General features: G+C 46.8%; 1 protein-coding gene across 2 annotated transcripts; it reads left to right on the top strand.

Annotated features, from left to right (window-relative positions):
- Window positions 1–5253: 5253 nt before the first annotated feature.
- On the top strand, window positions 5254–37851 carry BLK (BLK proto-oncogene, Src family tyrosine kinase). Of its 2 annotated transcripts, none has more exons than XM_083605281.1 (13): window positions 5254–5393; window positions 15954–16070; window positions 17083–17131; window positions 20032–20125; window positions 21923–22021; window positions 24105–24208; window positions 27693–27839; window positions 28857–29009; window positions 30484–30663; window positions 31757–31833; window positions 34308–34458; window positions 35679–35810; window positions 36672–37851. In XM_083605281.1, the coding sequence occupies exons 2-13, from the start codon at window positions 15960–15962 to the stop codon at window positions 36881–36883; spliced, it is 1509 nt and encodes a 502-aa protein (XP_083461407.1). In that variant the 5' UTR covers window positions 5254–5393; window positions 15954–15959; the 3' UTR covers window positions 36884–37851. The 2 variants fall into 2 exon arrangements, with proteins under 2 accessions (XP_083461407.1, XP_083461406.1); XM_083605280.1 differs by having other exon boundaries at window positions 5291–5393; window positions 15959–16070.
- Window positions 37852–62081: the final 24230 nt, after the last annotated feature.

The raw sequence follows: 62081 nt of genomic DNA, 5'->3' as shown, positions 1-62081 counted from the left end.
ATAGGCATTGGTTACGACTATCTGTCCCCGCCCAGGGACAGAGCTGATATTCGCAAGCCTGCAAAGTCAGTAAGGGAAAACATTTTATGGGGAGTAGATGGAGCTGGGTACCAGGCCCTCGCCTCTCCCCAAATGCTCCCAGGGGCTCTTGCGTGGCCCTATCCCCTTTGACAGGGGTTCGGACAAGAGCATGGTGAGCCCCTGGATTCCTTTAATGGAATAACCTTGAGAGCCAGTGTGGTGTAGTGGTTAAGAGCAGCGGACTCGTAATCTGGTGAACCGGGTTCGCTTCCCCACTCCTCCACATGCAGCTGCTGGGTGACCTTGGGCTAGTCACACCTCTATGAAGTCTCTTAGCCTCACTCACCTCAAAGTGTTTGTTGCGGGGGAGGAAGGGAAAAGGAGATTGTTAGCCGCTTTGAGACTCCTTAGGGTAGTGATAAAGTGGGATATCAAATCCAAACTCTTCTTCTTCTTCAGCAGGAACAGCATTGGAGGGGCAGGAACAGCCAATCCATACCCCTCCACCAACCAATTTTTTTCTAAAACCAATGCCTAACCGCAACCTTACAAGTTGTGATGATTTGCTATGCAGTAGGCAAAAACCAAATGGCACCAGCCAGTCAGCCAAATGGACAAAATTCCTACCAGGCCCCTGCCCCAAAAGCAGACGACCCCATGACAGGCATAGCAAGGTCAAAGGCAACAAACACCCTAAAATTAGGGAGGGTGGGCAGGTGATCCGATGCACGCAGCGAAAAGAGGAAGCTCAATGCTGCACGCTTGGAATATATTCAACCCAGACTGCCAATCAAAATTGGCAACATCACACTCTTCCCAGTAACCAGAGGGGTCCAATCACACTTTGGACCAACCCAACCAACTTGCCCAGCAAAAGGGGGTGTCTGGTTAACCCCACCGCAACCCGGGCTCTCCATGAAGGAAAACTCGCTTTGTAAAGTAATCGAAAGCTATTGGGAAATAATTTGCAATGAAATGAAAAAAAAATGTTGAAGATAACTTTTGTTAAAAGACCAGGACCTTTTTTGCTAGGCATTACAGGTCAAGACTTGCCAAAAGAGTGGAAGAAACAATTCATGTACATTACAACAGCGGCTAGGATATTGTTGTTGTTGTTTAGTCGTTTAGTCGCGTCCGACTCTTCGTGACCCCATGGACGAGAGCATGCCAGGCACTCCTGTTTCCCACAGTTTGGTCAAACTCATGTTAGTAGCTTCGGGAACACTGTCCCACCATCTCGTCCTCTGTCGTCCCCTTCTCCTTGTGCCCTCCATCTTTCCCAACATCAGGGTTTTTTCCAGGGAGTCTTCTCTTCTCATGAGGTGGCCAAAGTATTGGAGCCTCAGCTTCACAATCTGTCCTTCCAGTGAGCACTCAGGGCTGACTTCCTTAAGAATGGATTTTAATTTTATCTGTCTTCTGATCCCTTTATTGTCCACTGTGTGTGTATCATTATTGTAAATGAACGTTTTCCACAATTTGATGCTCACCTCTCTCTTTTTTAACATTATGGAGTGTAAAACAGAGACTTGATTTTGCGTTTTGAGTGTGTGAGAACGCAGATCTCTAAAAATGCCCTTCTGCAGCATCCCTAAGCCCAGGCTGTCCCTGTGCAAGAGGATGATTGTCCGTAAATTGGACATCATTTAAAATGAAAACACAGTTTGGGGTGGGAATCAGCATTTCAACTGACCAGGATGTTCCATCTCCTTGACCTTCGGGTCACTGTAGCTAAATAGACAAAGTTTAGAGGCCAGTTAGAGCAGAAGGCTTTGGGGTTGGAATGTATCAAGAAATCCGACAGTGATTCTCATGCTCTGAAATGTAGGGTAGCTTCTCCCTGGAAATATCTCCCATGTGAATATTCATTTTGTTGATGTTTGCTGCTCCATCAAGGGCTTCTGGTCCAGTGTTCGAGTCTGGCTAAACATCCGGCTGAAAACATCTCTACTCTTTCCACACACAGTCCTCGTAAGGAGAGTGTCAAGCATTTTTTAACCCCCCCGCAAAAAAAAAATCTCACACGCTTCCTTTTTTTAAAAAATAATTCTCTATTGGTTTAAAGTACGGGCATACAAGCATACACTGAAGGTAAGAATAGCAAAGTTAAATACAAAAAGAAACCCTCTTCACAACATAATAGCAGGAAAGGATTTGAAAAAAGAAAAAGAAAAAGAAAGGGGGGGGGAGGGAAAAAAGCCAAAATTTTGTACAACATTATGTCCGTCAAATAAAATTTTCTGCACAAAACATCCAGTCGTTCTCATTATACTTTTTGTATTGTCATGATTTTATCGCACAGTTTTATTTTATATCCTTGCCCATACTTTCTACTAAGATATTTCTTTCATTTATTTATTGTAGTCACACATACTTCCATGTCCTGCACACATTTTACATTTCAGGCTCTCCAAGCGTCCTTATTTTCCAGGGACAGACGCGGATTTACAGAAGCCGTCCCTCTTTTCCTTAGGGTATCTCTCTTTTCATTGGAGAAATGTTGGAGGGTATGGTAAAGGTACCTCTGACCATTAGGTCCAGTCATGACCGACTCTGGGGATGCGTGCTCATCTGACTCTATAAGTCAAGGGAGCCGGCCTTTGTCCGCAGACAGCTTCTGGGTCATGTGGCCAGCATGACTAAGCCACTTCTGGCGAACCAGAGCAGCACACGGAAACGCCGTTTACCTTCCCGCCAGAGTGGTACCTATTTATCTACTTGCACTTTGAGGTGCTTTCGAACTGCTAGGTTGGCAGGAGCAGGGACCGAGCAATGGGAGCTCGCCCCGTCGCAGGGATTCGAACCGCCAACCTTCTGATCAGCAAGCCCTAGGCTCTGTGGTTTAGACCACAGCGCCACCCATGTCCCACAGTGGGTGTGGTAAGGTAAAGGTAAAGGGACCCCTGACCATTAGGTCCAGTCATGACTGACTCTGGAGTTGCGGCTTTCATCTCGCTTTATTGGCCGAGGGAGCCGGTGTACAGCTTTCGGGTCATGTGGCCAGCATGACTAAGTCGCTTCTGGCAAACCAGAGCAGCACACAGAAACGCTGTTTACCTTCCCACCAGAGCGGTACCTATTTATCTACTTGCACTTTGATGTGCTTTCCAACTGCTAGGTTGGCAGGAGCAGGGACTGAGCAACGGGAGCTCACCCCGTCGCGGAGATTCAAACCACCAACCTTCTGATCGGCAAGTCAGTGGTTTAGACCACAGTGCCACCCACATCCCACGTAGGGTATGGTAGGCCATCCCTAGTCTCGTGAGATAAATGTTGGAGGGTATGGAGTTATCCGACCCCCCACCCCAGCTGTCTGAAGGCAGCCCTGCATAGGGAAGGTTTTTTTTTAATGTTTAGTGTTTTATTGTGTTTTATATCTGTTGGAAGCAGCCCAGAGTGGCTGGGGCAACCCAGTCAGATGGGCAGGGCATAAATAGAATCATCATCATCATAATTCAGCTGTGTCATGGATTTGGGGTGGATTTAGTTCCTTTGGGGATGGGACAGACTTGAACAGGAACTCTCTCTTTTTTAAACGAACTTTCTAACCACTGGGAGACAGGGACAGACAATGGCGTCAGCAACACATCCTCAAAACTGCTTAATCAGGAAAGCCTGTCACATGACTTTAAAAAAATTTATTAATGGCTGAATGAACTGGCCTACAAAATGGAGGATGACAGAACTGTCGGAAGATGGAGGAGCAGTCACGTTTTGCAGAGGGTTTGGCTTCTGTTCTGTTCGGTGTGTCAAAATAGTTCATAAAACATGACACAAAAGGTTTCTTTGCTGACCTCTGGTGCGTATGCACATCATAGCGGGATTTCGGTTATTACAAGGAAGGTCCCCTTTTCAGAAATCTGAAGGCACGATTTTAAAAAATCTATTTTCTCTTCCTATAATGAACACTTTGACTCTGAGGTGATAAGTTCTGAATGGGAATGTGTGCAATTTTCAAGCGTGGGTGCTTTCTTTTTTTATATAAATAATAATAATCTCTGCCTTATGGCTGAAGCTGTGGACAAAATGATGTGGGCTGATTTGGGCAGAGAGGGGGTCTGGGCTTTGGCCGAGCTGGACAGAGACAGCCGCAGATCACTGTGGGTCGATTCAGGCCTTGCAGACTGATCCAGGGCTGTCGAGAGCTAGAAAGAAGAAGCTTTGCCTACATGTGGCTGTTCCCAGCAAGGAAACATGTATGCGCAGTCAAACTGAAGAGGATTGAATCCACTGGTGAGCAGACCATTCGATCCTGAAGACTGTGGGGACCGGGGGGTCTGTTTCGCCAGCATGATCTCGCATTGGAGAAGTCGATTCGAGCAAGATTATTTCCTCCGCTGTAACCCCTTCTCACCCCACAGCCGTATGTGTAAACAGGGTTTTGAAGACCCTAAACATACATTGTTTTTGAAGACCCTAAACATACATTAGGGACCCGGGTGGCGCTGTGGGTTAAACCACAGGGCCTAGGACTTGCTGATCCGAAGGTTGGCAGTTTGAATCCCCACGGCGGGGTGAGCTCCCATTGCTCAGTCCCTGCTCCTGCCAACCTAGCAGTTCGAAAGCACGCCAGTGCAAGTAGATAAATAGGTATTGCTCCAGCGGTAAGGTAAACAGCGTTTCCGTGCGCTGCTCTGGTTCGCCAGAAGCGGCTTAGTCATGCTGGCCACATGACCCGGAAGCTGTACGCCGGCTCCCTCGGCCAATAAAGCGAGATGAGCGCCGCAACCCCAGAGTCGGCCACGACTGGACCTAATGGCCAGGGGTCCCTTTACCTTTTTAAACATACATTGGACCTACCCCCAAATTGAATCAGTGCCAGATCCGGTCAGGTGTTCAACCCAGGTTGTGTGGTGGGGGCAATTCAGGGCCCAGGATGGCGTCAACGGCTGGTTCAAGCAAGTGAACCTGACCTCAGGACCAGATCCGGCCATCTATGAATGAAGATGTGGCCACGTCCGGGAGGGAAGTAGCAGGTCGAAAATAGAATTTGGACCGTAAACCTGAAAGTAGTATGTCATAGCCCACTGAGGCTTCATGGGGAAGCTTCGTTTTTCCACCGAAGTGGCCACAAGTCTAACATTAGCTCAGAGCAAACAGCGTGGCTGAGTTATTGGCCCCAGGACTCTAGAGAGCAGCAGCCCCTCTTGAGCGCTTTGTTCTGATGTTGTCGGCAGGAAACCACTAACAGAAGTCAACTGACAAAGCCGAGATGCCTTATTAGAGTGTTTCTGTACATGTGCGAGTTTAGAACATTAACCCTTCTCATCTAGAAGAGCCTAGCAGGGAGCACACCTTTTTTTTCTGGTAGCTCTGGAAGGGTTCTGAAATTTCATGGGATATGCTCTGAGACCGTCGCGAGGAAGACCAAGGTGAGCGACTAAACAATACAGAGTCAATAGCATTGTCTTTTCATAAAAGCCCTGTTGGAGACAAGTCAGCTCCAGTTTCAGATGCAATGAGAAGCCCCCGTTGTCAGTCTTTGCCTCAGTTTGCCATCTTTAGAATGGGAATAATTGCGACAGCCAACACAGGCACAAGACGTCTGGGGGGAAATAGCTTCCTAGAACCCAGTCTTCCTGTTCCTCAATATGGTTTGTGATTTTCATCACAGGGTGATGCTTTTCATTCTCTCTGTGTGCCTCATTTTCTCTTGTTCATACTTAGTTCTTTGTTCCTACTTTTATTCGGACTTTGAGTATATTATCGTAATATTCAAGTGGAATATTTTCCCCACTGCTTGCAGAATGCTCCCGGCATGAAGAGATTCAGGAATCATTTGTTGTCAATATTGTGCAATGCCTTGCCTACAGGGGCAACTTCTCTCATTCATAGATAACATTAATATGCAATAGTAAGCAAAGTGAATGCTGAGTTTGAATGAAAATTATATACAGAAAAGGTGATAAAGTAAAGAGGGGAGAGAGCAGATCAGGAAAACGTGTATTGGTAGAGAAATGAATTAAAAGGAGACACCTCATCTGCTAATTTATCAACACTGGATGATGATGATGATGATGATGATGATGAGAAGAAGAAGAAGAAGAAGAAGAAGAAGAAGAAGAAGAAGAAGAAGAAGAAGAAGAAGAAGAAGCAGCAGCAGCCACCTATCTGGGTTGCCACAGCCATTTCTTTTGATAATTATTATATATAGCTTTCCTGCTGGTGTGTTTTATCTGCACATTGGTTTTCGAAGGTTTTTACCCCAGTCTGTCTGTTACTGCTGGGGCTATTTTGCTTTGCTTAAAACAACATAGCATGATTTACAACTAGTGTTTTGAAAATAATAGGTTTACTACTACTACTACTACTACTACTCCTAAAAATGGTGGGTAGCTATGATGACCTTGACTTGTGTATCTGAGAAAGATTGAATTTTAAAAAATACATTTCTATTTGGTAGTATACTAATTGTGGATTTTGTTTCTGGGCTGGGTCTCTTTTAGCCAGAGGCCACAAGACAAGACACATAAAATCACATTGCCTGTGTGATGTGTAGTTTACTTGGCGTGAGAATAAAAGCGAGACTGGCTTTCAGCAGGCAGCTTCCTCTTAAACTGACGTTGATGAATTAACTTGTCTATCAAATTTGTCTTGGCATATCCATGTTGAAGTTTCGTGATATATTTTAGCACCGTATCCACAAGAGGTTGATTTGCTGTTGTTTTTTTTAGCAGGGAGATGACTTAATAATCCAATGTCTAGATTATTTCTCCGTTTATCCAGTGCTACTTTCATCCATTATGAGATCAGAAGACAATTCACACATTCATCTGTGCAGGATTAATGGAAGGGAGAGTAGAATTGCCCCGTGTGACTCCATCAACAACCTTCACATGTCCCCACACTCATCAGTTTAAGAGCAATATTTCCCACACATGTTCCACACATGTTCCTTCTATGTTGTTGAGCATAGTGGACAGAGCCATCGATATCTGCCCAGGTTGGTTGCTCTGTCCCCAAACGGAATCGTTTGGAGCGATTAAAACCTTCGATTCCTTCAAGTCGCTAGTCCCCAGGGTTTTCTGATCTGAATCTAACCTATCACAGAGGGCCTACAGAGGAGCCTCTCTGCCTCCATTGTTCCACCTGGACACTGAGGTCCAGTGCTGAGGGCCTTCTGGTGCTTCCCTCACTGCAAGAAGCCAAGTTACAGGGAACCAGGCAGAGGGCCTTCTCGGTAGTGGCGCCCGCCCTGTGGAACGCCCTCCCACCAGATGTCAAAGAGAAAAACAACTACCAAACTTTTAGAAGACATCTGAAAGCAGCCCTGTTTAGGGAAGCTTTTAATGTTTGATAGGTTATTGTATTTTAGTGTTTTGTTGGAAGCCGCCCAGAGTGGCTGGGGAAACCCAGCCAGATGAGTGGGGTATAAGTAATAAATTATTATTATTATTATTATTACTACAGTTCTATGATCCTCTTGGAAAGCTGGTTTCCTGCAAAATCTGCCACAGGGTGCATGCATGGGATTCTCCACGACTTCCCCTTCCCCCTTTGCTGTTTCCTCACTTGCCTAAGGCTTAACATTGAAATAAGGAATGCATGCTGGGGCGCTAAACCACTTCAAACATCGGGTACAAGAGATGCTCACACGACTGGCAGGCATAGGAAAACTCAGCCCTCGAGATGTTTTGGGACTACAACTCCCATCATCCCTAGCTAACAGGACCAGTGGTTGGGGATGATGGGAATTGTAGTCTCAAAACATCTGGAGGGCCGAATTTGCCTATGCCTGACTGAACGCATCGCATGTCGTTTACACACTAGGATGAAATGTAAAACCTGTTACTCAAGCCGGCCGTTCATATCGAGTTCTGCTCCTTTTCATTCTCTTTTCGCTGTTGGTTTATAATCCTGTGCTCTTAAGTATACTCTCAATTCATTCTTTGATGCAGCACTTTTTTTCCTAAAAAAATGTTTAGAGGTACTCTCATTTTGACTAAAGAAAATCACCGTTTTGTAGTTCAAATCGGGAAAATTAAATACAGTAAATGGACAAAAGTACAAAGATTCACAAAACGTCCCCCCAGAAAAAAGCACTGCTTTGATAGATCACTCTTTGGGGGTTTTTTACTAATAGAAGAGCATAAAAATAGCAACAGTTTTATGATTTTTTCATGAAAGAAAACAACAAGCACTCGCCCGCGCCATTATTATTTTTAATACCTATTCACTGATTACTACATAAAATGTCCCAAAGCAAATTAGAGTGGTAAACACCCACAATTACAAAAGTCTAAAATAGTATCAAAAGCCCAATACAACATTGCTTTTAAGAACTCTGGAACTTCAGAACTCCCTGCCTATTGATATAAAGCAGGCGCCTTCATTGTATTCTTTTCGGCACCTGCCAGAAACGTCTTCCCAGTAACTGGAAATTCAAGCCAGTTACCTGCCACCTGGAGGGGACAGGTAAACCGGGAGTCTTTAAGTCAGAACCTGGTGGTCTGGCAACTCTGACTCCAAGGTGGTACCTGAGATCATGGCAAGAAGGTTGTTTCCCATGGTCCTTCGCTTTAGTCAAACTCATCTTTGCTTCACTCCTGAAAACAAAATGGAGGCTAACAGCAAAAGCCTTATAATTTTATCTTTCTATCTGTTGCATACCCTCCAACATTTCTCTGGTGAAAATAGGAATGTCGTATTCCATCGTCATCATAATTTTATTATTTGTACCCTTCCCAGACACTCTGGGTGGCTTCCAACATGTATAAAAACATATATGCTTTTCAGATTGATAGATTTCACTAGTTTTACTATCATTTTAACATTTCAAAACTTGACTTCCTTCCCCCTCTTTCTGCGGTTCCTTAAATTTATTTATTTATTTATTTTAATTTTTATTGGAAATTTTATTTAGAACATAACATAAACCCCCCACCCCCCAATACAGAAATACAATAAGCATAACATAAATTTATTTTTAATACCTTCTGCATATCCACATTAACTTAATTTGCTCATTTATTCATCTACTTTAAATATATGCTCTTATAAAGATGCAGGTTATTACAATAATCCTGCCAATGTTCTTCTCTGTTTACAATTTATCTGTAAACATTCAATAAACCATTTCTATTGTTTTATAAAAAGTTTCTTATACTTTCGGTAAGTTTCAACATTTCTGCATATTCGATATATAAAAACATAGTAAAACATTAAATGTTAAAAACCTTCCCTACACAGGGCTGCCTTCAGATGTCTTCTAAAGGTTATATAGTGACTTATTTCCTTGGCTCGGGGGTCACATAACTCCATACCTTCCAACATTTCTCAACTAGGGCCAGGGCCTTTTCAGCACTGGCCCCGACTTGGTGGAACGCTCTGTCACAAGAGACCAGGGCCCTGCGGGACTTGACATCTTTCTGCAGGGCCTGCAAGACAGAGCTGTTCCGCCTGGCCTTTGCTTTGGACTCAGTCTGACCCTTATGTTTCCCTCCCCTTACGGTCTTGATCTATGGGCTACTTTTAAAATGAGGCTGCATTTTAAATTGCATTTTAACCTGTATTTTAAATTGGTTTTCCCCCCTATTATGTTTTTACTGTAATTTTACTGGTGTTAGCCACCATGAGCCCGGCTCTGGCCGGGGAGGGCGGGGTATAAATAATGTTTGTTTGTTTGTTTGTTTATTTATTTATTTATTTATTTATGGAAATAGGGACGTTCTAAGGAAAAACGGGGCATTCTGGGATCAAATCAGAAACCAGGATGGATTCTTTAAATCCAGGACTGTCCCTGGAAAATAGGGACACTTGAAGGCTCTGCTATCTATCTATCTATCTATCTATCTATCTATCTATCTATCATCTATCATCTATCTATCATCCATCCATCCATCTATCTATCTAACTATCTAACTAACTATCTATCTAATTCGTTCTGGAGGTCCGTTCTTAATCTGAAACTGTTCTTAACCTGAAGCACCACTTTAGCTAATGGGGTCTCCCGCTGCCGCCGGCGATTTCTGTTCTCATCCTGAAGCAATGTTCTTAACCCAAGGTACTATTTCTGGGTTAGCAGAGTCTGTAACCTGAAGCGTCTGTAACCTGAGGTACCACTGTATGGCTGATTCACCGAAGCACTGAACAGGCACACTCTACAGTTCTTAAAACACTAAATCTGTTAGGGCCTCTCCCGATTCTTACTCCTAAGAGTCCCCAACCTACTACACTGCTGATCACCTATCTTATGACAACTGTGAAAGTTTTATTTTTTAAGTTTGTGCCGGCATAAAAGTTTCAGCAGAACATTGTCTATGCTAAAATGGCAGCATTCTGCCCCAGACTTTTGCAGTTTGGCAAAAGGCCGCTTTGGAAGGAAGGTCAGCCTTTGAGAAGAGTGTTGCAAACAGGTAGTCTGGTGAAAACCACATGTATTCTGCACAGCATTTGCTGCTGCTGTTGTTGTTTACTGCCGATAGCTGCAAAGCCACAGACATCTTCCGTGGGTGTCAGCGGAAGCAAACTGCAGCCCAAAGAGAACTAATGTCCATTTGGCCAGTGACAGGCGTGATGTGGGGCTTCGGATTAAAAACCCCCAGAGATTATTCAAGTTCTTTTCTTTCATTGTGGATTGTTGTTAGGAGATGCCTGTTCCGCCCCCAGAGCTACAATTCCCAGAGTGCTTTAGTGCCAGTACCTCTTCCCAAGCAACTCTGGGAAACGTAGTTGCTGTGAGGGGAATGTAGGGATCTCCTAACTGCTCCCAGCACCCGTAACAAACTCCAGCTCCCAGAATTCTTTGGGGGAAGCCATGGGTGTTTAAAGTGGTAACATGGTGCTTTACGTATACAGCATACCCTCCAACATTCCTCCAATGAATATGGAGACGTCCTGTTATTGCTGTTATTATTTTATGTATACCCTAGCCACCTGAATGGGTAGCCCCACCCATCTGGGTGGCTTGCAACATATATAAAAACACAATAAGACATTTGTAAACTTCCCTATACAGGGCTGCCTTCAGATGTCTTCTAAAGGTTGTATAGTTGCTTATCTCCTTGGCTCAGGGGGGTCGCATAACTCCATACCCTCCAACATTTCTCTAATGAAAATAGGGACGTCCTAAGGAAAAGGGACATGGGTGGCGCTGTGGGTTAAACCACAGAGCCTAGGACTTGCTGATCAGAAGGTCAGAGGTTTGAATCCCTGCCACAGGGTGAGCTTCCGTTGCTTGGTCACTGCTCCTGCCGCTCTAAACCACTACACCACACTGGCTCCCAGTGTTGAACCCTTTCCCCCTGCACCATGAACATCTCTCCCTTCCCAAGCTTCCAGCCAGGATGGAGAGGGTTTGCAGATCCAACAGCAGATGTCCCTTGCGACCCTGAAGCCTGGAGACTGCTAAATGCAGTCAGGCGTTTTTATAACTTCTCTAGCTTGCCATGAAATCTCATGACCGTTGTATGTTCAGCTAAATAATTTTTTTTTTTAATTCCTTCCAGTAGCACCTTAGAGACCAACTAAGTTTGTTATTGGTACGAGCTTTTGTGTGCATGCACACTTCTTCAGATACAGAATCAGCTATGTTGTGCTGCTGATTGATCTGAAGCTCTTACTTTGCAATCTTCCTCAGGAAAGAGTGACGGCCACCCATTTCTCTGAAAAGAGGCCTGATAAGGGGCTTCTTATCACACAGGGTGTTTAATTCTCTATTTTTAATCTCCTATAATATCATCCTTGCATGAGCTTCCCACAAATGAACATGCAAGGGGGCACATTTCTAAATGAACCGCAGGGTCAAAAAATAAAAAAGGAAGACATGCACATTTGAACAATAACAATTAATAGAAGTGCATGTTATCTGTGTGCATGGGTTAAAAGGCAACTGTGTGGTACTTGTTGCACTTGTTCTTTTTTTAGGAACCACCACTATCCAGAGAATATTTATACCAAAGGATGCCATGCAAATAAATAATACTGAAGACAATGATATTAAATGACAACATGGTGCTGTGGGTTAAACCCACCATCAGAAGGTCGGCAGTTCGAATCCCCGTGACGGGGTGAGCTCCCGTTGCTCGGTCCCCGCTCCTGCCCACCTAGCAGTTCGAAAGCATGTCAAAGTGCAAGTAGTTAAATAGTTACCGCTCCGGCGGGAAGGTAAACGGCATTTCCGTGTGCTGCTCTGGTTCACCAGAAGAGGCTTAGTCATGCTGGCCACATGACCCGGAAGCTGTACACCAGCTCCCTCGGCCAATAAAGCGAGATGAGTGCCGCAACCCCAGAGTCGTCCGCGACTGGACCTAATGGTCAGGGGTCCCTTTACCTTTACCTATCATCACATACTTTCTTCTTTGGCGATCGCTTGTAGCCAAGTAAGATTCCATGAACATGGTCTTAACAGTGAGTCCGTTAGTGACTGTGGAGGCCAATTCTGGATCCACCCGTCCTTCCACAGTGGGGACATAGGATTCCAGGTGGGAGTTGATCACGGTGAAGGTTAGCCAAATGTACACATTTCTCCCTTTCGTCCTGAGTTTGAGTGTCTTCAAAGCCCGTGACACCTTTGGTGAAGGCTGTTCTCCCACTGGAGCTCTCGCAGGCCGGTGTATTCCAGTTGTCGCTGTTGATACTACATTTTTTTAGATTTGCCTTGAGACAGTCTTTAAACCTCTTTTGTTGACCACCAGCATTACGCTTTCCATTTTTAAGTTCAGAATAGAGTAGTTGCTCTGGAAGATGATCCACACAACATGACCAGTCCAACAAAGTTGATGTTGAAGAATCATTGCTTCAATACTGGTGATCTTTGCTTCTTCTAGTACACTGGCATTAGTTCACCTGTCTTCCCAAGTAATATGTATTTTTTTTGGGGAGACACCATTGATGGAATCTTTCGAGGAGCTGGAGATGGCGTTCATAAGTGGCTCATGTTTCACAAGCGTACAGCAAAGTTGGTAGTACAATAGCTTTGTAAACAAGCATTTTGGTTTCCCAGACATCCACTGACTTACAATTCATGTAGCTCCTCATAGCCTTTAACCAGACGAGGCAAATGATGGCTGGAATAGTAACACATTGCAAGTCTTCCTCTTAGCTATAGACAGGGAATGACGTTCACATTATTTTCTGGTCGACCTTCCTAGGGCCACATGCCAATGGGAGGCAAAGAGAGATGGGAAAAATTGGGTGGGGCAACAGAGGTAAATTTGCCATTTTGTACAGGAGGCTTGTTTCTTCTACGCACAACCATCTCGATTCTCCACCCAGGCAAGCAAGGACACATTCCAGCCAGGCAAAAACATTCCAGGGTGGTGCAAAGCAGGAACAGCGAGGGGCGTGGCCTGGTGAGAAGTGGGAGTGCCTGGGAAGGAGGCATGGCCTGTGGGGAGGAGACGTGGGCAGAGCACCAGATAGGGATCTCAGGGTCCACATTTGGTTCCTGAGTCTAAGGTTCCCCAAAGACCTGCAGTTTTTGGAGAAGGATCGTCTCACAGTCTCAAGCCTACCACAGGAGAAGCCCCACGTCCATGGTATTTCTGTCTCCTTCTCAACAAAGAGTTGGTGGCATAGTGGTTAGTGTCGGACATGGACCTGGGAGACACCAGGGTTACAGTCCCTGCTCGGCCATAAAGCTTGTGGGCCAGTCACTGCCTCTCCACCTAACCTACCTCACTGGGTTGTTGTAGGGATCGAATGAGGAGACATGGACCATGTACACCACCTTGGAGAAATAGGTAGAATAGATATGCAATAAATGAATAATAAATGAATGATTACAGTTGCAGGAGCATTTGATTGTCCTGCTTCTCATCTGGTCACCCCATAGCCCTAAAATTAATTAATTAATTAATTGCTGCATCTATCTATCTATCATCTATCTATCTATCTATCTATCAATATTATTTGGTTTTGCTTCTGGCGGTTCCCTCACTGCGAGAAGCAAAGCTACAGGGAACCAGGCAGAGGGCCTTCTCGGTAGTGGCGCCCGCCCTGTGGAACGCCCTCCCATCAGATGTCAAGGAAATAAACAACTATCTGACTTTTAGAAGACATCTGAAGGCAGCCCTGTTTAGGGAAGTTTTTAATGTGTGACATTTTAATGTATTTTTAATCTTTGTTGGAAGCCGCCCAGAGTGGCTGGGGAAACCCAGCCAGATGGGCGTAAATTATTATTATTATTATAATAATTATATATTTTAAACATTAGAACTGCATCTTCTTCCGTAATCTAATTAGTACATCAACCCATATTTTCCGTAGAAATTGTTACACTACAAGTGAAATCAAAATCCTGCCATTGTTTCCATCTGCTTACAGTGGTCTTTTAAGTAACATAAATTTCCCCCCATTCTTTTGTAAAGTTTTTGTCCTTTTGATTCCTGCCCTTCCCAGTCAGCTTTGCCATTTTGGCATAGTCTATCAGCTTGGTTTGCCATTCTTCTCTGGTAGGGACTTTGCCTTCTTTCCATCTCTAGGCTACTAGCATCTGAGTGGCTGTTAAGGCAATAATAACAGTATGTCATGTGACTGGGGAAGTGGGGCAGTATTCCAGGTGGGACAGAATGTAGAAACACGAGTGGTAGAGTTGGAAGATAGCCCAAAGGGTCATCGAAGTCACACCCGCTGCAAACCCTACAGGACTGCCTCTCCTGGTATGTCCTGTTATATACTGAAGTTCTCACCCTGGGCCAGCAGGGGGATACTGTAGATACTCACTCAGGTCCACATATGCAAATAAGGGATTGAAAGTGACATTCAGTGATTGGATAGTTACAGAAAATGGTTACTGTTGTGTTGTAGTGGAGCTCTATATAAGCAGGCTGGCTGAACCCTTCAGTTCAGCTCTGTTCTGGTCTGTGAATAAACAAGAGCTGTTTGAAGAATCACTGTGTCGTCTGATATGTTCACCCACAACTTAACATGTCCCACGGAGGACCTTACGGTCTTCAAACAAAAACATCTTGGAGGTCCCGGGCCACAGGGAGGTTAGGCTGGCCTCAACCAGAGCCAGGGCTTTTTCAGTACTGGCCCCAATCTGGTGGAAAGCTCTGCCACAAGAGACTAGGGCCCTGCGGGACTTTACATCTTTCCGCAGGGCCTGCAAGATGGAGCTGTTCCACCAGGCCTTTGGCCAAGGCACAGTCTGACCCCCTCTCTCCTTATGTAATCCTCATAGCACTCTAACCCTGGTTGCCATTAATTTGACTCTGAATTGATTTTAGAATGAATTGATTTTAGAATGTATTTCAATTAATTTTTCTTTTCTTTTTTCTTTTTTCTTTTTTCTTTTTTCTTTTTTCTTTTTTCTTTTTTCTTTTTTTCTTTTTTTCTTTTTTTCTTTTTTCTTTTTTCCTTTTTTCCTTTTTTCTTTTTTTCTTTTTTCCCCTCTCCACCTTCCTTTGCCATCTGTTTTAGTTTGTTATAGTCCATTGTTTCATGATTATATTTGAGTTTTGCTTGTTTACTGTTAGATGCTGGATTGTTGTTCTCCTGCTATTTAGGTGGTTTTTCTTCCCTAAATGTATGTTATATGGTAGTTCTGTTTAGCTGTGGAATGTTTTGTGGTTTATTCTCTAATTTAATTAATTGGTTAGTCTAATATTATAATAGTAGGTAGACAAATACTATAATAGTTTCGCATTATTTGTATTTGTATTCATATTATTATATTATATTATTCTGTGGTAATCCTCACAGAACTCTAGCCCAATGGTTGCCATTAATTTGGTTTGAACTGATTTTATAATGAATTGATTTTATAATGCTGGGTTACTTTTATTGTTGTTAGCCGCTCTGAGCCCGGCTTTGGCTGGGGAGGGCGGGATAGAAATAAATTATTATTATTATTATTATTATTATTATTATTATTATTATTATTATTATTGCAGGACTAATTCTGGCATTGAGCATAAAGAGCAGCCCTCCATGGAGTTGTCCTTTTCCAGCTGATCACCCAGAAGCAACCTTGTTTGTGTTCCCTCCAGTGCAGGATGGGAGCATGTGGTAGCAAGAATGCCGGCCGGAAGGAGAGGCGCAATTCCATATACAAGCAGAAGCCTCTGCAATCTCCGAGAAAGAAAAACCCTCCACCGCCACCGCCGGTAAGAATTCGAATCCAAGACTGGGCCGTGCCCCAAAGGACTGGAATTCTGCCTCAAGAAGAAGAAGAAGAAGGCCCTGCCCATTTGACTGGGTTGCCCCAGCTACTCTGGGCAGCTTCCAACATACATAAAGAGATAATAAAACATTAAACATTAAAAAGAAAACTTCCCTGTACAGGGCTGTCTTCAGATGTCTTTCTAAAGGTTGCATAGTTACCTATTTCCTTGGCTTCAGGAGTCACATAACTCCATACCCGCCAACTTTTCCCCGAGGAAATAGAAATGTCCTAAGGACAATTGTGACATTCTCAGATCAAATCAGAAACCGGGACAGCTTCTGTAAATCCCAGTATACCTGAAGGAGCGTCTCCATCCCCAGCGTCCAGCCCGGACACTGAGGACCAGCTCTGAGGGCCTTCTGGTGGTTCCCTCACGGCGAGAAGTGAGGTTACAGGGAACCAGGCAGAGGGCCTTCTCGGTGGTGGCACCCGCCCTGTGGAATGCCCTCCCATCAGATGTCAAGGAAATAAATAACTATTTGACTTTTAGAAGACATCTGAAGGCAGCCCTGTTTAGGGAAGTTTTTAATGTTTGATGTTTTATTGTATTTTTAATATTCCATTGGAGCTATCCATAGTGGCTGGGGAAACCCAGCCAGATGGGCGGGGTATAAATAAATAAATTATTATTATTATTATTATTATTATTATTATTATTATTATTAGACTCTCCCTTGGAAAATAGGGACACGGAGGGTCTGTAGATGATGCTGACCAGTGGGTTGCAGTCCAGGCAAACTATTTTTATCTTCTGGTTCCCAATGCATATTAATGATTTCTTTCCACTAGCTGGCTACACTTACTTTGCACTTTATAAAGTTGTGGGTTTTTTTTTGAAATGTCGTAAGCTGACTTGAATCCCAACTTGGGGGAGAGAAAGGAGGGGGCGGGGGGGCAAGGGGAGGGGGGGCTATTGCAGTGAAGTAATGTTTGGTTTCTGTAACTTTCCGAAGGTCAAAGCAAAGAACTTCACCATTCCTGCCAACCAGTCTTCTGACAGTGGTAAGATGAACCTTGGTTTTTCCTTGACGTTTTGCAATGCTTTTTCCTGCTGTTTTCTCAATACCAGGGAGCTATTTCCTGGACAGGCAGAGTCCCCCAAACCCTGGGCAGCCCCCGTGTGGAATAACGACTCAAGACAACATGCTATGGGATTAAAATTGGCCACAACTTTATTATGATTCAGATGTGGGTAGACCTTGGCTCGGGCATTGGGTGTTTATCCCTCCCAGTCCCCCGCCAGGGATCTGGGGAACATCAGGGTTATCCAGAATATGTGGGGATTGGGCTGGCTCTGGAGAACATCTGTTCAAGCAGAGAGCCCACCCCACAATTTCGCCACCGTCACAGGGGAGAGCAATGACAACCACTCGGTGTACAGCCATAACCTCCCCTCAAAACAACCCCTTTAACGGGGTATCCTGGCATCACCGCCGCAAAGAGAAGGGGAGCGTGGGTCACCGCTGCAAGGCGCCCCCCCATTTAGGGAAGATAGACTAAAGGATTCCACCCAAGGCCTGATACTGCCAAAGTTGTGACATTTTGCTATGGAGAAGGCAAACCTGCCAATGCAGGATAATTCCTTCAACAGCGACCTTGACGTAGCAGCGCCCGCATACCTGTGGAGAAAAGGTTAACCTGCAAAAGCAGTCTTAATTGAAGGTGGGTAGGGTGGGAGAAGCTCTGGAGCCAACTGACGATTCCCAAGTAAGATCCTCCGCCTATTCTGTGAGCAGGGTGGTCCCTCCCCCTGCCTGGCCTGATCACTTTGGCAACGCCTCCCCAGGTGGGATTGGGCAACTGGCTGAGGTAGGCAGAGACCTCCAGGTATCCCACCTGGGGAAGGCAAAGCCAAACCTGTGCTAATGGTGCCGCGCAGGGTCCAGGGGGCTGTGTGAGAGACCACGCAAAGGGTGCCCCCCCATTTAATGTGAGTAGCGGTCATTGCGATGAGCCGTTGGAATGAAGGTTTGCTAACTTTCCATTTCTGCGCCTGCAAAATAGAGCTGTGGATTTCTTTTCCAGCTGCAAGCATGCATTTCAGCACTAGTGGAAATCCAGCATGCAAGTATTTACCGTATTTTTTGCACCATAACACTCACTTTTTTCCTCCCAAAATGTAAGGGGAAATGTCTGTGCGTGTTATGGAGGGAATGCCTACGGGTGGCATGCCTACGGATTTTCCTCCTCTAAAAACTATGTGCGTGTTATGGTCGGGTGCGTGTTATAGAGCGAAAAATACGGTATTAGAGCAGCCCCCCCCCCCCCAGCCGAAGCTCTTGGCTTGCAAAATGAGCTCCTGGCCTTTTCTTGGCACGACTTCACCAATAAATGCAAATTGGGGTATTCACTGGACTCGGCCCTCACAAAACCATGCATTGTTCCTGAGTCTCACACGTGACCTTGCAAAGGGGGAAGGTTGCCAGTGGCTTTCTTCGAAAAGGTCAGGCCGAGTGAGATTTAAAACTCTCTGTCTCACCCTTGGCTATATTTAGAAGGTCTTTGGCTCGCGCCTTGAAAGGTCTTCTCCCTTTCACAGGACGGGTGTTGGCGTATCTGCTGAAGACCTGCCTGAATGTATTCAAGCTGCTCACATTAGTGTTTAAGATGTCAAGGAGATAAAGAACTACACAGCATTTAGAAGACATCTGAAGGCAGCCCTGTATAGGGAAGTTGTTAATGTGTGATGTCAAAAAACAAAGAACTCCCTGCGTTTTTATATTTTGTCTCACTGGGGCAACCCAGCCAGATGGGAGGGGTAAAATTGTTGTTGTTGTTGTTGTTGTTGTTGTTGTTGTTGACAGGCCTCAAATATCTGAAAGAGCTACTCTTTCCCTACACACCTACAAAATATTTTAAGAAGACTTCCCATTTACATAATTTAATACTTGTTTTTAAATTTTGCTGACTTTATCTGTGCGCCATTGATGTCTAATGTTTTACAGTTTCTTATGTGCTGTAAGCCACCCAGAGTGGCTGGGGAAACCCAACCAGATAGGCAGGGTATAAATACATTAATAATAATAATAATAATAATAATAATAATAATAATAATAGTAATAATAAATTTTATTTATACACCACCTTCCCCAGCCAGAGCCGGGCTCAGGGCAGTTAACACCAGTAAAATTACAATAAAAGCATAAAAGGGGGGGGGACAATTTAAAATACAGATTAAAATGCAATTTAAAATGCAGCCTCATTTTAAAAGTAGATCAAAACCATAAGGAGAGGGAAACATAAGGGTCAGACTGAGACCAAACCAAAAGCCAGGTGGAACAGCTCTGTCTTGCAGGCCCTGTGGAAAGATGTCAAATCCTGTAGGGCCCTAGTCTCTTGTGACTAGGAGGTCTTGTGACTTGGAGGTTTTTCAACAGAAGTTGGCTGCCCATCTGTCGGGGGTTCATTAGTCACGATTCCTGCATTGCAGGAGGTTGGACTAGATGACCCATGGGGTCCCTTCAATTCTATGATTGTATATTTCCTCTCCATGGGGTTGCAATATGGCTGTTTTTTACAGCAATGCTCTATATTTCTATCTCAAGGTCAGCGGCTAGTCTCAAGTCATGAAAAGCCTAAAACCCATTGCTCAATAAATCAGTGCAATTTATTAATTTAATCTTGTAATCATAATCACCATAATAAATTGCTCTGGCAGCAAGTTGTCTACTGTTGGAACGGTAACAGGCTAAATAAGGGCTGGTTCAGGAATACTGTAACCATATATGTGAACAGGAAAGTATTAACTAAAGGTACAGAAGCTGCATTAAACTTAAATCCAGGCTCTTCTCTACCTTTGCTGATCAAGGAGTGGGGATGGTTGACCCTATTCCATGTAGTTGATACTTCTAGCTTCTAGGTCTTGGGCTCAGTTAATACTTTTGCTTTTTTTCACAATACAGATAAGCACATTGTCATAGCACAGTACCATTTCACTTCGCTGAGTGACCGCGATCTGCCATTGACCGTAGGAGAGAAGTTTGAAGTCCTTTGCAGGTGAGCGATCTTTTGCATGTTTCAAACAGTTCAGTCATGCTCTGGTATGCCTTTTGCTATAAATGTACTGTCATACCTCGGGTTACAGACGCTTCGGGTTGTGCGATTTCGGGTTGCGCACCATGCCGAACCTGGAAGTACCGGAACAGGTTACTTCCAGGTTTCGGTGCTTGGGCATGCACAGACATGCTAAATTGCACTTTGCGCATGCACAGAAGTGCTGCATCGTAACCCTTGCGTGTGCAGACGCAGCGATGCAGGTTGTGGACACTGCGGGTTGTGAACATGCTTCCCACATGGATCATGTTCGCAAGCCGAGTGTCCACTGTATAAAAATCAACCTGAAATATAGAGCACCCTCATGTAAAAAAAATCTGGGCCCATTTGCCTGTTGTGATAGTTTTACAATCCAAATTAGTATTCATATACATACATACCTACATACATACAGGATGCTGGTAGCACTGTGGTCCAAACCACTGAGCCTCTTGGGCTTGCCGATTGGAAGGTCGGCAGTTCGAATCTGCTTGATGGTGGTGAGCTCCTGTTGCTCTGTTCCAGCTTCTGCCAACCTAGCAGTTCAAAAGCATAGCAGCATGAGTAGATAAATAGGTACTGCTGCGGCGGGAAAGTAAATGGCATTTCCGTGCACTCTGGTTTCCGTCACGGTGTCCTGTTGTGCCAGAAGAAGTTTAGTCCTGCTGGCTACATGACCTGGAAAGCTGCCTGTGGATAAACGCCGGATCCCTCAGCCTGAAATGAGATGAGCACCACATCCATAGTCGCCTTTGACTGGACTTAACTGTCCAGGAGTCCTTTAACTTTTTTTTTTTTTACATACATGCATATAGAGAGAGAGAACAACAGCTCAGGACCACAATATCTCAAGGACCGCCTCTTTCCATATGAACTTACCCAGATTCTGAGATCATCTTCTGAGGTCCTCCTTCGTTTGCCTCTTCCCCGAGAGGTCTGAAGAGTGGCAACACAAGAATGGGGCCTTTTCTGTACTGGCTCCCCATTTGTGGAATGCTCTCCCCAGAGCATATAATATAATATTACTTATATTAAGGCACCAGACAAAAATGTTTCCCTATCACCAAAGCTTGGGCTGATTAACATCCTTTGGCCTTTTTAAATGTGTTCATGAGAGAGGGGGCTATTGCAGGTTTTTTGTTTTGGTTTTATTACGTTTTTTTGTGTTCCCATTTTCAATGTTTATGTTGTAAAGCATCTCTGTGGTCATCTGCAAGGGATTCCCACACAGAGGGGTTGATTTTCCCAGCCTTTATGTCACGTCTGAGGACATCTTTGTAACACAGAGCTGGTCTGCCAACAGGCCTGGTACCTGGCGCCAGGTCCCCGTGGAAACTAGTTAAGCACCCATAAGTGCTCACCTACTCAGCCAAAACCATCACCTAGAAAAAGGGACTGGTTTGACAAGCTTGCTCTTATACATTTTACCCACAAAATTGGGAGGCACTGAAGGGATCATCCAGATTGAGCCCCCAAATTTGTAATAATACTGTTTGTCTCTAGTCTTCTTTCTGGTGTGTTGGCAAAAAAAGTGCATTTATTCGTAAAAAGGATATTAGGAAAAATTGCTTGTGAAGGCTCACCGTTTTGTTGTTGTTGTTGTTGTTGTTGTTTTAACTGATGTGGAAATGTGGGGGACTCAACTGACGACTGGAAAAAGAGAGAACCAGAGAGAAACCAAAAGGGATGAGTCCATCCCTAGTAAAATCACTGCTTCTTGCAATGTGCATTGTTTATTTATATGGTACTTTATTTTCACAGCGACGGGGACTGGTGGCTAGCAAAATCTCTTACCACCGGGCACAAAGGCTACATACCCAGCAATTTTGTGGCCCGTGTAAACAGCCTGGAAGAAGAAAAGTAAGGAGATCTCTTTGGGTTTGGGGGCACAGAATCTGTCCTCTAACATTACCAACTTGGGGGACCCCAACTGATATTTTGAGACATGTGAAGATCTGCAGTGAAAAGTTTGCAATCATCAAGGCCAGAGTTTTGCTTTGGTTTTTTAAAAAAATTGTGGCCCGATTTGGTATGTCATGGGGTACCAATTCCTTGTTCTTAGAATAGAATCATAGAATCATAGAATCATAGAGTTGGAAGAGACCACAAGGGCCATCGAGTCCAACCCCCTGCCAAGCAGGAAACACCATCAGAGCACTCCTGACATATGGCTGTCAAGCCTCTGCTTAAAGACCTCCAAAGAAGGAGACTCCACCACACTCCTTGGCAGCAAATTCCACTGTCGAACAGCTCTTACTGTCAGGAAGTTCTTCCTAATGTTTAGGTGGAATCTTCTTTCTTGTTTGGATCCATTGCTCCGTGTCCGCTTCTCTGGAGCAGCAGAAAACAACCTTTCTCCCTCCTCTATGTGACATCCTTCTATATATTTGATCATGGCTATCATATCACCCCTTAACCTCCTCTTCTCCAGGCTAAACATGCCCAGCTCCCTTAGCCGTTCCTCATAAGGCATCGTTTCCAGGCCTTTGACCATTTTGGTTGCCCTCCTCTGGACACGTTCCAGTTTGTCAGTGTCCTTCTTGAACTGTGGTGCCCAGAACTGGACACAGTACTTTAGGTGAGGTCTGACCAGAGCAGAATACAGTGGCACTATTACTTCCCTTGATCTAGATGCTATACTCCTATTGATGCAGCCCAGAATTGCATTGGCTTTTTTAGCTGCCGCGTCACACTGTTGGCTCATGTCAAGTTTGTGGTCAACCAAGACTCCTAGATCCTTTTCACATGTACTGCTCTCAAGCCAGGTGTCACCCATCTTGTATTTGTGCCTCTCATTTTTTTTGCCCAAGTGCAATACTTTACATTTCTCCCTGTTAAAATTCATCTTGTTTGTTTTGGCCCAGTTCTCTAATCTGTCAAGGTCGTTTTGAAGTGTGATCCTGTCCTCTGGGGTGTTAGCCACCCCTCCCAGTTTGGTGTCATCTGCAAATTTGATCAGGATGCCCTTGAGTCCATCATCCAAGTCGTTGATAAAGATGTTGAATAAGACCGGGCCCAAGACAGAACCCTGTGGCACCCCACTAGTCACTCTTCTCCAGGATGAAGAGGAACCATTGATGAGCACCCTTTGGGTTCGGTCAGTCAGCCAGTTACAAATCCACTGAGTGGTAGCATAGTCAAGACCGCATTTTACCAGCTTCTTTACAAGAATATCATGGGGCACCTTGTCAAATGCCTTGCTGAAATCAAGGTAGGCTACATCCACTGCATTCCCTTCATCTACCAGGCTTGTAATTCTGTCAAAAAACGAGATCAGGTTAGTCTGACATGACTTATTTTTCAGAAATCCATGCTGACTATTGGTGATCACAGCATTCCTTTCTAGGTGCTCACAGACTGTTTGCTTAATGATCTGCTCCAGAATCTTCCCTGGTATTCTTCTACATACCATCTGCCTCCCTATGCAAGTTATTTGTCTAAGGATGCATACACACGGTACATTTAAACCCCCAAGAATCCCAGGAAATGTAGCTTGTTTTGGGTGCTGGGAACTGAAGTTCAGTGATATGTAAACTACAGTTCCCAAGATTCTTTGGGAGAAGCCATGTGCTTTAGATGTATGGTGTGTCCACAGCCTAACTCAGTTTTTATGCACCTCTGTTGTCTTCTGACTCCCAGTCTTTCCCTTTTAAAAAAAAAGTGAGCCTTATGGTACCATAGACGTTAAAATCTCATATTCTACCAATTGAGCTTAAAATGATGATCAATTGCTCTGGCTGGAGAAAAAAAGGTAATTAGGAATTAAAACCCTACCACTGATCTCCCAACCCAGAACAGGAACTGAATCATTAAGGGCTGATTCAGGAATGCCATAGGAACAGGAAGTCTCTAACTAAAGGGACAAAAGCTGGACCTTCAGTTCTTAGTGGTGATTTCTGCTCTTGCTGTTGTTCAATAATGATAATAAATCTCCCTTTCTCAGGTGGTTTTTTAAAGGCCTGCGCAGAAAAGAAACCGAACGCCTCTTGCTGGCACCTGGCAATGTGATGGGGTCATTTCTGATCAGGGAAAGCGAAACTAATCCAGGTAAGAATCTGGGAATGTATTTTGCAGAATGACAATGGAAAAGTTCTCTCGCTGTTCCAGCAATATCAGAAACGTCATTAATATACTAGAGTATTTGGAAAATAAACCAGCTGCTTTGATGCTGGTGGATGCAGAAAAGGTGCTTGACAATGTCTCGTCGAGTTTTATGAAAGTGCAAATAAACCTCATGGGATTCGTTCTGTTTCTGCATCTCTTACAGAAACTCATAGAGGAGTCGCCCCATTCCCTTGATCGTTCTGCTTGCCCTTTACTGAAACTTTTGCAGCTCCGCAACATCCTTTCTGGGTTGGAGGTGACCCCTAATTCTAGCAGCCCACCCTTTGCTCATAGTGACAAATTTTGAGTTGCATTCAGTCAGCAGACAGTTGCATATTTGAACAGAACCAGATCAGAGTTAGCAGAAATCTCATGACGTTTCCCATGGCTTCTGGTGCTAGATGGTTTTTATAATCACAGAGTTGAAAGGTAACCCAAGGGTCATCTAGTCCAACCCCCTGCAAATGCAGGAATCTCAACATGTGACTTGTTAACATGGAACCACGTGCAACACATTTCATATGGTTGTGTTTTTTATAAAAAGAAAAAGAAAAAAGCTTTATTCGGTTTTACAATTTTATATTCAACACAATCATTGTAAACACAATAAAAAATTCATAAATCCAGATTCCCTTCTCCCCACCTCCCTTCCATTGACTTTCCCCAGCCTCCTCTTCTGGTTTTTTAAGTATTTATTACTTCTGCTTATTTTATTTACCTTGATTTTAAAATCTTTCAACTAAATATTCTTATATTCTTATTATTTTTATACCGTATCTTCCCAAATTACTTCTTATATTTTATTCTTTCCGCAATTACTGCTCCTTGACTTATACACCTTTTTCCTTAATTGTGTTTACTCAAACCCTGCTAGTGAGTCTACTTCTTTACAATATTTCTGTAAGTACATCATAAACAGTTCCCAGTCTTTTTTGAAATCTTTATTGTCCTTGTCTCTGAGTTTTCCCGTAAGCTTCGCCATTTCGGCATAGTCCATAAGTTTTGCTCACCATTCTTCTTTCTTTGGTATCTTGTCGTCTTTCCATTTTGGGGTTAGTAATATCCTAGCCGCTGTTGTAACGTCCACAAATTGTTTCTTCCACTCTTTTGGCAAGTCTTGACCTGTAATGCCTAGTAAAAAAGCTCCTGGTCTTTTAACAAAAGAAAAACAATGACAAACCTAGACAGCATCTTAAAAAGCAGAGACATCACATTGCCAACAAAGGTCCGTATAGTTAAAGCTATGGTTTTCCCAGTAGTGATGTATGGAAGTGAGAGCTGGACCATAAAGAAGGCTGATCGCCGAAGAATTAATGCTTTTGAATTATGGTGCTGGAGGAGTCCCATGGACTGCAAGAAGATCAAACCTATCCATTCTGAAGGAAATCAGCCCTGAGTGCTCACTGGAAGGACAGATCCTGAAGCTGAGGCTCCAATTCTTTGGCCACCTCATGAGAAGAGAGGACTCCCTGGAAAAGACCCTGATGTTGGGAAAGATGGAGGGCACAAGGAGAAGGGGACGGCAGAGGACGAGATGGTTGGACAGTGTTCTCGAAGCTACCAGCATGAGTTTGACCAAACTGCGGGAGGCAGTGGAAAACAGGAGTGCCTGGCGTGCTCTGGTCCATGGGGTCACGAAGAGTCGGACACAACTAAACAACAACAACATCTTCAACATTTTTTTCATTTCATTGTAAATTATTTCCCAATAGCTTTTGATTCCTTTACAAGTCCACCACATATGATAAAACCCTGTCAGGGATTCTTTAGCTGTTGTAGCATACCTGAATAACACACACATTTCATATGGTTAATTGGCTGGTGGCACGCATGATGTTCACGTGACATAGAATCATTGAATTGTAGAATTTGCAGGGGACCCATAGGGTCATTCAGTCCAACCCCCTACAATGCAGGGATCAAAGATGAAGAATCCCTGACTGGCGGCCCTCCAAACTCTGCTTTGAAACCTCCACTGAAGGAGAGTCCAACACCTTCTGAAAGCGTCTGTTCCATAACTCAGCATTTCTTACCATCAGAAGGTTCTTCCTGTTCACAAGCTAACAAGGTCTTGCTCACAAATTTATTGACAGCTGCAAGAATTATTATTGCCAGGAAGCGAAAGGGGCAAGCAGAATATAAAATGGAAGGATGGTATAAAGAGGGGTAAAGGTAAAGGGACCCCTGACCATTAGGTCCAGTTGTGGCTGACTCTGGGGTTGCGGCGCTCATCTTGCTTTATTGGCCAAGGGAGCCGGCGTACAGCTTCCAGGTTATGTGGCCAGCATGACTAAGCTGCTTCTGGCGAACCAGAGCAGCACACGGAAATGCCGTTTACCTTCCCGCAGGAGCGGTACCTATTTATCTATTTGCACTTTGACGTGCTTTCAAACTGCTACGTTGGCAGGAGCAGGGACCGAGCAACGGGAGCTCACCCCATCACAGGGATTCGAACCGCCGACCTTCTGATCAGCAAGTCCTAGGCTCTGTGGTTTAACCCACAGCGCCACCTGCGTCCCTGTTCATGAGCTAACAAGGACTTGCTCACAAATTTATTGACAGCTGCAAGAATTATTATCGCCAGGAAGCGGAAAGGGCAAGCAGAATATAAAATGGAAGGATGGTATAAAGAGGGGTGGAATATAGCTGTTAATGATAAATTAAAACAAAAAAAAAAAAAATTCTTCCAGTAGCACCTTAAAGACCAACTAAGTTAGTTCTTGGTATGAGCTTTCGTGTGCATGCACACTTCTTCAGATACCAACTAAGACCAGGGTTTTATCATCTGAAGAAGTGTGCATGCACACGAAAGCTCATACCAAGAACTAACTTAGTTGGTCTTTAAGGTGCTACTGGAAGAATTTTTTTTGTTTTGTTTTGACTATGGCAGACCAACACGGCTACCTATCTGTAACTGGAACAATGATAAATTAATAAATGTGCCATTAAGGTAAGGCAGGGAGTATGCAAGAGAAATGATTTTTGAGGAGATATGTGAGAGTGTTTGTAGAGTTTCTACTGTTAAAACGGAAAAGGAGTCAAACCAATTTTGGGAGGTTGGATCATTAGAATGGAATCATCTCAGTTGTGGCGTGCACATGTTTATTCTTATTTATTTATTTATGATTATTGCTTTAATTAAAAATAAATAAAATGGATGGGGGGGTTCTTCCTAATATTTAGTTGGAATTTCCTTTCTTAATCAATTTGAATCCATTGGTTTGGGTCCTGCCCACTGGAGCAGTAGGAAACAAGCAGTTCCTGGACTACAGCTCTTATTGTCCCCACGTTGGTTGGGGCTGATGCGAGTTTGAATCCAGGACCACCAGGAAAATGCATTGTGAAATGATGTTCCTGCCGATAGCAATGTTTAGAAACACTTTCCTGCAACAACAGATAATATCTATTTTTGTGTCTCCTTTTCCAGGCGCCTTTTCCCTTTCCATCAGGGACTACACATCTCAAGGGGATGTCATCAAACATTATCAAATCCGCTCTCTGGACCATGGGGGATATTACATCTGCCCAAGGACCACATTCCCTACTCTGCAGGACCTTGTCAAACATTATTCTTGTAAGTCACCCTTAAGTTGGGATGGGAGAGGAATTTGATTCGGTTCACAGGTAAAGTCAGGTTTACCTAATTCACAGTTTCGGAATCAATGTGAGAGCCGAAACATACCCATCCTTTGAAATTCGTACACATGCAAATTTTGCAATGCAGTTCTCCAACCAAGTGTGCCTTTGAAAAATGAATATATTCATGAAAACAGCACACAAACATGGGGAAATGTGTACATTGGTCAAAACTGCATACAAACATGTCTTTATTAGGAGTGAACTAGAGTGCTGATTAATTTTAATAAGGATTTTTTTAACAAAGATCTGCAAAGTGCTGCAGGAACATTGAGAACTGAAGATTCGACCACTAAAGGAGGACAAATTTCAAACAAATTATCATACTATATGCAGAGTAATAAGACTATATCATATTCCCTATTTGTCTTTTCATTTCCCCCTTATGTTCTCTCCCTCGCTCCCTCATCTTTCACCTTTCTCTTTCTTCCTCTCTCTACTTTTTCTTTATCTCACATTCTATCAAAATTGAACTGTGGACAAACATTTGGAACTAAGGCCATTTCCAGACAACACTCTCTATTGAGCATCCTTCCTGATTTGTTTTCCTGGGGCGTTTAGGCGACTTTGCATCAACTCAAGAATCAATGCACACTGTCCACCAATGCATTTTTCACCATTAAAGTTCCTTATCCCAAGAAGTCCAGTGTTTTGAGGAAGCAAGTTTGTTGTGCCAGAGCAGCAAACCATCTTTCCCTGTGCTACCTAAATTTAGAGGGATCTCAATGAATCCCACCCGAAAATAGCAGGTGTTCTAAGCGAGGAAAATGGGGGAGAACACTGTAATATCTGGAGATGGGAAGACAGGGAGGGAAGTGGGGAGTTTGTACTCAGTACCTGTTGTAAAAAAATAAAACTGAAATAAACTATGTAGGAGGAGGAGGGTTACTACAACCATGTTCTGCCCTGACCTGATCTCAGACCTTTTCCTTCTGCTTCTGGTGCCCCTGCACAGCTTACGAAGATGGCTTGTGTCAGCTGCTACGGCAACCGTGCATCTCTCTGGTTCCACAAAGGCCGTGGACCACCGATGAATGGGAGATTCCTCGGGAAACGCTGAAACTTGTCAAGAAGCTGGGAGCAGGCCAGTTTGGAGAGGTTTGGATGGGTAAGCCAAGACTCATATAACACCAGTCCTGAAAGACTTACCATATTTTTCGCTCCATAAGACACACTTTTTCCTCTTAAAAAGTAATGTGTGTGCATCTTATGGAGCAAATGCAGGCGGGAGGCTCTGCTCAGCACTCTCTTTAAAGAGCCGCGTGGAGCGTGTGTGCAGCTCTTGGGGGCTTTTCCCCGAGGAGGGAGAAGGGACTGACGGGGTGCCCTCTGTCCCTTCCCCCACCTCCCGGAAAAGCCAGCAAGAGCCCATGCCAGGCTCTGCTCAGCTCTCCCTTGTAAGGGTTCCCGTTCGTCCCTCCTCCCGCTTTGCTGGGAAGCCAGCAGAAGAGGCACTGCACAGCTATCACTCTTGCTCTGCTGGCTTCTCAGTGAAGCGGGAGGAGGTACAGAAGGGTTTAAAGCAAGAAAAGCAAGAGCCGCTTACATGCTCTGCGCAGAAATTTTTTTTTCTTGCTTTCCCCCTCTAAAAACTGGGTGCGTCTTATGGAGTGAAAAATACAGTGCATTGGCTCCCAGTACATTTCTGAGCACAATTTGAAGTGTTGGTGCTGACCTTGAAAGCCCTAAACGGCCTCGGTTCAGCATACCTAAAGGAGCGTCTCCACACCCATCATTCAGCCCGGACACTGAAGTCCAGCTCTGAGGGCCTTCTGGCGGTTCCCTCATTGTGAGAAGTGAGGTTACAGGGAACCAGGCAGAGGGCCTTCTCGGTGGTGGCACCCACCCTGTGGAACGTCCTCCCATCAGATGTCAAGGAGATAAAGAACTACACAACTTTTAGAAGACATCAAAAGGCAGCCCTGTTTAGGGAAGTTTTTAATGTTTGATGTTTTATCGCTTTTTTATTCTGTTGGGAGCTGCCCAGAGTGGCTGGGAATACCCAGCCAGATGGGTGAGGTATAAATTATTATTATTATTATTATTATTATTATTATTATTATTATTATTATTATTAGTGTTGCCTGGCATTGTCATATCTGGGAAAGGTGTAAAAATGGCTATGGGTTTTGGAGTTCAGCTGGAAGGATCTGAGCTTCCAAAAGGTGGCAGGGCTTTCTGTCCTTCATTCGCCCCATTTTTTCCTTCTATAGGTTATTACAGAAGGGACACGGGTGGCGCTGTGGGTTAGACCACAGAGCCTAGGACTTGCCGATCAGAAGGTCGGTGGTTTGAATCCCCACAGGACGGGGTGAGCTCCTGTTGCTTGGTCCCTGCTCCTGCCAACCTAGCAGTTCGAAAGCACGTCAAAGTGCAAGTAGCTAAATAGGTACCGCTCCGGCGGGAAGGTAAACGACATTTCTGTGTGCTGCTCTGGTTCGCCAGAAGCGGCTCAGTCATGCTGGCCTCATGACCCGGAAGCTGTACGCCGGCTCCCTCGGCCAATAAAGCGAGATGAGTACCGCAACCCCAGAGTCGGCCACGACTGGACCTAATGGTCAGGGGTCCCTTTACCTTTACAGGTTATTACAAGAATAATGTGAAGGTGGCAGTGAAGACCCTGAAAGAAGGCAGCATGGCTCCAGATGCCTTCTTGGCCGAAGCCAACTTGATGAAGAGGCTTCAGCATAGCAAGCTGGTCCGTCTGCACGCCGTGGTCACCCAGCAGCCGATTTACATCGTAACGGAATACATGGCCAACGGTAACCGGCTCCCTTGGGATCTCAGCCAATTGTATTGATCCGCACTGGAATGCAGAATCTGGGTCTCCTTGATTTCAGTCAATACCTTCTTTCCAATATAGGAAAATTAAAACACCCAAATCATACCATTTCGAACATAAGCCAAGTTAAAAATGCATCCTAGTTATATACAATCTAAGGCAGAGCTTTCCAAACTTTTCATGTTGTTCACACACTTATTAGAAGCACATCATTTCATGACACGGTAATTCAGTTGTACAGTCATATCTTGGTTGGCAAACGCTTTGGTACTCAGACGTTTTGGCTCCTGAAAGCCATAAACCCGGAAGTGAGTGTTCTGGTTTGCAAACATTCTTTGGAACAGCGAACTTCCAACGGGGCTTACGGGGCTTCTGGTTGGCTGCAGGAGCCTCCTGCAGCCAATTGGAAGCCGCGCTTTGGTTTCCGAACGTTTTGGAAGTCGAACGGACTTCCAGAACCAATTCTGTTCAACTTCTGAAGTACCACTGTACTAGCAAACCAGAGTTTAAACTAACCCCTTTCCAGATCACGTAGGAGCACAGGGAGCGTTTACATAACACACCTACACATTGTGGCCGATACACTAACGTGTTGAGACACACAGCTTAAAAAGCTCTGATCTAAGGATAGGGATAAACCAAGATGCAATTAATTTAAAGGTCTTTGCAGCAGAACAGGGAAGACTGTTACTCTTATAATTTTGTTCGGCTTAGCCAATAAGTAGACCAAATATCATTCAGATGTCCTTTGTGGGTAATCTGTTTCATTCATCTCTATTTTATATTTTGTGTTTTTTATATTGCAATTTTATGTTGTAAACCGCCCTGAGATCTACAGGTATAGGATAGTATACTAACAACAACAACAACAACGCATAGAAAAAAATATATTAAGGTCCTCAAACTAGAATTTGTTGCTTGCTTTATTACCCTAAGGTACATTAGGAATATTCATCTCTATTACTCTCTTAGAAAAGGATTTGACATTAAAAACATGGGAGGCTTTATCCAATACCATTGCACATTGAAAGGTCTTTGGAAAGTGAATAATCTTGATTTCTCCTGCTTTTCAGGCTGCTTGCTGGATTTCTTGAAATCAGAGGAAGGAAGGAAGTTGACTCTCCCCAAACTTATAGACTCCTCAGCCCAGGTGAGTGGATTATTTCGCCTTAAACCTTGTAATTGAAAAAGGTCTTGATACTTCCCCAAACTTGAGAGCTGCGCATGTGGCTCTCTGGTCATCCTGAATGTTGCTTTCTTTGAAACCTGCACTTCTGAGAGGAGAATGTGTTGAGCAAAGTATATAGCAAGGGATCTTCTGGATTTTAGGAAAAGAAAACTTAGAAATTGTTACAGAAAAATCTAGGTGCGAGGTTGCTCAGTCACCCAGCTGGTCGGGCAGAGCCCGCGGGTCCCTGTGGAATAAAGGAAGGATTCCAGCCACCAACCGGAGCAAATAACTGTAGACCAAAGTTTATTGCGCAATACATTCAAAAAGGAAATTTGAACCCCGAGGATGGGGTGACAAAGACTTTTAAAACTTTCCCACCATATCCCAGAATACAGTTCGTACAGCATCATTGCTACATCACTGATATGTCACTAAAGGGGAGGGGTAGACAGGGGTTACACTAGTTTAACCTTGGCAAACATGTCCAGACAAGTCCTTGGTACAAGATTAGCATAGCAGACATGGCAGGGCAAGACTCAGGTATAGGATTAGCATAGGCAAACACCTCCAAAGTCCCACCACCCAAAGTACAATAGAACTTCCTTTGCATGTCTGGCCCCTTGGCAAATCTGGTGATGGGATTAGGCTTTCCTTGGCCAACAATCAGCTCAGCAATTGTCACCTCTGGTAACTTCCTGGAGTCCTTTTTCAAGGGGAAAATAGCTTTGGAATGGAGGAAACTGGCAAAGGAGTTGATTTTCTATTATTTTTAAAGCTAGGTAACTTCCCTGAGCTGTCAAGTTGAAAGGATACATTCAGGCGTAATATTTGTAACATTTAACTTTAAAGATGTGCCCCCCCCCATAATTTCCGTAACAGAAATGCAAACTCAGAGGTCAGAACTGCACATAAATTTAATGCCGTCATTTGGATTTCATTGGGTGGGAGGAGTTTGGAAGTATGCCCTGCATTTTTGATGAATGGCAAGGTTTGGAGTGAGCCCTTCAGTCCTTGAATAGGCAGTAAGGTGCAATGCAGTGTATCTGGCAACAGCATCCGGTGGCAAGTATTGTCAGAACGGTGTTGTTTGCATGAGCTGACCGCTCGGGCGCAGAACGTGTAGGCGGAATCTGCAAATAGAAAGTACTCGGTGTATACGTCGTCCTGTGGTCAGTCCCTCTCTCCCTCCCTCCCCTCTGCTTGTATGAGCTGAGAGGAAACAAGCCATCTATCTCATTAACATCGGGACAGGAAGCGACACCCATTTTCCACTGAGGCGAGCGGCATTTGAGCTGAAAGCTTGAGCATGTCGAATATTTGTGGAAAATGTATCTTCGCATCCTGTTCAAAACCACAAGAAAGATGCAAGGTGGCAAAAAACAAACAAACAAAAAACCTACCACAAAATCTCTGCGGTCTGGAAAATTGTTAGGCCCTTTGAGGCAGAACGAAACCAAAGAGGGTCTCGCCGTCTCTCGACCACCGTCTTTATATACAATTTGTTCTGCGCCGGTTAAAGGCTGGGGTTGGAGGGATTTCTCTCTTATGTGTTGTTCTGTTGAAGGCAGCCCTGTTTAGGGAAGTTATTAATGTTTATGCTGTATCATGCTTTTAATATTCAGTTTGGAGCTGCCCAGATGGGTAGGGTATAAATTATGATGATGATTATGATTATTAAATATATGCATGTCTTGTGTTGTATGTTAAGGATGTAAGAGGAACCAAACTGGATCAGACCAAAGGTCTGGGGCAACCCAGGTCTGGGGCATCAACAGCATCATAACCCAGCTTGGGATTTTGGAGAAATGGGAGCAAAATTTGCCAGTGTTCACGTAATCATCCCATGTCTGAAATGGAAATAAGTCTGGAGAGTCCCTGGTCCATATTGGTGGGGATGAAGCCCCTGATATTTCCAGATAAGGTTGTGGTAGAAATATGATTCAGTTTAAGGATGCATTTACCTCATTCGCACTTTCCAAAACATTGTGCGAACCAAAACATAAGCGTCCTTTAAATTCACACTTCTCTGAATTTTTCAGTGCAGCTCCCCAGCCAAATAATGGGCACCAAAATCCATATATTAGTGTGACCACATTAGTGGAAATTGCATTTTTTAAAAGAAAAAAAGCTTGCAAAAAATGTACATATTAGGTTGTTGTTGTTTTTTTTAAAAAAGTTATTATTACCACTGCTATTACGAATTGTTTCCTATGAAGCATCTCAAAGCAATTTCACAATGCACTGCTAATGAATTTTCATGAGGGCTTTTAAAAGAATAAATAAATAAATGGCACATTGATGTGGAAATCTGGTACAATGACCTTAGGATTGGAAAAGTGAGAAACTGAGAGAAACCAGAATAGCTAAATTCACTTATCCCTATCAGCCACAGAGGCATCCTTCTCTGTGATCTCCATGCAGTTGTATTCCATTATTTTCCTTCTTCCTTACAGGTCGCTGAAGGGATGGCGTACATTGAGAGAATGAACTCCATCCACAGGGACCTCAGGGCAGCCAACATCCTCGTCTCGGAGACCCTCTGTTGCAAAGTTGCAGACTTTGGCCTGGCTAGGATCATAGAGAATGAGTACCTTGCGAAAGAAGGTCGGTATGACGCTTAGAGCTTTGTGGTTTAGTTGCTTAGTCGTGTCCGACTCTTCGTGAGCCCATGGACCAGAGCACACCAGGCACTCCTGTCTTCATGGATATACAGTATACAGTATATTGTGGCGATCACACAGGGTCCCTGGACGTTTCACCGTCTATTAATCCCTGTGCCACCACTTTATTTCTCGCGCCACCACCCAGACCCTACCTGGTACAATACTGAGTCCAGTCAGGTTTAAATTGGAACAGAAACTTCTGTTTATTTATTGCAGTTTAACAAGCGTGTGGTTTCATAAACGGTATCGGTCAACTACAATCATGGGGTGCCTATCCAGACCTATAACTTCCGCTACCTGCTCTCACTCACTAAACCACCTCTCAGATATTTACTCGTCTTCCTAGCTCCTAACTGTCCTGACTCAACTTATTTCGCTACACTAACTCAACCTACCCACAGACTCTATCCCAATTCACTCCCACTCCAACCAACCACCCAACTCCCAACGAACTCCTCCCTTCGCCCCTCCCAGCGCTGGTTTTATAGTCCCTTTGACTCAACCCCCCTGGGTTCTGATTGGGTAACTTGTTTAACTATTTCACCTCCAGCACTCTCATATGTTAACGTCACATATATGTTTAAACTAAGATGGTGGGGTTTCCCCCTCCCTTTCCATCTCGTCTTTTCTCTTTCTTTTCTCCGTCATAATTATACCGTATTTTTCGCCCTATAGGACGCACTTTTTCCCCTCCGAAAATAAAGGGGAAATGTGTGTGCGTCCTATGGGGCGAATGCAGGCTTTCGCTGAAGCCTGGAGAGTGAGAGGGGAGACCCCGCCGCCAGCCCCGCAAGCTCCGGGGACAGTGGGGAGGCGCAGCGCGTCTCCCCGCTGTCCCCGGACCTGGTCTGAAGGCAGGTGGTGGGAAGAAGAGCGCTTCTCCCCGCTGCCTGCCCCACAAGCTCCGGGGACAGTGGGGAGGCGCAGCGCGTCTCCGCGCTGTCCCCGGACCTGATCTGAAGGCGGGCGGCGGGGAGAAGAGCGCTTCTCCCCGCTGCCGGCACCACAAGCGCCTGCGGGGGGAATATTTTTTTCCCCTTTATTTCCCCCCCAAAAAACTTGATGCGTCCTATGGGCCGTTGCGTCCTATGGGGCGAAAAATACGGTAATTTAAAATCAATAAGAACAATGAAAACACATGAATTTACCCTTTCTTGACAGGTGCCAAATTTCCTATCAAATGGACAGCACCAGAAGCAATTAACTATGGAGTTTTCACGATCAAATCCGACATCTGGTCTTTTGGAGTTCTCCTTACTGAAATCATCACCTATGGAAGGTGCCCCTATCCCGGTACGGTAGTTTGCATTAGAGCATCATTTGTTACTCCGAGCCAAGGATCATTTATTGATGATTAATTATTCATTATCCATTATCCATTATCCAATATTGATTCGCTCTGCTGATGTTTTAGCAAGCCTTCATTCTATTTTCTTTATTAATAATTTTTATTAAATTTTAAAATTTTACATTTCAAATTAAACATCTTTTATTATACCACACATTCACTGACTTCCCTCCCTCCCCTTCCAAGGTTCATTTAACTTATCCGCCATTCCTGCATGTTTTAATATATCCATCTAATTTAATTTTCCTATCTTACATCAGTTCAAAATACGTGCGTAGTTGCCATCACAAGTAAGGCCCTGCTCCTATACCATACAGTATGGACCTCATGCTAAGATGGGAGGTCCTTTCCCACCCAACACAGTGATTGGTTATGGGGCAAGTAAGCGATGAGACAATGGGATCCGGGTGAAGCTGTGGGTTAAACCACAGAGCCTAGGGCTTGCCGATCAGAAGGTCGGTGGTTGAAATCCCCACGATGGGGTGAGCTCCCGTTGCTCGGTCCCTGCTCCTGCCAACCTAGCAGTTCGAAAGCATGTCTAAGTGCAGGTAGATAAATAGGTACCGCTCCAGCAGGAAGGTAAACGGCATTTCTGTGTGCTGCTCTGGCTCGCCAGAAGCGGCTTAGTCATGCTGGCCTCATGACCCGGAAGCTGTATGCCGGCTCCCTTGGCCAATAAAGCGAGATGAGCGCCGCAACCCCAGAGTCGTCCGTGACTGGACCTAATGGTCAGGGGTCCCTTTACCTTTACCTTTAAGGGATGAGATAACATTTTTCAGTATCAATTCTTTCTCTCCTTTCCACAGCTATGACCAATCCCGAAGTCATCCAACATCTACAGAAGGGTTACCGGATGCCCCGTCCGGAAAACTGCCCGGCTCAACTCTATGCAGTCATGTTGAAATGCTGGAAGAACAATCCCGAAGAGAGACCCACGTTTGAATACCTCCAGTCCACCCTTGAGGACTTTTACACGGCCACGGAAGCACAGTACGAACCTCAGCCCAATTCTTCCTGAGCAGCGACGAAGTTGCTGGAGACTTCTGTAAAAAAAAAAAAAAATCTTGTGGGATGCTGGCAAGAGGGGTGTGTGGACTCACTTCCGAAGCAGACTTCGCTGGACCATTGGGCATTTCTGTTCCTCCATGGCCGCCTGTGGTCCTCACCCCTTTCTCGAGGTCCCCTGCAAGACCAGGAGTTGAAATGGATTTTATTCCGGGCCAATCCTAAGGGAGAGGATTTGAGAAGAGGAGACTCAACCACCCCTTAGATCGGACTCCATTGCCTGTCCCAAAACCGTCCTTACCAATTCAACAATAACTTAAACTAGGGTTACCAGACGTCTCTGGTTCCTGGGAACAGTCCCCGGATTTGCAAATCTGTCCCCGGACAAATTCCGTCCCCGGAATGTCCCCAGATTTGCAAATCTGTCCCCGGGAAACGTGGCAGCGGCAGCCACAGCAACCCGGAGCCAGCGTGGTAGCACAGTTGGCTCTGGCTGGCTTCAGGAGCTGCTTGCTGCCATGGCCCCTGCCATTTTTCCTCTCCGGAAGTCCCCATATGATGTGTCTTGTGTGCTGTACCAGGGACGTCCGGCGGTACAGATCTCCTGCCCCCTTTCCCCTTTGTTTCGACTGATCGGGGGAGGCTTGGAAGTTGCAGGCGGGCGGCCGTTGCCCAGTTTTTTAAAAACTCTGAGCATTTATGTTTCATAGGGTGCAAAAGAAGGGCCTTGCACCTTTAGTGTGGTGTAGTGGTTAAGAGCAGTAAACTCGTGATCTGGTGAACTGGGTTCGTATCTCCACTGCTCCACATGCAGCTGCTGGGTGACCTTGGGCCAGTCACACTTCTTTGAGGTCTCTCAGCCCCACTCACCTCACAGAGTGTTTGTTGTGGGGGAGGAAGGGAAAGGAGAATGTTAGCCGCTTTGAGACTCCTTCGGGTAGTGATAAAGCGGGATATCAAATCCAAAGTCGTCTTCTTCTTCCATACGATATGCATGTGTGCTTGGGCCCAGGGTCTTCTGCCTCACCATCCCCACTACTGACTCCCTGTTGCTACTCAGCTTCAAAAGAAAGAAAGAAAGAAAGTGTCCCTGGATTCATTGAAAAAAATCTGGTCACCATAACTTAAACTGCCAAGGCTGGATCTATAATCAGGCATAAGGAAAGGGCACATGAGGACAAAGCAGGATCTCACCTCCGCTGGTCAAATCCTTGATTCCATGTGCCTGCAGGCTCCTACTTCCTAATTGTTGTTGTTGTTTAGTCGTTTAGTCGTGTCCGACTCTTCGTGACCCCGTGGACCAGAGCACGCCAGGCACTCCTGTCTTCCACTGCCTCCTGCAATTTGGTCAAACTCATGCTGGTAGCTTCGAGAACACTGTCCCACCATCTCGTCCTCTGTCATCCCCTTCTCCTTGTGCTCTCCATCTTTCCCAACATCCAAGTCTTTTCCAGGGAGTCTTCTCTTCTCATGAGGTGGACAAAGTCTTGGAGCCTCAGCTTCCCAATCTGTCCTTCCAGTGGGCAGTGAGGGCTGATTTCCTTCAGAATGGATAGGTTTGATCTTCTTGCAGTCCATGGGACTCTCAAGAGTCTCCTCCAGCACCAGAATTCAAAAACATCAATTATTCGGCGATCAGCCTTCTTTATGGTCCAGCTCTCACTTCCATACATCTGTCCACAAGGAAAGGAAAGGCGATCTAAGGTGCTATTCTTGCAGGTGCCCACTAGGTGTCTCTCTCACCCCACATACCTTAGACAGGACTCTGGGGAGGGCGCGTTACAAATGAAGGCTTTTAAGGAAGTATTCAGATGTTCCTGCAGCAGTGAGAGCAATAGCAGCTTCTTCTCCCAGAGTTTATATACAAATTCCCCTGCCCCAGAAAGGTCTGTTAACATCCTTTATAATCCCATCTTTCCATTTAACGACCTAGAAAAGGAACTGTGCCTCTAGCAGAAATGGTGGTTTGGTGGGCACAGTAAAGAATTGTGCTGGGTTCTGAAGATGAACCACTGGCCCCTTCTTATGTTGTGGCATTCCTATTGAGAAGGATTAAGGTTGAATCCCGACAAGACAGAAGTACTGTTTTTGGGGGACAGGGGGCGGGCAGGTGTAGGAGGACTCCCTGGTCCTGAATGGGGTAACTGTGCCCCTAAAGGAGCAGGTGCACAGCCTGGGAGTCATTTTGGACTCACAGGGGGCACTGTCATACAGTGGTTCCGCTCCTTCCTCCTGGGCCGTGTTCAGAAAGTGGTGGTGGGGGATGAGTGTTCAGACCCCTGGGCTCTCACTTGTGGGGTGCCTCAGGGTTCTGTCCTCTCCCCATGCTTTTCAACATTTACATGCAGCCGCTGGGAGAGATCATCAGGAGGTTTGGGCTGGGTGTTCATCAGTATGCGGATGATACCCAGCTCTACCTCTCTTTTAAATCAGAACCAGTGAAGGCGGTGAAGGTCCTGTGTGAGTGTCTGGAGGCGGTTGGAGGATGCAACCGCTCAGCTGGAAACGAAGGGGCAAAGAGGGCGGTCCCCGGTCGTGCCCAGCCATAAATAGGCTAGGCCACGCCTCCCCAGCCCCGCCGATTGGCGGGCCGGGTGGCTGACACGCCCGGGGATTCCCTAACCACGCGGGGGCAAGGGCCAGCCCCCGCGCGAGATGTGGGAGGGACTTCTGCCCGCAACCCCCTCTCCTCCCAGGTCGGAAATGGCTTTACCAGCTCCATCTGGTAAGTAGGCTGAGACCCTATCTGCCTGCAGACTGTCTCGCCAGAGTGGTGCATGCTCTGGTTATCTCCCGCTTGGACTACTGCAATGCACTCTACGTGGGGCTACCTTTGAAGGTGACTCGGAAACTACAACTAATCCAGAATGCAGCAGCTAGACTGGTGACTGGGGGCGGCCGCCGAGACCATATAACACCGGTCTTGAAAGACCTACATTGGCTCCCAGTACGTTTCCGAGCACAATTCAAAGTGGCAGTGCTGACCTTTAAAGCCCTAAACGGCCTCGGTCCAGTATACCTGAAGAAGCGTCTCCACCCCCATTGTTTTGCCCAGAAATGGAGGTCCAGCTCTGAGGGCCTTCTGGCGGTTCCGTCCCTGTGAGAAGTGAAGTTACAGGGAACCGGACAGAGGGCCTTCTTGGTAGTGGCACCCGCCCTGTGGAAAGCCGTCCCACCAGATGTCAAAGAGAAAAACAAGTACCAGACTTTTAGAAGACATCTGAAGGCAGCCCTGTTTAGCGAAGCTTTTAATGTTTAATAGGTTATTGTATTTTAATATTGTGTTGGAAGCTGCCCAGAGTGGCTAGTGGAAACCCAGCCAGATGGGCGGGGTATAAATAATAAATTATTATTATTATATTATAAAGATAATAAGTAGGCATCCAAACAACAATGGCCCTAGCTTGACGTAGGCTAGTCCAGGAATTCCTCTGCAGCTTGTATTTCACACCCCAAATAATCAAAATCCTACCATTTATTAATATCTAAGGTTTAGGGTTTCTTCCCATCTAGAACACCAGTTTCAAAAGAGGATTTGACAAAGGGCTACCGACAGTTACCAGCAATTATGGCTATGCTATGTCTTTGCTGTCTAGGTTTGTCTTTGCTTTCCTAGACAGCATCTTAAAAAGCAGAGACATTACCTTGCCAACAAAGGTCTGTATAGTTAAAGCTATGGTTTTCCCAGTAGTGATGTATGGAAGTGAGAGCCGGACCATAAAGGAGGCTGATCGCCAAAAAATTGATGCTTTTGAATTCTGGTGCTGGAGGAGACTCTTGAGAGTCCCATGGACTACAAGAAGATCAAACCTATCCATTCTGAAGGAAATCAGCCCTGAGTGCTCACTGGAAGGACAGATCCTGATGCTGAGGCTCCAGTACTTTGGCCACCTCAGGAGAAGAGAAGACTCCCTGGAAAAGACCCTGATGTTGGGAAAGATGGAGGGCACAAGTAGAAGGGGACGGCAGAGGACGAGATGGTTGGACAGTGTTCTCGAAGCTACCAGCATGAGTTTGATCAAACTGCGGGAGGCAGTGGAGACAGGAGGGCCTGGCGTTCTCTGGTCCATGGGGTCACGAAGAGTCAGACACGACTAAACGACTAAATAACAACAATTTTAATATTCTGTTGGAAACTGCCCAGAGTGGCTGGGGAAACCCAGCCAGATGGGCGGGCTATAAATAATAAATTATTATTATTATATTATAAGATAACAATCAGGCATCCAAACAACAATGGCCCTAGCTTGACGTAGGCTAGTCCAGGAATTCCTCTGTAGCTTGTATTTCACATCCCAAATAATCAAAATCCTACCATTATATTCAAGGATTTAGGGCTTCCCCCATCTAGAACACCAGCTTCAAAAGAGGATTCGACAAAGGGCTACAGACGGCTACCAGCAATTATGGCTATGCTATGTCTTTGCAGCTGGAAGCAGAGATGCTTTTGAATACCAGTGGCGAGTGCTTTTGTTCCTGGTTTCTGCTTGCGGGTGTCCCACAAGCATCTGTCTGGCTGCTGCAAGAACAGAATGCTGGACCATTGGTTGGATCCAGAGAGGTCTTCTCATGCTCTTACGCCCCATCACATTCAGCCATTCAGATTTCCTTTTAGAAGTCTCTGCTGGAATGCCAGGGAGAGGAGGCGAGAGGGAGGGAGGAAGAAAGGGCTCATAAATTACTGGCTAAAGCCACTGTCACATCAAGGCAAGGGCAGTTTATACAAGCTGCCGCAAGGTTATTAAAGATCAGAGGGTAACTAACCTCGGACACAGCTACCCCTGAAGTGTGTCGTGTCCGAGGGCGCTTGATACATGCTTGGGCTTTGACCTGGAGGCGACCCCCTCTGACCCCTGCTTTATCAGAAGGAGAGCAAGCCCCAGGGTGGGCCTGAGGACCACCTAGCGTGTAACCTGAAGGGCACAAGGAGAAGCGATAGCAAAGGATCAGCCAGTGTTGGGACTGACGGAGGAGAATGCGAGGTGGTACACTCTGAGCTAGGGATGCGGGTGGAGCTGTGGGTTAAACCACAGAGCCTAGGACTTGCCGATCAGAAGGTCGGCGGTTCGAATCCCTGCGACGGGGTGAGCTCCCATTGCTCGGTCCCTGCTCCTGCCAACCTAGCAGTTCGAAAGCACGTCAAAGTGCAAGTAGATAAATAGGTACTGCTCCAGCGGGAAGGTAAACGGAGTTTCCGTGCGCTGCTCTGGTTCGCCAGAAGCGGCTTAGTCATGTTGGCCACATGACCCGGAAGCCGTACGCCAGCTCCCTCGGGCAAAAAAGCGAGATGAGCGCCGCAACCCCAGAGTTGGCCACGACTGGACCTAATGGTGAGGGATCCCTTTACCTTTACACTCGAGCTGGGAAGTCTGTGGTCCGGATATTACCTTGAGCTGCTCACTCACTCACTCACAGAAGGTATAAAAAATAGTATGGCGATGAAGATGATGATGATGATGATGATGATGATGATGATAGTACCCCACCCATCTGACTGGGTTGCCCCAGCCACTTTGAGCAGCTTCCAGCGTATACAGAAACATAATAAAACACCAAACATCGAACACTTCCCTGTACAGGGCTGCCTTCCAATGTCTTCTAAAGGTTGCATAGTTACTTATCTCCTTGACATCTGATAGGAGGGCATTCCACAGGGCAGGTGCCACTATTGACAAGGCCCTCTGCCTGATTCCCTGTAACCTCACTTGTCACAGTAAGGGAACTGCCAGAAGCCCCTCGGAACTGGACCTCAGTGTCTGGGTTGGACAAAGGGGGTGGAGACATTTCTTCAGGTTTGTAGGGCCGAGGCTGTTGAGGGCTTTAAAGGTCAGTGCAAGAAGATCAAACCTATCCATTCCGAAGGAAATCAGCCCTCACTGCTCACTGGAAGGACAGATCCTGAAGCTGAGGCTCCAGTACTTTGGCCACCTCATGAGAAGAGAAGACTCCCTGGAAAAGACCCTGATGTTGGGAAAGATGGAGGGCACAAGGAGAAGGGGATGACAGAGGACAAGATTGTGGGACAGTGTTCTGGAAGCTACTAACATGAGTTTGACCAAACTGCGGGAGGCAGTGGAAGACAGGAGTGCCTGGCATGCTCTGGTACATGGGGCCACAAAGAGTCAGACACGACTAAACGACTAAACAACAATAACAACAACCAACACTTTTGATTGTGCTTGGAAACATACAGAGAGCCAATCAAGACCCTTTTGGACCGGTGCTATATGGTCTCGATGGCCTAGCTGCCGCATTCTGGATTAGTTGTAGTTTCCGGGTCACCTTCAAAGGTAGCCCCACGTAGAGCGCATTGCAGTAGTCCAAGCGGGAGATAGCCAGGTCATGTAGCATGGGCGTAGCCAGGATTTATTGGGGGGGGGGAGGATTTTTGTGGGCGGGGGCAGAACCAATGTGATTGGTCAGTTAGTTAATATTCCCAGTGCTTTTTTCTGGGGGGTACGCAGGGGTACGCATACCACTAAACCTTTTGTGAATCTTTGTACTTTTGTCCATTTACTGTATTTATTTCCCCCGTTTTGAACTATAAAATGGTGATTTTTTTTGAGTCAAAATGAGAGTACACCTAAACATTTTTTAAAGAAAAAAAGCACTATTTTTATTGTTTTACTTGAACTGGGGCGATGGAGGGTGGGAGCAGCTGCCCCTCCCTGCCTTCCCTTGGCTATGCCCATGGCATGTACCACTCTGGCAAGACAGTCTGCGGGCAGGTAGGGTCTCAGCCTGCGTACCAGGTGGAGCTGGTAAACAGCTGCCCTGGACTCAGAATGGACCTGCGCTTCCATGGACAGCTGTAATAATAATAATAATAATAATAATTTATTATTTATACCCCGCCCATCTGGCTGGGCCTCCCCAGCCACTCTGGGCGGCTTCCATAGAAACCAAAAATGCACTAAAATATCACATGTTAAAAACTTCCCTGAACAGGGCTGCCTTAAGATGTCTTCTGAATATCAGGTAGTTGTTTATCGCTTTGACATCTGCTGGAAGGGCGTTCCACAGGGCAGGCGCCACTACCGAGAAGGCCCTCTGCTTGGTTCCCTGTAGCTTTGCTTCTCGCAATGAGGGAAGCGCCAAAAGGCCCTCGGCACTGGACCTCAGCGTCTGGGCAGAACTTTGAATTGTGCTCGGAAACATACTGGGAGCCAGTGTAGGTCTTTCAAGACCAGTGTTATATGGTCTCAGCGGCCACTCCTAGTCACCAGTCTAGCTGCCACATTCTGGATTAGTTGTAGTTTCCAGGTCACCTTCAAAGGTACCCCCACATAGAGCACATTGCAGTAGTCCAAGTGATCTTCCAAAGTAACTACTCTATTTCCAGTTTAAGAATGGAAGGCGTAATGCTGGTGGTCAACAAAAGAGGTTTAAAGACTCTCTCAAGGCAAATCTTTGAAAATGGGGTGTAAACACCAACAACTGGGAAATACTGGCCTGCAAGCGCTCCAGTTGGAGAACAGCCTTTACCAAAGGTGTCATGGGCTTTGAAGATACTCGAACTCAGGACAAAAGGGAGAAACGTGCTAAGAGGAAGGCACACTGTGGATTTCATGCTCTTCATTCAGCTCATAGTAGTGAGGAGGAATGGAAGTTCCCCCAAAATGTCTGCTTTATATACATTATTTACACAATGGGCCCCACGTGATTGGCTAATTCCGGGATTCTCCTGTAGGCCAATCAGGTTGCGGATTCACTTCCACCTGGAGCTGGATTGGGTGGCTCCTGCTGACCAATCAGACTGCTGCATTCTGGACCCTATTGTTCTAGGACCAATCAGACTGCTGCATTCTGAATTCTATTGTTCTAGGACCAATCAGACTGCTGCATTTTGGATCCTATTCAACTCAGTACATAACAGCCACCAACTTGGATGAAAGCAGAATGAACGAATTCATGGAGGACAAGGCTAGCCATAATGGAGGCTCTGCTGTTCCTCCACAGTTGGAGGCAACAATGCTTCTGAAGACCAGTTGCTGGAAACCACAGGAAGGGAGAGGGCTCCTGTGTTCGAATCCTGATTGCTGGTCTCACCCAGCCATCTGGTTGGCCACTGTGAGAACAGGACGATGGGCTAGATGGTTCTTCTGATGTTCATATGCCATGAGCTTGATGAACCAGCAGCAGAAGGCAGCTTTCCTGTGTTTCTGATGAATTTGTTTCTTGAGCAGCAATGCCAATAGGTGCGGATGTGAGCAGATTCCCTTTGCCCACGCCTGGCTGCCAGGCTCTTCCTGTGGAGTTTGGGGGGAGGGAGATGTTATTTACAACCTGGCCAGATCCCAAAGGCTGTTCTGCCTGCCTCTCCCTTGCAGCAGGAAGGTGAAGGCCATGGGACCCGGCCATCTGCAGGCAGCGCCCGCCCTCCCCTCCGGCTCTCGGACAACTCCTGCGCATCTCTGAGAAGCAAACAAGCTGACCGCATCCAAATCATGAAAGGGAGGGAGGGAGGTTCTCTGGAGCTCAAGGTAACGGCTGAGGAACAGCTGCGCTCCGTTCCCATGTTGGCCGTCCTCCCCTGGAGGGAATGTCCTGTACCCGGGAGGACAGGAACATGGAGGCAGGGAGGGATCAGGCCTGCGTCAGTCAGCACCAGTCCTTGACAACCCTTCCTGCCTGTGCCCAAGGAGCGAGGAGCGCCTGGCGGCGCATGCGATGAAATGTGCACGACTGCTCTGAACAGCTGGACTAAAGCTCTTTTGCAGAGAGTTATGTCATGCCAGGGGACGCGGGTGGCGCTGTGGATTAAACCACAGAGCCTAGGACTTGCCGATCCGAAGGACGGCGGTTCAAATCCCTGCGATGCGGTGAGCTCCCGTTGCTCGGTCCCTGCTCCTGCCAACCTAGCAGTTAGAAAGCACGTCAAAGTGCAAGTAGATAAATAGGTACCGCTCCGGCGGGAAGGTAAACGGCGTTTACATGCCCTGCTCTGGTTCACCAGAAGCAGCTTAGTCATGCTGGCCACATGACCTGGAAGCTGTATGCCAGCTCCCTTGGCCAGTAAAGCGAGATGAGCGCCGCAACCCCAGTCGGCCACGAATGGACCTAATGGTCAGGGGTCCCTTTACCTTTACCTAAAGGTAGTTTACAATGTCAGTTGTATGGGACAAACCCATTGCCTGAAACTATAAAAGCACATTCTGAAATGGCGGGATTTAAAAGAGCCGATCAGCATTTGCTAAAATTCCAGGGCGTATAAAAACAATCGGTTTAAAAATAAAAAATGAGGGCAAACGTGCAAAACTGCAGGAGGGGGTGAATAGGAAGGGGAATTATGGAAGAGTACCAAAGCAGTTTTATATTGCAAACATTTTAAAAAGTTGGAGGGAGGGTCATGGAGCCAGGATGGAGAAATATGGCAGTGACCCTCTTCATAGATTAGCTTCTAATTTTAATTCAGGAAACAGCAACAGCAATGACTCTGTGCTTTGGTATCAGAAGTTTGGGAAATGCCGAGAGAGAGAAATGCAGACTCCCTGGCCGGACGAAAACAAAAGTTTCGTTGGAAGCGGGAGACAGCCCAGTAGAAGTTTGCTGGCCCTGAGCTTCCTCCGATTGAGTTAAGTTCTTAAGGATTTCCCCTCAGAAGCCACTCCTGTGGCAAATTAATCTCCTTATTACCACATCCTGTCAAGTGGGCAGCCATTTGTCTCTGGCGGGGGTGACAGAGGCAGGTTCCGATTTGTCTCGCTCGGTGGCAGGCGCAACACTTCGCAGGGAGGAGTGAAACCCGAATCAAAACCAGCCGTCTGTGGTCCTCCTGTGCGACGGGGCCTGTCAACAGAGGTCACGGATTTGCCGTAAATCCCAAATCTTCAAGTGCCGTGTCCCACCATTGTGGTTGAGGCTGGCCTACGTCCCAATTTGCATGCTTCGAAACCTGCATTGCACCTGTATTCACGTACACACAAACAAGAAAACATAGCTGACCAGGCAAAGGGCTTCGCCTACACGTTTCGCGATAGGAAATAGGTTGGTGTTCTTTCCCCCACATGGAAACTGAGGGGCTGAGATAAAGACAGATTAATAGCCTGGCTAAGGACACCTTCTGAGGGGGGTCTGAGGCAAGATTCAAACTACAGTGGTACCTCGGGTTACAGACGCTTCAGGTTACAGATGCTTCAGGTTACAGACTCCGCTAACCCAGAAATAGTACCTCAGGTTAATAATAATTGTAATAATAATAATTTATTATTTATACCCCACCCATCTGGCTGGGTTTCCCCAGCCACTCTGGGTGGCTTCCAACAAAACACTAAAATACAATAACCTATTAAACATTAAAAGCATCCCTAAACAGGGCTGCCTTCAGAACTTAAGAACTTTGCTTCAGGATGAGAACAGAAATCGCGCAGCGGCGGCGCAGAGGCAGCGGGAGGCCCCATTAGCTAAAGTGGTGCTTCAGGTTAAGAACAGTTTCAGGTTAAGAACAGACCTCCAGAACAAATTAAGTTCTTAACCTGAGGTACCACTGTACAGACTTCACAGTGCACAATCATGGTGACGACACCGACTCTGAAATAATATTGTATGAGAACGAAAATGTGTGGATAGACAGATAGAGACCTAAGATATGTCTGTTTCCAACCCGTCGAACTCCCTTACCTCTCAGCTATATCAAAACAGAGTTTGAATCATGTGCCCATGATTCAAACTCAATTTTGAGACGGCTGAGAGGTTAAGAAGTTCAAAATGTTCCTTAGTCTGGCACCTTTCTATGTCTGCACGGATTCCACATTTTCTGAGTGCTCAAATAATTTCATGCATATTATCTGACTGACCCATCAGCCCTGCAGACTAGGCTGGTGAGGCATTGGTTATGACATAATCATAGCATCGTAGAATTGTAGAAGGGACCGTGAGGATCATCTAGTCCAACCCCCTGCCATGCAGAAATATGCAGCTGCCCCAGATGAGGTTCGAACCTGTGGCCTTGGCATCATCAGCACCATGCTCTAACCAACTGAGCTAAGCTATTGTCGGAACTGCCATCGGAACTAGAGGAGGAGGCAAGGCTCCACAGCGATGCTGGAGAAGGGCCAAGCAGGGAGAGAGGCAGCTCTCCGACTGGGGAAGAAAATCAGCGTAACACCAGGGATAGAGGGGGGCCGATGGGGGAAGCGGAGAAGAGGCTCCAGGACTCCTCGCAGGAGACCAGTGAGGAGAGCACGGGTCCTCCGCTGCCCACACCCACCCTGCGCAAAAGACTTCCGCGCAGGGAGAGTAGGCGGCGACTTGGCGTCAAATAACTTCTTTGCTGGAAGAGGTTCAAGAAACGCCCACTGACGGATTCTGCTAGCGACTGAACAGCCACGGAGAGAATGGCTGTCCAGACAGAAAAGGTTTAACCAGGCAACCAAGCCCAGAGCGGCGGTAACTTACTGTCAGAGCTGCCCAAGGTCCTGGCTCACAAAGGACCAACGCTGCTTCGTTGTTAGGTACAAAGTCTTTATTGAAGTTCAGTTTCACTTCCAGAGCCGCAGCGCGCAGCTCTACGTCTCAACTGTTAGACCGCTGATGCTCCGTCTGAGTCTCCTCCCCCCTGACACCAATTTAAGATTCTAGCCTTACTCCACCTCTTCCTCAGTTCCTTCCGCCTCTGGTTCCGCCTGGCCGTTGGGGTCTCGCCCTTTCTAGCCTCTTCTGACGCTGAGTCCCCTGAGCCTTCCCCCTCCCTCCGGCGGGCTTTAGGAGCTGGTTCCCCATCCGGGTCTCCTGCTGTTCCCCGCGCCTGTACATTTGAACTTGGCGCACGCGCCCAGCCGGTAACTTTTCTCCTGACCGTTTCACTGCTGCTGCTGTCACTGCTTCCCCCTCTGGGGGGGCTAGCTGCAACTGACCTCCCCTCCGTTGGAGGTGTGGTCAGCCCTGACTCACTCTCTCTCCCCGCTGGAGGAGACGCTGGCCCTGACACATGTGACTCTTCCCCCCCACTACGCTCTGGTGGGGAAACTGGTCCCAATCCCCCACTGCTGCTTTGGGGTTCCCCTCTGTCTCCTTGTTTCTGGTGCGTCCCCCCTGGGACCCCCCTTGCCCTGACCATAGGCGCCCCCTTCTGGGAATCTTCTGATTCGCTGGAGAAGCTCATGGAATCTCTCGGGCCACTGTCATACTCCTCTACGCTGCCCTCGGATTCTTCCCCTTCGCTCTCCATTTCCTCTCTCCCCAGTGCTCCTGCGCCTGAGTCCCTGACACTTACGCACAAGCAACCCCTAAAACCATTACAGCAATCCGTCAGTCCCTGAAGTTGCTTGTGCACAGCGACAGGCAGGGGAGCATAATGAGTCAAACCGGAGAAGCCGGCGCCACGGAGCGAGCAGCTGGAGTGCAAAATCTGGTGGAGAGGAACCGAGATTTGGAACAGCATGTGGCTCTGCTGATGGCGTGGCTGGACGAACGGCGGGCTCAGGATACCAAGGTCAGACCCACCCCCATTGCAAGGAAGGTACCGGGACTGGTACACAAGTTTGGGGGGAAGCCCCAGGACTACAATGCGTTCCGAATGGAAATAGAGTACGCTTTGGAACTGCAGCATGATCACTTTGCGGATGATGGGGAGAGGGTGGCCTATATTGTTGGGCATCTACAGGATGGGGCCCGGGAATGGATCAGGCCCCTAATGGCAATGCAAAATGCCGCCTTGAAGGACCTTAGGAAATTTTTTCAGGCGATGAATGCAATGTATTCCAGTGAAGTGGAGCAAAATGTGGTTCGGCGGGAATTGATGGGGTGCAAGCAGGGGAGCCAATCAGTTAGAGACTACTGGTCGCGCTTTGCGATGTTAATCCACCGGCTTAGGTGGGATCTGGACGCTAAACCCATTCAGATGTTGTTTGAGGAGGGGTTGTCCCCAACGGTCAAGGACGAGCTTTCCCGCGCGCCCCGCCCGCAGTCGATGGATCAGCTGACCAAGGCTGTGCTTGCGATTGGCGTAAGACAGGAAGCGCGGGCTCAGGAGAAGCGCGAAGGGAGAGGGGAACGTTGCCATGACTACCACATTCCTGAAATACCGAGGCAGCCTTCCCAGCCGGCTGAGCCAATGGAAATAGGTGGAGCGCGCGAGAGAGAGGTTTCAAACTCCACTGAAGGGCGCAAGAGGAAGGGAAAGGATTGGAAAACCAACAAGAAGTGTTTCCTCTGCCAACGGCCAGGACATTTTGCCAGGGTCTGCCCTCAAAGAAAGGCCTGGCAAGGGATGGTGGGAGCTGCTGGCTGTGAGGGGGAGGGGAAACGGAGCAGGCTCAGGGAAAAGGCCACGCTTGGCTGCCAATCAGCGGGGGCAGCAGCCAAGCCAACAACCAATAGAAGTGCCCCAACTAGACCCTCCCAGGGCAGCTATAGCCATAGAAGTGGTGCTAGAACTCCCAAATGGGCACCCCGTCAAGGTGAAGGAGCTGCTGGATTCAGGCAGTTCCTGCAATTTCTTCAGCAAGAACTTCGCTCTAGAGCACCAACTCCACCTGCTGCCTCTGGATTTTCCCTTGCAAGTGACAACCATCGATGGCAGGGAACTTCTGGGAGGGGAGGTGACGCACCAGACCCCACCAATGAGAATGAGGGTTTCCAGGCACACAGAGACCATTGCCTTTCACGTAGCCACACTGGGAGGACCCCCAATAATACTGGGGATGAGCTGGCTGGCACTGCATGATCCAGTAGTGGCATGGCATCAGCGGTCAGTCACCTTTGGGTCAGCTTACTGCTTGGAACACTGTCTGGGGGGGTAACCCCAAGGATGACAGTGGCCAGGGTGGCTGGAGTGGCTGTGGAGCCAAAGGAGGAGGTGCCACCACAATATGCTGACCTGAAGGAGGTTTTCAGCGAGAAGGAGGCGGATAGACTACCCCCCCATAGGCCCTTTGACTGCCAAATCAACTTACTCCCAGGGGCTCAGCTGCCGGTGGGTAAGCTGTATGCCATGTCCGACCGGGAAATGCAGGAGTTGCGGCAATTTATTGACAAGAACCTGAAGAGAGGTTTCATAAGAGAATCAAAGGCGGTGGGGGGCAGTCCGGTCTTCTTTGTGGACAAGAAGGACACTAATCAGCCCAGATTAGTCGTAGATTACAGGGCCTTGAACCTTGTATCAGAACCCGTGACCTTCCCAATGCCCAGGATTGACAACATTTTAACACGGGTGAGGCAGGGGAAGGTCTTTACTAAACTGGACCTCAGGGGAGCGTATAATTTGATTAGGCTGAGGGAGGGGGACGAATGGAAAACCACCATGTTCACTCCCTTGGGGGCCTTTGAGTACTTAGTTATGCCATTTGGATTACAGTCGGGCTCCGCCTGCTTTCAAGCTTTCATGCACCACGTGTTGGGGTCCTTGCTGTACAAGAACTGCGTGGCCTACTTGGACGACGTCTTAATCTATTCTGACAACGAGGAGCAGCATGTCAGCGACGTCAGGGAAGTGCTAAGGAGACTGCAGAAGACCAGTTGTGGGTCAAGCTGGAGAAATGCCAATTTCACGCAAGAGAGGTCGAGTTTCTGGGGTACAAGTTGTCAGACAAGGGCCTAGCTATGGACCCCAGCAAGGTGCAGGCGGTACTGGAATGGAAGGCCCCAAAGACCCGGAAGGACGTGCAGAGGTTCCTAGGGTTCAGCAACTTCTACAGGAAGTTCATCAAGAACTTTGCCCACTTGACAGCACTCATCACAGATTGTCTCAGTAGCAAAAAGAAGTTCGTCTGGACAGAAAGGGCCCAGCAATCCTTTGAAAGACTGAAGAAGGCGTTCGCGTCGGAAGAGCAGCTCCTGCACTTGGATCTGGAGAGGCCCATGAGGCTAGAGACCGACGCGTCAGACCGAGCCATAGGAGCAGTACTTTTGCAGCCAGGAAGCCAGCAAGGCTGGAGGCCGTGTGCCTTTTTCTCGAGGAAGCTGAGCAAGTCGGAGCAAAACTACACGGTGTATGACCGCGAACTGCTGGCTATCTACGCAGCGTTTCGCCGATGGAGACATCTGTTAATAGGGGCGCAGCACAAGATCCAGGTTTGCACGGATCACAAGAACTTGGAGTACTGGAGAACTGCGCGAGTACTCAACCAGAGACAGATTCGATGGGCACAGGAGTTCTCCAAGTTTTCTTTCGAGATCCGGTATGTGCCGGGAGAGGAGAACGTTAGAGCCGATGCTCTCTCCCGGAAGCCGGAGTACATGGAAGGAGAGGGACCGCCGGAAGTCCGACACGTGTTCCCCGAGGACAGATGGGTGTGTGGGGGAGTGTTGGTTGGGAAACGAGAACTGGCCGGTCTTACCAGAGACGACGAGTTCGCCCAAACTAAAATCAGGGAACTACGGGAAGGAAGGGAAAACCATGGAGAGTTTGAGGAAAAGGAAGGGGTACTGTACTATAAGGGAGCGCTGTACGTACCGGGGGAGACCTTGAGGGGAAGGGTACTCAAACAACTCCACGACAACCCAATAGTGGGGCACTTTGGTCAGCACAAGACCATGCTGCTTGTCACCAGGCAGTTCTGGTGGCCAAGGGTAAGGGAAGATGTACGGGAGTACGTACGGGGGTGCGACCACTGCCAGAGGGCAAAGGGGGAGAGGGCGGCCCCTGCAGGGTTACTGGAACCCTTACCCACGCCGGGAAGACCCTGGGAGGTGGTGTCCATAGATTTTATGACAGATTTGCCCAAATCAAGGGGGAAGACAGCAGTCATGGTAGTAGTCGATCTACTGACAAAAATGTGCCATTTCATAGTTTGCTCACATGCGGTGACGGCAGAGGAAACGGCCAGATTGTTTGTGGATCACATCTTCAGGTTGCATGGGGATCCCTCAAGGGTCATCTCAGATCGCAGGAAACAATTTACTTCAAGGTTCTGCAGGAAGCTCATGAGCTTGCTGCAGGTCGAGGTGGGCTTCTCGACGGCAAGGCACCCGGAAACCAATGGGCAAGCGGAACGAGCGAACAGTATACTCCAACAATACCTACGCTGCTACGTCAGCGAGAGACAGAACGATTGGGTAGAGAAACTAGCGCTGGCTGAATTTGCGTACAATAATGCTGAACACGTGTCCACGGGAATGAGCCCATTCATGGCCAATTATGGGTGTCACCCCAGGGCCTTCCCAGGGAGGGGGGAGGAAGGATGGAGCGTACCTGCAGCAGAGCAGTTTGTGGAAGAAATGGAGGCCTTGAACCAGCAACTCCAGATGAACTTGGAGCGGGCCAAGGAAATTTACAAGAGGCAGGCAGACAAGCACCATCGGGAAGGGGAGACCATACAGGTGGGAGACCTGGTGTGGTTGTCAACCCGAGGGTTACCCTTTAAGGGAGGGTGCAAGAAGTTGCAGCCGAGGCGGCTGGGACCTTTTGAGGTAACACAGCAGGTGAACCCCGTGGCATTCAAGCTCAAGCTGCCCGACAGCATGAAGTTACACCCGGTGTTCCATAGGTCCCTACTCTCTCTGTACAGGGAGGGGCGGGAATTCCCGGGATGGGAGGGATAAGTCACCACACACCCGCAGGTAGAGGAGAGGGAACACCACAACCAAGCCACGGAAATACTCGATTCCAGGTGGCGAGGGCGCAAGGTGGAGTACTTGGTAGCTTGGGAGGGAGAACCCCGGTCAGAAGACACGTGGGTTCCCGCGGAGGCAATCAATGACGGGTATCTAGTGGAAGAGTTCCACAGTCGGTTCCCAGATAAACCAAAACCACCAGCGCGATTCTGGGAGGAGCAATTTGGAACCACAGATGACGAGGAGGACTTTGTGGGTTTTCCTGCCTCCGAAGAGGAGAAGCGTCGGAGGGGGAAGAATCAGACTGGGAGGCCCACCCCACGGGGAGAGAACAGAGCGGGTGTTAAGCGGGTTTTGAATCCTCTGAGGATGGCGACAGCTCCTTCCGGGGATTCCCTGCATCATCGGCCGAGGACAGGGACGAAGTTGGATCAAAAGTTCGGGCCGGGGGTGGAGGGGGGTCTGGGGGGGAGATGGATGTTAGGGAACTGCCATCGGAACTAGAGGAGGAGGCAAGGCTCCACAGCGATGCTGGAGAAGGGCCAAGCAGGGAGAGAGGCAGCTCCCCGGCTGGGGAAGAAAATCAGCGTAACACCAGGGATAGAGGGGGGCCGATGGGGGAAGCAGAGAGGAGGCTCCAGGACTCCTCGCAGGAGACCAGCGAGGAGAGCACGGGTCCTCCGCTGCCCACACCCACCCTGTGCAGAAGACTTCCGCGCAGGGAGAGTCGGCGGCGACTTGGCGTCAAATAACTTCTTTACTGGAAGAGGTTCAAGAAACGCCCACTGACGGATTCTGCTAGCGACTGAACAGCCACGGAGAGAATGGCTGTCCAGACAGAAAAGGTTTAACCAGGCAACCAAGCCCAGAGCGGCGGTAACTTACGCACGAGCAACCCCTAAAACCATTACAGCTATCAAATATAATACCACGATTGACAGGTGGGTTGTCCTGGCCCACAGGGGTGGAGACAGATAAGGACCTGGTCCTTTGGACCCAAAAGGTCTCCCACTCATCTCAGCTAACTATATTTTTTTTTATTCTTGTATTTAATATTGCTTTCATAAACTGCTGTGGACATGTGCATGTGTTTGTGAACACCAGGCATTGACGCCTTTATGATTTAGCAAAGTTTGAGATGTGTTTGCCTATAGAAAGACATGCTATTGTGGTTCAGAAGCTGGCCCGTGGAAGGGCAGAGAACTCCCGGGATAAACAAGTTGAGAAATACGACGTCAAAAAATGCAGAAGAGGTGCCAAAAGAAAGATGAAGGGCATTGCGGCGATTTTCACAAAACAAACCGACAGTGTTTGGTTTGGGTTGTCCTAAGAAGATTGAAGACATCACCACCCCTTGTGCACTTCTGGCTGCGCATCATTCCTCAACAGCTTCTTCTCCTTTTTTTTATTTTTAGCTCAAACATCAAGAACTAAACACTGCAGCCCACGACCCTGTGGAACGCAAGGCTCAACAAAGCAAGAATGCACTTTGAAAGTTGGATCTGTGCAATGTGGACTCAGAGCTGGGACACATGACCGAAAGAGCGGAGCTGAAACGTATGATCGGAGGTAGCGCATGGTGTTGCTTGCGGAGGGTTGCACCACTTCAGAGCAAGGATTTGGGGTGGGGGCTGTCTGACATTTGAATGCTCCCTCGTAAAATTGCATTTTAACCTGTATTTTAAATTGGTTCCCCCTCCCCATTATATTTTTATTGTAATTTTACTGGTGTTAGCCACCCTGAGCCCAGCTCTGGCCTGGGAGGGCGGGGTATAAATAAAATTTATTATTATTATTATTATTATTATTATTATTATTATTATTATTATAATTATTATTATTATTATGGCCCATCAAAGCCATTTCCCCCTTTTTTAATCTGTCCTGAAAGCACCACCGATCATAAAAAAACAGGGTCTGGCTGGATCAGATGAAAGGCTCGAGTCTAGCATCCAACACGGAAGAGGGAGCAAGCTTGTTTTCTGAGGCCCCCAAGAGTAGGATCTGACCCAATGGATTCAAATCACAAGAAAGGAGAGTCCGACTAACCATTGGGAAGAACTTTCCCATTGTCAGAGCTGTTTGACAGTGGAACGGATTCCCTCGGAAGGTGGCGGTCTCTCCTTCCTCAGGAGATTTTTTTAGCAGAGGTTGGATAGCCATCTGTCAGGGATTCTTTATTTGTGGTTCCTCCATTGCAGGTGGTTGGACTAGATGACCCTGAAGGTTCCTTCCAACTCTACAGTTATGTGATTATGTGATCCTGTTTTCCCAGTGACCAGTCAGATGTCTGTAGGACATTTCCAGCTAGTGCAATTGCTTATGAAATTCCCAGCAACCTAAGGGGGGGGGGGGACAGAGACTTATCTGATCCCTACATACAATTGGCCATTGTTCTGACCCAACAAGATGGTGCTTTTGTTTTCAGGATTAAGGTACTTCTAAAGGTAAAGGTAAAGGGACCCATGACCATTAGGTCCAGTCGTGGCCGACTCGGGTTGCGGCGCTCATCTCACTTTATTGGCCGAGGAAGCCGGCATACAGCTTCTGGGTCATGTGGCCAGCATGACTAAGCCGCTTCTGGCGAACCAGAGCAGCGCATGGAAACGCCGTTTACCTTCCTGCCGGAGCAGTACCTATTTAACTACTTGAACTTTGACGTGCTTTCAAACTGCTAGGTTGGCAGGAGCAGGGACTGAGCAACAGGAGCTCACACCGTCGCGGGGATTCGAACCACCAACCTTCTGATTGGCAAGTCCTAGGCTCTGTGGTTCAACCCACAGCTCCACACGCTATCTTTCCACTTCTACACTATCCTTATTTTGGGGTGGAATTGAATCACATACCAAGAAATTTCAGGTTGTGCAATTATAGCTAGTTTGGTAATCTCACACACCAAACCTTCTTGCCCCAAAATCGGACCCCCTTTTTTTGCAATAAGGAATGTGATTGGCCAATGTGCTGGAATGAGATGGGAAGAGCCGACATCGTCCAACCTCCCCCAAAACAAATTGGAAGGAATGTTCCGTAAATAGCCAACATCATTTAAACTCCTTGCAGCAAATCAGGATGAGTGCTCAATAAACAGGTCTTCTGGGGGAGCCCCGAATCTTGAGAAGAAGGAACACCAGAAGGCCAAAGATGTCCTCTAGAAGTTTTCCTTTTTAAAAATACATATATACGATAATCTTTATTGTCATTGTCCCATACAGAACAATGAAATTGAAAAACTACATAAGACATTCAAAACCCAACAATCCTTCTTTCCCAGCTATCCCAGCCTGGTCAGCCCCTAAAAACTCTGATACCCCATTTTTATATACAATATACTCCCATAGAGACTCCTCACACTGCGTTTAAAAGCAAAATCGCATTTGTGTAGAAACTGTTTCTCAGGTGGCTAGTCCTAGTCTTTATAACCCTGTACCTCCTTCCAGAAGGCAGAAGCTGAAAGAGATCATTTCCGGGTGTGCACTATCCTGCGCTATCTCTGCTGCTTTCTTATGGCACCTAGAAGCATAGATTTGATCCAAGGTGGGAAGAGTGCGCCCAATTATTCTCTCCGCAGTCTTTACAACCCTGGACAGCATTGTTTTTTCCAGGATTCTCTGTGCAAAACTTCCTTCTCCCCACTGCCACCTCCCCCCACCCACCCACCCACCCAATCCTTCCTTGACAGTAACCATGCCTCCCCGCGGTGTCAATCAAAGCAGACTTGGGCTGTGTCAGCCACAGTTCTCTGTAATCTCTCGGGAGCTACAGTGGTGCCAGAAGTGACAGAACTCCTTATCCACATCTCTGGGATATAAACAATATTGCAGCGTAATGACAGGAGCCGCATTAGTGAGCAATACCCTCTAACCACTTTGGCTGGGACAAAGCGAAGGGGAAACCTCCTTTATTAATACCTGAGGGGTGGCAGGCCCTGATTATCTGCTGTAAGTAAGACCCTTAGCAAGAGAGAAGCCTTGCCAGGCTGGACTGATTTCTTGGAGTGGTTAGCTGGGAAATGATTTCCATAAGCAGTGCTTTTTTTCTGGGGGGAGACACAGGGGTACGTAAACCCCAAAACATTTTGTGAATCTTTGTACTTTTGTCCAATTTACTGTATTTATTTTCCCCGATTTGAACTATAAAATGGTGATTTTATTGAGTCAAAATGAGAGTACCCCTAAACATTTTTTTTAGGAAAAGAGAGAACTGTCCATAAGTTTCACATTTCTAAGGCAAGATGGGATCAAAGCTTTCTCAGGGTTTAGGGTGGAAAGTCTGGAGGTTGCATCAGGTGGCTCAAAAACATCAGTTCTTAGCAGCAAGTGACAACAGCTGTTGATAGATGATAGATGATGATAGATGATTAGATATAGATAGATAGATAGATAGATAGATAGATAGATAGATAGATAGATAGATGATAGATGATAGATAGATGATAGATGGACAGATGATAGATAGATAGATAGATGATAGATGATAGATGGATAGATAGACAGATGATAGATAGATAGATGATAGATAGATAGATGATAGATAGATATAGATAGATATAGATTTTGTTGTTGTTGTTGTTGTTTAGTCATTTAGTCGTGTCTGACTCTTTGTGACCCCATGGACCAGAGCACGCCAGGCACTCCTGCCTTCCACTGCCTCCCGCAATTGGGTCAAACTCATGCTGGCAGCTTCGACAACACTGTCCAACCATCTCGTCCTCTGTTGTCCCCTTCTCCTTGTGCCCTCCATCTTTCCCAACATCAGGGTCTTTTCCAGGGAGTCTCATGAGCTGGCCAAAGTCTTGGAGCCTCAGCTTCAGGATCTGTCCTTCCCATGAGCACTATGGGCTGATTTCCTTAAGAATGGATAGGTTTGCAGTCCATGGGACTCTCAAGAGTCTCCTCCAGCACCATAATTCAAAAGCATCAATTCTTCGGCGATCAGCCTTCTTTACGGTCCAGCTCTCACTTCCATACATCACTACTGGGAAAACCATAGCTTTAACTATAAGGACCTTTGTTGGCAAGGTGATGTCTCTGCTTTTTAAGATGCTGTCTAGGTTTGTCATTGCCAAGAGGATAAGCCAAATTCATGGAGGAGGGGGGCTGTCGAGGGCTACTAGCCAAGTTAGCTACATTCTGCCTCCACAACTGGAAGCAGCCACGTTTCTGAATTCCAGCTGCTGGAAACCGCAGGACGGGAGAGGGCGCTTCTGCTCAAGTTCTGCTTGCAGGTTTCCCATGGACAACTGGTGAGAACAGGATGTTGGACTAGATGGGCCATTGCCATTCCCCCCCCCCCAACATTTCTCCAATGAAAATAGGAACATCCTAAGAAGAAGCAGGACATTCTGAAATGAAATCAGAAACTGGGATGACTTGTGTAAATCCAGGGCTGTCCCTGAAAAATGGGGAACCGTGGAAGGTCTGCAATGGCTTGATGAAGCAGGTTCTTCTTAGCTTCTCACCTGCATTGAACCCAGCACCCTGAGCATGCGAAGCAGAGGCTTTAACACTGTGGGTTAAACCACAGAGCCTAGGGCTTGCCAATCAGAAGGTCGGCGGTTCGAATCCCCTCCATGGGGTGAGCTCCCATTGCTCCTGCCAACCTAGCAGTTCGAAAGCACGTCAAAGTGTAAGTAGATAAATAGGTACCGCTCCGGCGGAAAGGTAAACGGCGTTTCCGTGCGCTGCTCTGGTTCGCCAGAAGCGGCTTAGTCATGCTGGCCACATGACCCGGAAGCTGTACGCTGGCTCCCTCGACAAATAAAGCGAGATGAGCGCCGCAACCCGAGTCAGCCACGACTGGACCTAATGGTCATGGGTCCCTTTACCTTTACAGCCCTTTAAATGTATGGTGTGCATTGCAACTAACATCAGAATTTGGTTCCGTTTCATGGAGGGGCAGTGCTGTGATGCCAGAATTTCTTCAAAAATTAAAACTTGACATCTTTACCAGCACAGTGGTACCTCGGGTTACATACGCTTCAGGTTACAGATGCCAGAATTTCTTCAAAAATTAAAACTTGACATCTTTACCAGCACAGTGGTACCTCGGGTTACATATGCTTCAGGTTACAGACGCTTCAGGTTGCAGACTCCGCTAACCCAGAAATAGTACCTCGGGTTAAGAACTTTGCTTCAGGATGAGAACAGAAAACGTGCAGCGGCAGTGGGAGGCCCCATTAGCTAAAGTGGTATCTCAGGTTAAGAACAGTTTCAGGTTAAGAACAGACCTCCAGAACGAATTAAGTACTTAACCCGAGGTAGCACTGTACAACCCAAAGCGAGCTGAGTGATCTTTATCCTGACTGACGGTGGCAAACCTAACTTTTTGCCCAAGTAAAATAATTGGGGGTTTTTTTTATTTAAAAAAAAGAGAAAAGGGAAAGAAAACCCAGCCGTCTCCTCTCTGCTCCCATTCCTTATGACATGAAATGGACTCAATCATAATAGAGTGCTTATCAGAGACTCGCTCTTTCAGAAGCCTCTGTCTGAGCCCTGGACGCTGGACAGCGGCCAAGGCCCAGCCAAGGATAACAAAACAACTCTCATTCAAGTATTCCGAGCCAATTAAAAAAGACAAATTAGCAGGCCCCTTATCTGTAGCTCCTTCTCCCCTTGCCAGTCGAGAGCAGTTCTTGGGGAGGAATGTTTCTCGTCGGCAGCCGCAGGGCCCCTCTGAACTCCTCCAAGGTCTGTGATGGATGAGGCCCCGTTCGCTCACGCATCAAACGCCCGGCGGTTGCGATGAGCCAAAATAATGGGTGAAGGCCGAGATTGCGGGGAAGGTAGATATTGTACTTGCATGCAAACGGCAAAGAGAGGGGAGACAACCCTACAGCTGGATCAGGCCAATGGCTCATCGAGTCCAGCATCCTGCCCTCACAGCAGCCAAGCGGATGCCTGTGGGAAACCCGCAACGGGATTCGAACACAAGAGCATCTCTCCCTTCCTGTGGTTTCCAGCATCTGGTCTTCAGAACCATCACTGCCTTCGAATGAGGAGGCAGAGCAGAGCTATCCTGGCTAGTAGTCATTCCTGGCCTCACCTCCTCCATAAATTTATCTCATCCTTTTTAAAAGCCATCTGTGTTGCTGGCCATAGGGAGTTCTGTAGCTTAACTACATGGTGAGTGAAGAAGTACTCTCCTAAATCTTCCCACACTCAGTTTTGTTGGGTGTCCAGAGTTCTGGTGTTGTGTGTGTGTGTGTAAGAGAGAGAGAGAAATAATAATCATAATAATTTTTTAAAAAAATATTTATACCCCGCCCTCCCTGGCCAGAGCCAGGCTCAGGGCGGCTAACACCAATAAAGTTACAGTAAAAACATAATGGGGGGGACAATTTAAAATGCAGGTTAAAATGCAGCCTCATTTTAAAAGTAGCCCATAGATCAAAACCATAAGGGGAGGGAAACTGAAGAGTCCCAGTCTGCACAGGTTCCCCTGCAACAAACACCAGCTGGGCCGAGTCAGGGGCCTGAGCCTGCCCTGGCTCCAGATGCGGGGATGACCTCGTTGCCTCCAGCTGGGCCATCACTTACAGCTGCTCCACTACCGGTTGGGTCAGGGGAGGCTGAGGTGGCCCCTGGGTCTAGTAACCCACCGACGTCTCCCGAGCTGCAGAGCCTTAGGTCTGAGAGAAGGAGAGACCTGAGTACTCGCAGGAGGAGTGCTCGCCTTTGGGCAAAACAGGGAGGTGAGTCACCAGGGGATCAGGACCGGCCGCTACCCCGACAAAGATAAAAGGCTGTCGGACCCTGCCCCAGGTTGTGGGAGCTACATTGCTGTATGCCAGATCCTGCCTGAGATCCTGTACCTGTCCTTGCCTGGTTTCCTGCCTCGTGTCCTGCCTTGGCCCTGTCAGACTGGCTCCCAGTGGAACCTTTGGATTCTGGACCGATCTTGGACCATGTTTCATGGGTTACCCCCGGGCCCAGCACAGGTTGGATGGCCATCTGTCATGGATGCTTTAGCTAAAATTCCTGCATTGTAGCAGGTTGGACTAGATGACTCTTGGGGTCCCTTCCAACTCTAAGATTCTATGACTCACAGTGACCCCACCAATCAAGAGAGTATTGCCAGTTCACTCTGCTACGTATTGTTGAGCGCCAACCCAACCTCCGAGGGGTACAAACTTCCAGGGCTTCCAGGCGTGTTTCCTTTAGGTTGAGATGCAGCAGAGACTTCAGATACCTGAAGGACCATCGCATGAGACATGGAGCAAGCTTGTTTTTGGCTGCTCCACAGGGTGCGGCCCAAACCCGTGGATTCAAATGACCAGAAAAGAGATTCCAGGAATACATGAAAAAAGTTGGTGCTGGAGCTTAAAAATTAATATGAAAAAGTATAAAAGGCGCAAGGAGATAGGATAATAATATATTAAGGATGGAATGACAAATAAAGTGAATAACACATCAATAACAAAAATAATATTAGGTAAAGAAGATCGCACGCAGGTGGAGGGAAGTACTGGGCTGTGGGGGAGGGAGGTGAAGGGATTAATTGAAACTGTTAAAGATTGGTGTAGGATTTAAGAGATTTAAATTTTCATACAGATTCTGTAAGGAAAGCAGAAAGCAGCAAGAAATATCAAGTAAAGGTATCGGAGAGGAGATCAGTGTAAATGAAAACATGAGACTTACGGTTATACGATATACGATATCTTTATTGTCATTGTCCCATGCAGAATGAAATTGAAAAACTACATAAAACATTCAAAAATC

This window comes from Podarcis filfolensis (assembly GCF_964270895.1).
Source record: "Podarcis filfolensis genome assembly, chromosome: 3".
Lineage (NCBI taxonomy): Eukaryota > Metazoa > Chordata > Lepidosauria > Squamata > Lacertidae > Podarcis > Podarcis filfolensis.
This window is presented reverse-complemented; position numbering and strand designations above follow the sequence as displayed.

Bases quoted from the DNA above. Each gene is read 5' to 3' on its own strand.
- BLK (XM_083605280.1), top strand. From the start codon at position 5,356: ATGGGATATGCTCTGAGACCGTCGCGAGGAAGACCAAG. The intron at 20,126-21,922 runs GTGAGCGATCTT...TTATTTTCACAG, and splicing joins AAGTTTGAAGTCCTTTGCAG to CGACGGGGACTGGTGGCTAG. The intron at 35,811-36,671 runs GTACGGTAGTTT...TCCTTTCCACAG, and splicing joins TGGAAGGTGCCCCTATCCCG to CTATGACCAATCCCGAAGTC.